Source organism: Marmota flaviventris, chromosome 9 (assembly GCF_047511675.1).
Source record: "Marmota flaviventris isolate mMarFla1 chromosome 9, mMarFla1.hap1, whole genome shotgun sequence".
NCBI lineage: Eukaryota > Metazoa > Chordata > Mammalia > Rodentia > Sciuridae > Marmota > Marmota flaviventris.
In genome coordinates, this window is record NC_092506.1 from 114,802,724 (window position 1) to 114,874,812 (window position 72,089).

Consider the following 72,089-nt stretch of genomic DNA (forward strand, 5'->3'; position numbering starts at 1 on the left):
TCTGCTCATCCAATCACCATCCTTTCTGTCCCCTGTCTCCTCACACCTGGACTCCTTCCAGATGCGGTAGGTACCCTTACCCTTCCCTTATGGAATACATTGACTTTTACCCAGATGGGTTCTGTGATCTACATGTGTCCTCCAGTTTGTCTACTAGCAGATTCAAAATATCAGGATGGGATGTCCTGATATGATGAAGGAAGAGATTCCTGATTAGTTCAGGGAGAAAAGGGGAGGAAAGGAGGAATCTTTCTTCAGAGTGACTTGACTTTTGGATCCTCACCAACCACAGTTTGGAAGCATTGGACAAATTATTGGGATGCTCCTGCCAGATTGGCTAAGAAGTGACATTACTATATCCTGTCACCATTTGGCTCTCCACAGGGACAAAAGTGGCTGCATGGAGGGACAGGGAGGAGGAAGTGAGGGAAGGCAGAATGTCAGAACGATCATAGGAGGAGATGACATCTGACTTCAGCAGAACATGGGGGAACCCAAGGTAGGAAAGCAGCAGGATATGATGACTACCTAGGTCTCTGCTCTGGGACCCACATGCAGAGAGAGGGTGACCTGCAGCCAGCACAGTCAGAGCAGCTCTTCTTCCATGATCGGCCTGGTGCAAATGCTAGTTTTATATTATATATTATACTTTTAAAAAATCAATGCATTATAATTATACATAATAGTGGAATTAGATGTGCCATACTTGTACATGTACATAATATAACTTGATCAATCTTATTTTCCAGGACCTTCCTGTTTCCTCTTCTCTTCTCTCCCTCTGTTCTGCTTGCTCTACTCTACTCCCTTCTATTATATTATTTTAATTAGTGCATTGTAATTATACATAAAAACGGGATTCATTTACACTGTGGTATATTTGGACATGGATACAGTGTAATTTGTTAGACTTTGTTCTGCAATACTTCCCCATGCCTTTCCCTCCTTCCTCTCCTCTCAATCAAATTACTCTACTCCATTGGTCTTTCTTCTATTTTCGTGAGATCCTTTCTCCCCCACATTTTTAATTGTGTATTACAGTTGTACATAATGATGAGATTTGTTGTTACGTTTCTGTATGTGCACACAACATAACAATATAATTTGGCCAATATCACTCCCCAGCACTCCCTTTCTCCCTCCCTCTTACCCCTCTTGGTCTTTTTCCTCTAGTGATCTCCTTCTGATTTATTCTTTTCTCTCTGTCTTTCATATAGGACAGAAAACAGTTGACCCTTGACTTTTTGAGTATGGTTTATTTCATTTAGTGTGATGTTCTCCATCAAGTTCCATCCATTTACCAGCTAATGACATAATTTCATTCTTATTTATGGCTGAGTAGAACTCCACTGTGTATATGTGTTACATTTTACGTTCTTCTTTATTGCAGAGTTGTTGCCCCTTTAATTTCCAATGTCCTTGAGGATTAGAGAGAACTCACATCTATAAGACTTATGCACATTGGGTTATTGGTGCTCAGTTGTAAATTTTATCTGCCACTTTGGATTCATGATCTCACCTCAGGCATCCATGAAGTTCATTCTCATGCCTGCTTGCTTCCCCACTTCCAGAGAGGCATGAACACTTAAGTGAAGCAATGAGCATTGACTAGGTTAGTAAAAGAGAGGGTTAGAGAGGTAAAGTGTTCAACCCAACATTTCTAAATGAGACACTAGGCAAAAAAATGAGGGCAGTAGCTCACTAAGTGAAAGCCCGTCCATCATGGTCTTGTTGGGGTAAAAAAAAAAAAAAAAAAGCACCAGATGAATGAGATCAGGGTTAGTAGATGGAATCAGTTGCTGATTATGTGTTTTATTTCCGGGGGTCCTTGTAGATGAGAATATGCCCCTTAGTGCTGTGCTGGGCACAACCTGTATAACTGTTAATGGCCATCTTGCCTGGAAAGGTCTTTTTACCATCCCCTTTCTGCCTCCTCCCCTTTTGAAGACTGTTCTTGCTTGACTGCTGTCTGGAATTCTACCATCAGAACTTTGAAAAAGACTTGGAAGCTTTTAAGGTATAAACATATATGAATGGGAAAAATTTTAGAACGGTTATCAGTTATTTTCACCTTAGTGTAAATGAGACGCTGGCAGAAATTTTGAGAAAAGAGAGTGAAGATGCGTGAGAAGAACTAGAACAACTAGAAGAACTAGAAAACATGGTAGTGATGGGGCCAAGCATGGGGTGTGGAGGTCAGGAGAGCATGTTGGGTAGATTAGAATGGAGGAGCCAGGTGCAGACAGGGCTTGCTCACTATGGGTTTGCACAGGCAACATGCCTACCTGCTAATTTTACCTGAATGAAGAGAGCAAGAACCTGCAACTCACCTCAGTTTTCTTTCTTGACAGAACAAATCAAATAAATTGCAAACTCCAGATTAAAGTGGAAACTGCATTATACTTTCTAATTACAAGAGTCCCAAACAATGCTATTCACTCTTTGAGCTCAATATGTTGTTACTCATGATAATAAGAACATTCTTCCTCTTTCATGAATCAGGAATTCAAAATCCCAGGAGGCTGGGTTGTTTAGCTAACACCCCCAAATAAAACAACATCAAATTAGAGTTGAGGCTGGGTCCTGGCTTGCTGACCTGCAGTTTGGGCATTGAGCTAGGATATTTGCTTCTCCTAATCTCTCCATCATATAAGAACTTGGGTCTGGAACAGCTTTTCTGATTTTCAAGTACTAATAACTTGCCCTCTGTGGGAGAGGAGACTTTTCCTCCTTTTTGGGCACAGGCAGGTCTGGCTAAACTTCTAGAAGAATGGGTTTCTGAGAAGCTACAAATCTTCCAAAATTATGTAAAATTTTTTTTTTTGTGTATGTATCTGGATGTTTCTTCAGGCATGAAGTTCCACAGTGTTTATGACATTCTCCAAGATCCCCAAATGATTTAAGAATCATTGCATTGGAGCCCAGGTGATCCATGCTGATCTCAGTGAGTTGGGTCCCCTTAAGTGTCACAGTACACAGAAGTGAAAATGAATACAATAGAAAAATATGCTCTTATGATACCCATTAAATACTGTCCCTTTATTATGAGTTTTCTTTATGAATTCGCAGTAGACCAAGTCACTTAGGACCATCATGTTAATTGTTGATCCAAAGAAAGTACAGCTTAAAGGCAATTCACTGGATTCTTATAAATCACATTAAAACTAGATCTTTTTAAAAAGAATTTTATATACATCTTTTTAGTTGTATATGGACACAGTATCTTTATTTTATTTATTTTTTACCTTTATTTATTTCTGTGGTGCTGAGGATCACACCCAGTATCTCACATGTGCAAGACAAGTGCTTCACCACTGAACCACAACCCCAGCCCTAAAGTTAGCTCTGGAGTATGTGTTCAAGAAGGATGAGAAGGGAATATGTAGAAGACTGGGAAGAGCATTGTATGGCTGGGAGGATGTAACGGCATGGATAGGTGAGTGAGGACGAGCAAATGAAGGTGGAAATGGGGTGGTCCGTGCCAGAAGAAAGGCAGCTGAGGTCTGGGAAGTCTCCAGGGCTGGAACTTAATACAAGTTGAGATTTTCAGTTTGAATCCTGCTTCTTACAATCAAACTGATTTCTTTTCAGTCATTCAAACTCTTTGGGCCTTAGGTTTTTTTCTTTCTTTTTGTTTTAGTTGTAGATGGACAAGATACCTTTATTTTATTTTTATTTTTATGTAGTGCTGAGGATTGAATCCAGTGCCTCATATGTGCTAGGCAAGTACTCTTCCACTGAGCCGCAACCCCAGCCTGGACCTTAGGTTTTCTTGGTCAAAGTGGAGATGTGAGTTCCTGTCCCACTATTCCTCTCCCCAAGTGTATTTGTGAGGACAAAGTGAGAGGATAAATTATCTCATTAATAAATCATATAATATGTATGTGTCAAGTGCTTATTAAGAAGAAGAATGGATACTTAGGGGGAATGATAATTAGGGGGAATGATGAATTTTGTCTTGGAGCCTCATCTAATGTGGAGGAATCTAGAAGTGATCCTTTATCATTGTCTGGAGTGGAGCCTGAGGCTCAAGGTCAAGTTTGATCTTGAAAGTATTATTAGGATGCTGATGAGGAAGGGGAAAGGGGCATTTGAGATGAGTAGAGGATATAGAAGTTTGTTTGGCAGAAAAAAACTAGTGGTTTTCTAAATCCTTAGATAGGAGTGGAGGATTTAGCATTAATGTTGTCTCAGTTCTAGGCATTTCACTCTCAATTAGCACTAAGGTCAAAGGTGCATCTATATACTGAATGGCCAAGAGCCCTGAAGGGTGTGTTTGTGAAAAGTTATAAAATAAATGACTGAATTGGGGAATCTGAGATATGAGAGTAGGGGCTATTATTTAAAACTGTATAAGGGGGATTCAGGGTGGAAGGAGGAGATAGCTTGGAATTATTTATTGAGTTTGCCAAAGTCAAATAAGGACCCTTTATTCTGACCCTCTAGTGTTCAAGGGAATAAGCACAGAAGTTAAATATCAGAGGGACTTCTACCTGAATTCTAGCCCCAGAGTGGGGGAAAAACAGAGTGGGAGGCTGAAGGGGAAAAAACAGAGTTAAATATTTCCTCTGAGAAATGAATAATGGACTCGGGCCCAGGACTATAATTCATGGGTGCTTAGATGAATCTCCAGATGCTTCAGCTGTCTCCACATCTAGAAAAAGATTGGCTAAGGGCTCTAGCAGTTGTGGTTGCCAGTGGATGATGGCGGCTCTGTAGGTTAACATTTGCTAAGCATTCCAAGAGGCTCCCCAAGGCCTGTGCCTGCTAGGTGTTGTCTGCTTTGACCATCTTTGTAGTATCGGTTCCATAAAGAGTGGATGGAACATATCTGGGACTTTTCAGGATCTTTCACATATAATGATAAAGAAAACATAAAGCAAAAAAATTGATAAATTGATAAATTCATAAACCTGTTTTCATGTTGCTGTATAAAACCTGATTTAAATCCCAACATGGTAAGTCAATGATTTTTAATATCTGATGTGAGGAGTTGGGAGACTTCTTCCAACCACTTTCCTTTCCATTACAATCTTGCCTAGATTATAATGCCTGCCCCTGTAACCCCTACTTCTTTCTCCTTGATTTTTTTCTTTCATTTGGGAGATCCTCCTGAATGCTGATGTTACAGATTGGCAGAGGGCATTTGGCTTCAATAATGGTGAATCATCAGGATCTGAAAGAAGTAAAATCTCCCTCCCTCTGGCCTCAGTGGCCTTTGGGGGTTGATCTTCTGCCTGGAACCTCTTGAACCTAACAAGATCAGCTGAGTACTCAATACCTGTTTTGAGAACAGTCATGAAAACCAACATAAAAGGGGATGGAGACCTACTTTTGATGAGTTTCCTGGCCAGAGTGGCTGTAGCTGAGCTTAAGGGAAAGGGTTCAATGTTAAATTATTAGCAAAGGGCAAGCAAGTTTAAAGTGAACATGCCCATACTGGAAATGGAATACATACAAGCCAAAAGGAATTAGGAAAAGAAGGAACAACCAGAACTGTATGAGTTCAATCAAGTGTCATCTACAGACAGATATAGACAAGGTTGAGCGGGCCTCCTATGCAAGAGAAATGTCTTACATAGAGATATGCATCTAGAAATAGCAGCATGAAGCCACCAAGATAAGTTAACTTAGTTAGGACCAGGTGTTCAGGCAAAGAACAAAGAGAAAAGAGTTCATGAAATGAGTAAAGAGCTGACTGGATTGCCTTAGACAAGTCATTTTATCTCTCTGGACCTCAGATGCCTCAGTTCTGAAGTGAGGTTTCTGGGCTTCGGGTGTAGGTGCTAGGCTAAGGTTTCTGTCAGAGAGGTGTAGGAAATAAATTGTTATGGGAGTAGTGTGTTAGGCCCTCAATTCCATGAGATAGTCTTATTCATTTTAGAGATGAAATATTTTGCCCAAGGTTTTACAAACTGTGAGTGACCAAGCTTCAAAACAGAAGTGGGTTGATTTATTCATTCAATATTCATAGGAGTCCCTTGTGTGCCCAGCACTTTGTCAGGCCCTGTATAATAGAGGAATAACTGAGACAGAATCCCCCTCTCATTCTAGCAGGGACTGGGGAAGGCATCAGTCAATGAAAAAGTAAAAATCCAAGCAAAAAATGGTTTTAGATAAAGATAAATTCTAGGGGCTAAATAAAGCATGCCATCTTCCTGATCTGGAATGGTCTTAGGTGTTATTGAGGCAGAGGATTCAGATGCTGTTCTCTGACTAAAGACCTCCAACCTAGGATGATCCCTTCTCTTTTTTTGGGGGGTGGGTGGGTGGGTATTGGGGATTGAACTCAGCAGGGCCACTTGACCATTGAGCCACATCCCCAGCCCTATTTTGTATTTTATTTAGAGACAGGGTCTCACTGAGTTGCTTAGTACCTCACCATTGCTGAGGTTGGCTTTGAACTCACGATCCTCCTGTTTCAGCCTTCCAAGCTGTGATCCTTTCTCTTTTGATAAGGATATCCAGAGTCCAAGAATCAGAGCAGTAACTGGAAATGGGAGTGTGGATCGTGAATTCTTTGACTTGAGGGCTTTCTGTACGTTATAGCAGCATATCTTTCCATCCTAATTCCTGGCTAGGAATCTCTGGTAAAAGTAATTGGATGGAACTACAGGTTCCCAAGGGGAAAGACAAGTGTGAAATAAGACAATGAGCACAAAACTCTTGGTGCAATGTTTAGCATACAGTAAGTGTGCAATACATGCTACAGCCTTTGAGTAAGTCCAGGTGGTCAGTCTTTGTGTTCAGGGATGAGATCAGTTGGGCTGTGACAGGGGCAGTGAGACCAAAGTACTTGGATGGAGATGGGGCTTCCTTTTCCTGGACCTGTGATCTTGATTGACACCCAGGAGGCCTTCCCTGAATCCATTCATCAGAGTGAAAGTAAAATGTGTTTGGAAAATTTGTAACCTGCCATTAAAACTGCTGGGTGTAGGAAACAATTGCTTGCCCTTAGTAAGTGACTTATGATTGCTCTTGGTTGTTTGAGTTGTTCTTTAATTACAGTCCTTCTTTGAATACTCAAACATACAGGGCCTTTATAAACTAGAACTCCCTCTCTCTCACACACAATCCTCCCATATGTGTACTCTCCTTTTCATTTACAAAGTATAAACACCCAACTCTTACTCATTCACATCATGAATTTCAATTCTTCCTGCCTCAATTAAGGAGGGGCCCTAGTAGAGTTCAGTACATCTGTACTGTCTTCCTGTTCCAAGGCCCAAGGGGTTCTTCCAAGAGTGAATCCTTATGGGGAGAAGATAATGGACAGAAAGTACACTTCATTAATGGACTAGACCCAGCTTTCTCTTTTCTTCAGCACTAGAGTGGTCTACTTGAGCAGACACTTCTTTAAAAAAACAACAACTCCCCAATTCTTCCAATCTGCCCCTCTTTTGCTTAAAATCATTGCACATCCCCTCTTCTGTTTCCCCCATTAGGTTCTTGAAAGATTTTCTAGGCATCAGGAGAGACTAAAAAAGTCTCCTTCCTCTCCTTTCCTTTCTTGTCAGAGAATTAAGTGAATTCTACGAGAGAGGTAAGGAGAAACTTGGGCTCTTGAGCCATTAATGGTCTTCTACAAACTAGATGGGAATTTATGGCACTGTTGTGTATTCTCAACCTGTTACATACTTGACTTCCCACTCCAGTGCCCTATCACTTGGTCAAGGATCAAATGGGACAATCTTATGGAGGATGAACTGCCTGGTTTTTCTACTGTCCATCAAACCCTGAGCCCTTCCCTGGCAGGAAGACACCCTTTCTCTTGTCCCTGCAGCCCCAGCAACTGCTCTCTATATCCTCTCTGCAAACAGGGGTGCTAATTAATGTTTACCAAGACCTCAATCTCTCCTCTTCAATTTTGATTGGAAGCATTTGCTACACAACAGTATGAATTTCAAGTGTGATGTTCCTGAATGGGGAGATGCAGAATAGCTGGACATTTAGTGTCTCCATTTATTTCCACCTCCCTCTGTTATCTTTTCTGGGAGCTGTGAAATCTTAGGGGAAGTTTGGCTCAAGACCATAGACAATAATCAAATGACTAGGAAGTGATGGGTTTGGGGTATTTATCAATTTTGCTTTAAAATATAAATTATTTAATTGCAAGTTTATGTATTTTATTAATAATGACCATGTTTAACAGCTGACTAGAAAAATGCCTGAACATTTAGTGGTCTGTACTAGCTATTCAGCACACCACTGCCCCCAGGGCAGACCTTGGGCCTGGGAAGCTCTGGGTTCCACACGGGCTCTCCTTGTTTCTTGGAAGTTGCTCTTCTGACAATAGGATATTTATAGGGGTGTGTGTAGCGGGTAAGGGGATTCTGGGTCTTTCAGGGTACTCTGTACTTAAGAAACAGCAGGGACTTTGCAACAGAAGGAATGAGGTGGGTCTGGGAGAGAGGTCAGTGGTGTCTTCATTCTTAATTCCTAAACCCAGCTGCCTTGAGGTTTATAAAGGCTAAAATTGGAGGATGCACAGATGTCCACCAGCGACAGAAGTAACTGATGTTACTGGCACGGGGTATAACCTAGGGCAAAATGCGAATCGAGACACCAGCACTGGTTTCCCTGGCCAGCCCACGCCTCCGCCTCAGCTAAACGCCACTCCCTCCCCGCCAAATGGCTCTCAGCTCTGGAGGCGGGACCGAGTTCTTCGGTGGCCCCTGGAGGCCCGGGGCTGCGAGCTCTGGGAGGCTGGGAGGGTTGAGAGGGGAGGGGCGCTGACTGGGCAGTCCAGAGAGGAGGGGGCCTTTAATAGGCTCGCCCAAAGCCTGGTTCGCTGCGCTGCGAGTGGCTGCTGTTGCGAGAAGCAGCCCGACACCTCCCGCCAGTTCTCCGCTGCAAATTTTCGTCCTTGCACTTGACAGCGATTGTACTTAAGCTCCCAGGGCGCTCTTTGCTGGAAGGCACAGGTAGGAGGCGCAGGCTGCCGGGTGCACCCTAGCTGTTCTGGGAGGAGTCTCCCTGCCTTGGTTGGCTCTCCTTTCAGGGAGCTGCTGGCTGTCCCGAAGCGTTGGTGGTTTTGGTGTGTAGGCTGCAAAGAGACCGTGCAGGCGGCGGGGAAGTCGGGCCGAGCTCCTTTCTAGAGTACGTCTGTGCGCTGCTCGGCGCCATGCTTTTGCTGGGCATCTTAACCTTGGTTTTCGCCGGGCGACCTGCTGGCAGCTCCGAGCCAGAACGGGAGGTGGTCGTTCCCATCCGACTGGACCCGGACATCAACGGCCGCCACTACTACCGGCCGGGCCCCGAGGACTCCGGGGAGCAGGGGCTGATTTTTCAGATCACAGCATTTCAGGAGGACTTTTATCTACACCTGACGCCGGATGCTCAGTTTCTGGCTCCCTCGTTCGCCACTGAGTATCTGGGCGTCCCCCTCCAGGGGCTCACCGGCAGCTCTCTAGACCTGCGACGCTGCTTCTACTCCGGGAACGTGAACGCCGAACCAGATTCGTTTGCCGCTGTTAGCCTGTGCGGGGGGCTACGTGGAGCCTTCGGCTACCGAGGGGCCGAGTATGTCATTAGCCCGCTGCCCAATGCCAGCGCGCCGGCGGCGCAGCGCAACAGCCAGGGCGCACACCTTCTCCAGCGTCGGAGTGCCCCCGGCGGGCTTTCCGGAGACCCCACCTCTCGCTGTGGGGTGGCATCGGGCTGGAACCCCGCCATCCTTCGGGCCTTGGACCCTTACAAGCCGCGGTGGACAGGCTTGGGGGAGAGTCACAGCCCGCGCAGGTCCGGGCGCGCCAAGCGCTTCGTGTCTATCCCACGCTACGTGGAGACGCTGGTTGTGGCGGACGAGTCAATGGTCAAGTTCCACGGCGCGGACTTGGAGCATTATCTGCTGACGCTGCTGGCCACCGCGGCGCGACTCTACCGCCATCCCAGCATTCTGAACCCCATCAACATCGTTGTAGTCAAGGTGCTGCTTCTTGGAGACCGTGACACCGGGCCCAAGGTCACCGGCAATGCAGCCCTGACTCTGCGCAACTTCTGCGCCTGGCAGAAGAAGCTGAACAAAGTAAGCGACAAGCACCCCGAGTACTGGGATACCGCCATCCTCTTCACCAGGCAGGTGAGTCAATCTGTCACCTCTTTGGAACCAGTTAGCCCTATTCTCTTAGGGTTACCGCCTTTAGCTCTCCAAATCCCCTTTGTGCTGTGCAGTACCCCCAAATTTGAATTCCGTTTATCTCTTCCGACTCCAACTTTGAAACTTCCAGGAAGAGCCCTCTCCTAGGCTCTGCAGAGGTCCTGCTCTCGTGCTTCAGGGCGGTTGGAGGAAAGCCTGCTTTTTCCGAAGGTGTTGGCCTGACGCGGCCAATCAGCGTCTCCCGGATCAATCGCTGAGGGGCTGGAACCCAGGAAGTTGCCGCCCCGGAGCCGCAGTTTGTTTTCAAAGCCGATAGGAGGCGCTTTGAGGATGGCGCTGGAGAGGGCGGGAAAGCCCGCCAGTCTTGTATAGGGCATCTAAGTTCTCTCCGACACCACCTCAGAGGGTTCCTTTCCCTGGCTGTAGAACTGGAAGATGATCCAAGGTCAGCGTCTGCTACATTTCTCGCGGGTAACATGTTATCCTCTCTCTGTCCTGGGCCAGGAAAACCTGGATTGGGACGAAGGGCATCACTGGCTTATTTTATGGGTTGCAGAAAAAGGTCTGACTCAAGTAGGTAGTGCCAGGAGCATCCCTTCTTCATTGCTGCTTCTTCCATATCCTTCTCTGCTGGACCTTGTTGAGGGCTTGCAGTTCATTCTGAGCAGGCATTTTAGTAGGGCACTTGTTTGAGGCTGGGAGTGTTTCACTTGGAGTTTCACTTGGAGCTGAGCTAGGAAAACGGCTTATTAGCAGAGGGTGACCCATTTGCCCAGCTGGATGCTGTGGAGGAGAGCAGAAAGGATCGCTCAGGTACTCAGCTTCGGAACTCACTAAAATTCCTAGGACTGCACTTGAGTGCAGGACTCTAACAGCTTCTGCCTTATTGCAGTGGAAGTGATATGAGCTTAGTCAAGGGACTCCAGCTGTAGGGTTGGAAAGATACTGAGTATTGGGATTAGAAATATGGACCCAGACCAGGAAAGCAGCTCTGCCTTTTTCAGGTCTTTACCTGATATTCTATCTCAAAGAAGCTATGAATCTGTGAACATTTAGATTCATAGGCGTTGACATGCTTGGGCACTGTAAAGTTTTGGGATTATTGAAATTTCTTAAATACAGGAGGCTGGGAGGAAAAGGACCAACCAAATGACCTGCATCTTCTGATTTTGGGGGCTGTAACTTGAATCTGTGCCTCGCTCTTGTTTTGTCATTATCATAACCACAGCATTCTGGCGATGGCACAGAATCCTTGGTTACCTCTGGGGCTCTTGCTCTTTACTGTTTCCAAATGGCCACTCAAAGCTGGTCTGGCGCCCATGGGCTGGAGCTGGAGTCTTCCACAGTAACCCATTTGGCAGAGCTAAGGCCCTTCCTGGAGATGAACTTCCTACTTTCCCAGCCTTCTTCTCCTCCCACCACCTGGTTTCTCTAGGGAGGTCTTTGGCCTGGAGTCTTGTTTCCTTGTGCTCATTCTTCCAACTGAGGTCTGTTGAGCTGCCACTGCCCAGCCCCTGCAAGTACTGCCTGAGTCATGGGGAAACTGCAAAGGAGATGGCTTCGGCTTCTGCATACAGACCAGTTCTGCAGTCAGATTTTTGGGAGGAAAGAAAGCAAAGGCCAAGAACAGGCTATCTTAATGGGGAAAGCATCTGTTGCCCCATCCGCTATCCAGGATGCCACTGTGGAGGTCACTCACAGCCTCTAAATTAATAGACCTCAATCTCCTCTTAGTGATTAAGGCTGACTTTTGGAACCAGCCCCAGGAAGAGAAGTCCTGCTGGGAATCTGGGCCATGCCATCAGAAGAATCGAGCCTTTTGAAGGAGAAGCTATCAAACAGCATGACAGCTTCTGTTTTTCAGTGGTGTGCTAGACCCCCAGGGGGCTATGTTGTCTGTGCATAATGGGTACAAGATGCATGACCACTTGGGTCAGAAGCAGTGATGTGCAACATGTGACTTTTGGAAGCTGTTTTCCCATTAGGCGTCTAGAGGGCAAAGCCAGAGAGCGGGGAGGCTGTGTTGGCAGGTCCATTATCAAGGTATGTGTGTTATGCTTTGGGGTAAACATCTCTCCCCACCTCCTCTCCAGCACAGACTTTAGGGCCTGCTGCATTCTCAGAGTCTTAGCAACTTCTCATTTTTGAATTCCCCAGGGATAGGTACAGTATTGGATGAGAACATGAGCATACAGCTGCTCTTTCTAGACTAAGGCAGATGTGGTTCCTTCCAGGATCCTTAACTGTCTGGAAGGGAGAGTACACTGATCATTCAACAAGCATTTTGACAATTTGAGGAGTAAAGATTCAGAGAAAGTTCATGGAGAAAGGACGCACATCTGATTTTGCAGAGCAGTCAGCTTCCAGGCTCATAACAACGGGATGAGGTCAGCCCAGGACTGGAACGAGGATCTGCCGAGAATTAGAGCCAGAGTCTTTCTCATTTGTTTCTGTGAGGAGAAGTTTCTTTGGCTTCTTGTTACACCCTGCAGCAGGTGCCAGGTATTTACTATTGAGACTTCTCTATCTTTAGGTTCAATTGCTCTGCTATTTTGGTAATCCTTTGTGGTATAATGGTTTCCATTCATTTATTTGTGCATTCTCTTAGTACTGATTGAGCATCTGCAAATAGCAGATACTACCCTGGGTTGTGGAGCTACACATATTAATAAGGTGTGGCCTAGGACCCCCAGGAATTAAATGTGTGGCATGAGGCAGCTAATTACAATAGGGTGTGCTAAGTGCCAGGACAGAGAATCCAGCCTTCCCTGTGGGAAGCTGCATGGGGGGACATTTTCCTACCCATGAGCTAAGGATACTCTTCAAGGGGCTAGGCTGCAGGAAAAGCAACAGAACTGGGAGGTTGTGGGAATTGGGAGGAAGCTTGTTTTCTATGTTGTAGGATACCCTCTACTCTCTTCTATATCCATTTTACTATAATTTGTGACATTTCCTTTTTTGAGATGATTTCATTTCCATTTAAATTTAAAATTTAAAAATATTTTTTCTTTTTAAAAATTATATTGGTATGTTAAAATTAAACATATAGTGAGATTTGTTGTTGCATATTTGTACATATACAATATAACCATATAATTTAGCCAATATAATTTCTCAGTATTTCTCCTTTCCCTTCCTTTTGCCCCATTCTCTTTTCTCTATTCTACTGATCTCCTCTTTGATTTTCATGAGAGCCACCCATCCCTTCTTTTCCTTTTCAGCTTCCACATAAGAAAGAAAACAAATGAACTTTGGCCTTCTGATTTTGGCTTATTTTGCTTAACATAATGCTCTCAAGTTCCATCCGTTTTCCTGCAAATGACATAATTTCATTCATCTTTATGGCTGTCATTTTCATTTATTTTTGAAAATGATTTGCAATTTATGGTTTTTCTGCCTGCTTACTGTCATTTCTTTTCTTTTTTTTTCTGTTATGCTTACCTTTCCTTCTTTCTCTTTTGAGATTATCATGAGGGCTTTTCCTCTGAGTTTCTTCATTCATACTCTGACTAGTCCCCTCACAATCTCAAGCTTGGAACAGATCTTGTGTTGGCCTTGAGAAATCCCAATGTGTTATAGAGGGATGTTCTATATGGTGCAGAGCAGAATAGCATTCTGAAACCTCATATAAAATAGAGGTCAGAGCTTTCTTTTTTTTAAAAAATTTTTTTTCAGATGTTGATGGACCTTTATTTTATTCATTTATTTATATACGGTGCTGAGATTTGAACATAGTGCCTTACATGTGCTATAAGAACTCTACCACTGAGCCACAACCCCAGCCCAACAGTGCTTTTTAAAATAAGGCACATGCAATAGGGTGGGGCATTTAAAATTCAGATTAAAAAATACGAGTACTAAAATGATGATTTGCAGGATGATAAAGAAGAATCCAGCAAATGACACATTTAATTTTTCTTTATGGTTGAATAGAAAACCATTGTGTATATATAACTCATTTTCTTTATCCATTCTGTTGATGGGTACCTAGGCTGCTTCCAAAACTTGGCTTTTGTGGATTGTGTTGTTGGTAAATGTATGGAACTGGAGAACATCATGATAAGTGAATCAAACCAGACTCAGAAAGTCAAGGCCCAAATTTCTCTCATACATGAAAGCTAGAGAGAAAAAAGGAGTAAAAAAGGGGATCATGTGGAAATAAAAGATCAGTAGAGAAGAATCAGGGACCAAGGGAGAAGAAGGTGTTAAGGAGAGGGGAACAACTGGGGAATGAAGTTGACCAAATTATGCTATGTTCATGTTTGGATACATCACAACGAATTTCATTTTCATGTATAACTATAATAAACCGATTAAAAATAAACAAATAAGTAGAATGAAGACCAGTAGAGTGGAGGAAGGGAGTCAGTAGAGGAAGGAGGGGAGGTAAAGAAGAAGTACTGGGAATTGAAATGGAAAAAAAAAATCATGATTTCATCAGGATTTTTTAAAAGTCAGGCCTTGGAAGATATTAGAAGAGAGGTCCCTCTGAAGATTTGGTATTTAATAATATGTCATTCTTGGGCATTCATGGAAATGCACCATCACTCCTGGGAGGGAGAGAGAAAGGGAAAAAGAGAGGAATGAATAGAATATGATTATTCCCGTCTTGTAGGGTGAGTACTGTCTTCATCCTTTCCCTACACCAAATAAGTAAGCCTTATATTAACAGCAGAAGATAAGAAGAGTTGGAGGGAATCTTTTTTTTTTTTTTTTTTGGAGTTGTCCAGATCAGACTCAAGTCCCTAGACTCGAGGGTTATCCTTCCTCAGCCACCTGAGTAGCAGGGACTACAAGAACATGCCACCTTGCCTGGCTTCTTTCTTTCTTTGTAAACTGCTGGTTCAATTAAAAAGTCAAGTGAGATTTTCTTCTTAGGTCTTGTTCTCTACCTTCCTTTGAACTTCTCTGTGGTTGTTTGTTTGTCTTTCCCTCCCTTTCTTGGCACCCCCCCCCCCCCCCCCCCCCCCCCCCCCCCCCGTCTTGTCTTGTCACCTTGGTTTGGTCTTTGGTGCAGTGGGAAGAACTCAGGCTTGGAGTCAGGGAGAGCTTTTTGAGTCTCTGCATTTGAACTTCCTAGCAATGGACATTGAATGAGTCAGCTGTTTGAACTTCACTTTCCTTGTCCTTAGAATGAGGCAGACGATGATGACACGCCACCTAACTCATGGGGCTCTTTCGAGGATGAATTACTGAGTAGTCCAGAATAGACACCCAATGATGGCAGCTATTATTATCACTGCTAGTTGCTCAGGATATGTTTCTTGTTGTTGAATTATTACCTTCAGGTCTCTTGCCAGAATGTAATTTTGGGATAGCCCTGATTTAAAGCATTCTGTCTCATTGCCCTTGCAAGTATACACCACACTTATCTGATTGCATATTCCTCTGTGTCTAAACTATGACTGCCAGCATTTGCCAATCTGCTGATTTAAGGCAGGGACCTTTTTATGTTTCTGTAGACCTTACACAGGTCCCTGTATCTCATGGAGCAGTAAGTGTACATGGAAGAATTGTGTAGGCAAGAGTGCAAAGACCTGCCTATGGTTGTGGGTGCCTAGGTGGTTTGTGTCCCTGCCTGGGGATCATTAATCCAGCTTTCAGGCTGTCAGGCTGCAGGGTTGGGAGAAGGAGTCTTTGGTTCTTCTGGCATTTCTTCTTGGCTCTTAGCCATTGGGTTTTGTCTTGGGGAAAGGCAGGGCCCCAGAGAGGAACATGTTGAATCTACCCTGGAGTCAGCAGACAGGGTGCACAGCACGGATGCGGTCAGTGTGTTAATGCAGATATGGGGCAAGGAGCCAGGAGCTTGCTCAACCAGCACCATAGCAGCAGTGGCAGAGTGCGCTTGCCCTTAATCCTGCTGCTTTTCTCTACCCAGGACTCCCCTGTCTTGTTCCAGCACAAGCTTGAGCTCTGGGGAGGGGCACTATGAGATGGGCAGTCTTTCTGTCTTGAGATTCCTTAGCCCCTTCATTCTTGGATCAATGCACACCAGAAGAAGCAGGAGTCCTGGCTAGAGCTCAGCCCCTAGGCTATATTGTCCAGATTTCAACCCTCACTGAGCCTCCATCTTCTCTGTCTAAACTGAGACTCCCTGTATACAGAGCTAATTACCTTATCTGTCTTTTTTATAAAATGGGACCTAATAATGGCACCTCCCCCTAATGCTATTATGCAGATTAAATGAGCTAATTCAGGTAAAATGTTTGGAGCACTGCCTAGCACAAAGTAACAACTCAATAAATGTTAGCCAACATCCTTACATTTGGTAGGTACTCTTTCTTTTATTTTTTAAAAATTTATTTTAATTAGATATATATGACAGCAGAATGAATTTTGATTCATTGTACACAATTGCAGCACAACTTTCCATTTCTATGGTTGTATATAATGTAGTGTTGCACCATGTGCAGTTATACATGTACCTAGGGTAATGATGTCCATCTCATTCCAAAGTCTTTCCTACACCCCATCCCCCTTCCCCACCCCATCCTCCATTTTCCCCAGGTCCCCCCATTATGGATCAGCATCCATTTATCAGAGAGAACATTTGGCCTTTGTTTTTTTGGGATTGGCTTACTTCACTTAGGGTAAGTACTTTTTCTTTAAGTGGTACTTTCCAGAGAAAATGTATTCTTCCTGCAAGCTTTGGCTGCTTCTTCTTACTCATTGAGGTAATTCTTGTTGTTTTATTTACTTCATGCTCTTGCAATAATACCATTTTGTGCATCTGGAGGGTTTTATGTGCCAGTGAAACCTAATCTGCTAATAAAAGCAAATGACCTTCTAGACTATACTATCTTCTTCTTCTACACCGGGCGGCCTGAGTTACATTGCCCAGGAACTGAATTCCTAGATTTAATTTTTCTAGAAAAGTGAAACCTTTCCAACCTTGGGGATTATAAACAAATGGATCTTGGGCTGAACAAGAAAATACAGCAAAAAGTAGCAGAAATTCATATGTGAAACAAGTTAAAGGGTCACTGTTAATACTAGCAAGGGTTCTTTCACCAGTAATTATGGTATCCTGACAAGTGAAGTAAGACTTAGAGCAAATAACCGTTGCTAGTTTGGCTTAGGTGTGGATTCAAGACCCCATTCTTCACTTAATAGCTTCGAGGCCTTGGGCCTGTGATATCAACTCTTTGAGACTCAGTTTCTTCATCTGCAAAATGAGAATGTAGTTCTGAAGTTCTGTGAGTATAATACTTAGATGCTGTAATGTGGCCCTGACTTCCTGTATCCAGCAGGAAGTAGATTACATGGAATGTATATATTTTCTGCCACATTACAAAAATTAATGTGCTTGATTTTATAATGTGTCTCTCCATGTCTCTGAAAACTTTGAACATCTCAGGACACACATGGGAAACAGTGGATGTGAGAAGGAGGCCTGAAGGGAGTTGGGAGGAGTTGTAGAGGGGGTGTATAGAGAGCAACATTGGTAAATAGGGATTGACCCTGCTGCAAATTGTTATCCTTATTTATTTAAGTTGTGACTCTAATCTAAATTATTTTATAAGAAGGGACAGTTAGGAAAGAATAGTTCAGGAGGTTTAGGTTTTTGCCCAAGTTGATTTTTGGGTCTTTTGGAAAAGAGCTGTGACTATAAGAAAAATTACAGGGGCTGGACTGGGAAATGCCTATATCCTATACCCTCCAGGCAGGAGGAACCAGAAGAGTTTCTATTTTTTGGAGACCAGTTCTCTAGCTGAAGAGGCTGAGGCAATTTGAGTGCCTCAGAGTTCATTCCAGAAGGGTGGAGGCATTCATTGCCATAAATGAGGCACAACTGGGCCCCTGTACAAGAACCTGTGGGCGTTCAAAGAACTAGGGCTGAGCAGTTCTTCATCTGCATCCCTGACTGGGGAAAGAGGGACAGGCAGATCTTCTGACCCCAACAGTGCATCTTCCCACCATGAAAACACCCATTACTACCTGACAGCTGCTCTCTGCTATGTTCTTACCCACAGGAACTTTTTTGGCTCTTTTCCTGTTACTCTTGTTTGATCCAGCAAAACCCAGATTTCTTGATGGAAAGAACAGGTTGCTCCTGGCTGGGAAGGGCCTGCAGCTGCATGTTTTTGCTTCAGAGAGAATCTGCCCTCCATGAGAGCGAGGACACTTTGGCTTTAAGGACTTCCTACCAGTGGAGGCAGGCTGCAGGGCTGTGTGGACTCTCTCTCTTTGGCCTGCTATTTCTGAGGAGCAGGATGAGGGGCTAGCACTCTTCTTGCTAGCAGGGATAGGAGCAACTGTCACTTTTCTGTGAGTTAGTGATTTCCACTCTGACATGGGTCAGAAGACAAGAGGCTCCTTATTGTTCTTTCCATTGTAAAAGTACATCATTCTGTGTGTTCCTTTTATAGCCTACCTGGTCAAAAGGGACTTAGTACTGTAGAATGGGAGAAGGAGAAGAGACCCAAGGCACCGATCACTATGAGTTCTAATGGAAGATTGACCCTTCTTCAGAGTTGGAAACTGAGGCCCTGAGGAGACTTGGCCAAAGTCTACTTAATTATGGAGCTAGGACTGGAATCCAGGCTTCTTGGCTCTTATTCCTGTGCTCTCTGTCTTGCATGAAGCCAGTGGTGAGTGTGCAGTGTGGCCCAGAAGCCACAGATGCACCTGTCATAAACTCTGCTATAGGCTCAAATGATCACACTAGAATATCCAGAGATGACCACCTTTGCACAATGGGATCCCGTGCTCTAGTATGTGGGGACATATGGCCCTGTTTCTACTCTCTTCCTTCTTCACTATGCCATGGCATGTGAAGTCTTCATCCTTTCCTTCCTCGTTTTCCTTGTTCCCTTCCTTCACAGCTGGTCTGTGATCCTGAGCACCTTCTATAATCTGCTACTCTGGTAAACTTCTCAAGTTTGACATTGATTGTATTCCAGGATTAGAGCGCTGGGGGGAAAGAACTTTTGGGAGAGTGGATCTTTGAAGAGAAGAAGGGGATTAGGAAAGGAAGGGAATTTGAGGTCCACTGTGGGGTTCCTGGAAGTGGAAGAAGTGCACTGTGCAAACAAGGGCAGTTGAACAAAGGTAGGGCATGCACGGTGCCCGTCGCTGACTCTGGCACACACTGGGTTCAGGCTGGTCACCCTCGTGGAGCTTTGGCCAGAAGAACTGTTAACTCATTAGGAGGTGTGACTATCACCTGACGGTGGGAAGCCAAGTTTGACTGCTCAGGTGATAAACTTCTGAGTGCTTTGGATTAAATTTTGCTGATTTTCTGTACTATGACCACTTTTCCTCCCATGCCCTGCTAACTCTGCAGCTGCCCCACCTCCCCCAGGTCAGCATATATATGCAGGAGTGCAAGCTGGCATGCACATACACACACATACATACACACTCATACAGACACACAGCCCCCAAGAGGAACAAAATTGAGAACCACACTGTGTGTGTGTGCTCCTGTAACCAACCCGCTTGGCTTCCCCCTTTGGGAAAAGGAGAATGACACAGCTCTTTCTCCTGAGCTAATGCTAATGCTCGGGAGTGCTGAGCAATTAACTGTGATGTGGTGGAAAGGCTAATGAGTTCCCAGTCATATGGACCTTCAGTGCATTTTAAAAAATGAATTAAATGTGACCTTTTAATTTTATTCTTTTTTTATTATTGCATTGTAATTATACACAATAGTGGGATTCATTGTTCCATATTCCTACATGCACAAACATAATTTGGTCAATTTTATTCCTCAATAATCCCCCCTTTCTTTCCCTTCCTCTCTTTCCCTGGCCCTCTGCCTCTACCCTATTGGTTTCCCTTGTATTTTCATGAGCTTCCCCCTTTTTCCTTTTTTTTTTATTTTTCTTTTTAGCTTGTAAATTATAAGAGGAAAGCCCATTGACTTCTTGAGTTTGGTTATTTCACTTAACACTCTCAAGTTGCATCCACATCTTGTAAATGACATAAGTTTGTTCTTCTTTATGGCTCAATAGAACTCCATTATATATAAAATGCCACATTTTTCTTATCCATTCATCTGTTGCTGGATACCTAGGCAGATCCCATAATTTGGCTATTGTGACTTGTGCTACTATAAACATGGGTATGCTTTTATTACTGTAGTATGCTGACTTTAATTCTTTAGAATAAATATTGAGGGGTGGAATAGCTGGATCATTTGGTACTTCCATTCCCAGTCTTTTGAGGAACTTCTGTACTCAGTGCATGTTTCTGCTCTGTGACATGAGCCTCTCTGAGCTTCAGTTTCTTGGTCTGTGATAATCAGTCATTATTTCAGTGGAATGTTGTGAGGATTAGACCAGGTCATGCATATAAATTGCATGCATGGTGTCATCAGTTAGTAAATCATGGACATGATTAGCTATGATCACGAGTCTCAATTCCTACTTTGCCAAAGAGGTATAATAACCTCTTTGCCTCCTGGCACTGTTGTGAGGATTGAATGCATGTTATTTTTCCTTCACATGATAGAATGCCCTACATATTCCAGGCAGCCATGTGATAAAGAGTATGCCCATGTCACAGATTCAATACATGTCTTTTCAAGGGGAACAGAATGGACATGAGGGTCTTACCCTATTTCCAACTCCTGGGTTCTTAAGGCCTCTAGATTGCATCACTGACCTATAGTGCTCAGTGTGTTCCTTGAATTATCCACTCCAGGAGCCCCATTTTGCCCTTCAGCATCCCCCGGGAAATACTTCCTACCAGGATGTGCTGCTGGAAGCCCTAGTTTCTTTTCTTTTTTTAATAAATTATATTTTTGTTAGTGCACTATAGTTATATATTCTATATATTCTAGTGGGGTTCATTGTGACATATCCATATATGCATATAACATAATTTGCTCCATTTCATTCCCCAGTACTTCCTCTTTCTCTTCTCTCCTCCCTCCTCCTGATCCCCTTCCTCTACTCTATTGGTCTTTCTTCTGTTTATTTTTTTTTTTTAAAGTTGGTACATTATAATTATACATAAAAGTAGGGAAAGCCCTAGTTTCTGCAGCAAGTTAAGCTTCAGTATAAAAAGAGGGAACTTCCTGCTTAGGTGATGATTTATTTGTCTTTTCTTCCCAACAGCCCTTAATCCCATGGTTCCTTTAGCTTCGGTAGACATTTTGTATGTAGGTGGTAGCTCTTTCCCACCTTACCCTGCTTCCTCCCAGTCCAGGGAAGATAAATCTCTGGCATGAGCAGCTCCTTCACTGGTAACAGTTTGAGAATATGAGCTTAATTCATAGTTGTCCAAAGGAGTCACTCAGCAAGGACCAAAGCTGGCTCTGGATGGGGCATGTGGTTGCCTTCCACCCCTACCTGCTTCAGGGAGTCATGACCAGAGCCTCACTTGACTGTAGGAGTTGCAATATATATATATATATATATATATATATATATATATATATATATATATATATATATATATATATATATTGTTTTTCTGGTCTGGAAAGCTATCTCTATATAAAGCAGTGGCCCTTGTAGTTTAATTTTGTACCTCCTAATTTCCTTATGTAGGACCTCCCTGTGGATGTGGTTGAGCACAGTCTTCTCAGTGAGCCACAGAGCTTTCTTCCTGAGGCCTCCTCCCTCAGTCTGGGCTGATTCCATGAATAGCCTACCACTCCTTAGCACAGAGGGCCTGGCTGTAAGGTCTGGGCCTGACTAGCACTGGGGTGGGGTGAGTTGGAATGTCTCATAGGATATGCCCTTTCCCCCCTTCATATCCCTTCTGGCACTGTTAACTTTGGGCTGGTTCTGCTTCTCTTCCACCTGGCAGGACCTGTGTGGGGCCACCACCTGTGACACCCTGGGCATGGCTGATGTGGGCACCATGTGTGATCCCAAGAGAAGTTGCTCCGTCATTGAGGATGATGGGCTTCCGTCAGCCTTCACCACTGCCCATGAGCTGGGTAAGATTGGAAGGGAGGAGAGTTACCCCCTGGGACTGTACTGGGTTTGTGTTGGGTGCTTTGTGTGGGTGAAGTGGGCAGACATTTGTCTTTGGTCTCATATTCTGAAATCTCAGGGAATCCTTTCCTAGGGTTAGCATCTCCTTGGCTGTGGCTTTGTTTCACTTTTTTCTTATTGTCCCAGTTGGCCAGTTATACAGTCAGAGTACCTCTGCAGAATATCTGACGTTTAGGCACTATGGGGAGAATATATTAAAGGCCAGGAGACCTGCTTCTGTTCTCAGCAAGCTCACAGCCTAGTAGAGGGGGACAGAAAACAGGAGCCTATGATCTTGAGGACATTGGCAAAGCAATTCATTGACAGGTGCAAATGACCAGCCTGGAAACCATTTCACAGGCTTTCTCCTGCCCCCTGCCCTGATTCCTCCCTCAACCCCTCATGCCTATCCTGTGTAGCCCTCTCCTCCTGAATCCTCATTTCATTCCATAGGTCATGTGTTTAATATGCCTCATGACAATGTGAAAGTGTGTGAGGAGGTGTTTGGGAAGCTCCAAGCCAACCACATGATGTCCCCGACCCTCATCCAGATTGACCGTGCCAACCCCTGGTCAGCCTGCAGTGCTGCTATCATTACCGATTTCCTGGACAGTGGCTATGGTAAGCTGAGGTGGCAGAGAGGAGTGGGTGGCTTGGCAAGGATGTCTTTGCTGTCATGTGGTGGTTCTTGCTACCTTTCTGGACTGTCCTCTGTACCCAAGTCATGTAGCCCCAAGAAGTTGGGCCCTGATGTGGGTCCATCCTAGTTGCCCCTTGATTCTTTCCTTCCCTACATCTTAGGCCAGCTAAGACCCACTGTCCCCAGCTTGTCCTGATAAATGTCCTTGGCTCTCTGTAGGTGACTGCCTGCTGGACCAGCCCAGCAAGCCCATCTCCCTGCCTGAGGACCTGCCAGGCACCAGCTATACCCTGAGCCAGCAGTGTGAGCTGGCCTTTGGCGTGGGCTCAAAACCCTGTCCATACATGCAGTACTGCAGCAAGCTGTGGTGCACTGGCAAGGCCAAGGGGCAGATGGTGTGCCAGACCCGCCACTTCCCCTGGGCAGATGGTACCAGCTGTGGTGACGGCAAGTTCTGCCTCAAGGGGGCCTGTGTGGAGAGACACAACCTCAACAAATACAGGGTGAGTACAGGAGCTGATGAGTTGGGAACTCCTGAAAGGAGAGGAGGAGGTCTGTGACCTCTGCTACCTGGTTTCCACTAGGAAGTTGCCCTGTCACAGATTGGCTGTGTGACCACAGCTGACTCACGTTGCTGCACTGTGTCTCCATTTCTGTCTATGGTTGTAACCTCTTTTTGACTCTGAGAGTAGAGAAAAAGCTATGGTAGGTCAGAGGACTTGGTGAAGCCTTACAGATACATGGGAAACAGCCTTCGACAGGACTGAGGTCAGCCCTGCGTTCTGTGCCTTGTCCTATGTGGGAGGAGCTCTGGACCCAGAGCTGAGTAGTTGACATTAGGAGTGGCTTACCGCTGGCTCCATACTTTCTTTCCTCATCAACTATAGCAAGGGAGCCAGGGACCACACAGATGAACAAGGATTAGAGATGCAATGAAGCAGAGCCCTGGGCAAGCTTCAGTAACTTGACACATCCTGAACTCTGCTTTGGTCTGTTGTGATTTTTTTTTTTTTTTTAGCTGAAATACAATTGAACAAAAGTTCCCCTGCCCTAGATAAATAATAAATAGGACTAACAATCAAATCAGAACAACAGAACCCTAAAGATTCTCTGAATATAATACAAACTGTATATTCTTTAGGTCTTGAGTTAGTGTAGTAAAGGGATTTGTACTTTTCCTGGCAGGAATAAGAAGTCCATCCTTCTCCCAGATCCTAAACATGACTGTCCCTTACCTACCCTATTCCCAGCTGGAGAAAGACTTGGGATAGGGTTTTATGTGAAAAGAGGAAATATTTTCACCAAGCACCTCAGATGGATGTGGGAGAGCATTATTTAAAATCTTGTTCTGTGACCTGGGAATATGTATTTAACTAAATCTTTAATAATTTATTAGGCAGCAATGCACTGGCTTCAGGGAACTGAATAAGGTACTGTGCTGGTCAGAAAAAGAAATAAAATGTAGGCCATATCCCAGAAAGCTCATAGTCTTGTGAGGAACCTAGAAATGTCATTAGAATACAGACATGGAGAAGCAAGTATTCTGAGTTACAACAGAGGTATAAAAATGTGTTATGGGAGAAGCAGGGGTGAGAGATTAAGCAGAAGGCACTGAAAAAACTTTGAGGAGGAGGAGGCATTTGAAGAGAGCCTTGAGAGTTGAGTAAGTGCCCAATAGGTGGAGGTGCAGCAAGGCAGGGAGTTGGGACTGAGTGAGCTAGTGGGTGGGTAGCTGAGGGTTCAGACTAGAAGATTCTGAGGACAGGTGAGTCATAGCCAGCTCCTTCTCTTGGGAAGAGGAATCTAAAGGAGGAATAGATTAGTCAAGAAGATATTGGACATAGGAAATGTGGTTTGGTAAGCACAATCTTTCCATATGATTTCTGGAATTTTCTATCAGCAAAATCCACTATATCCTCCATGTCATCTCTGAACAGTCCTCTTACTGCCTGATTTGATTGAAGCCATCTTCCCAACTCACTTCTTTTTTTTTTTTTTTGTACTCTAACAATTCTTCAATTCCATATGGGCCTATTGTCCATGGATACAACATTATTTCCATCTTTCCGTCACATGCCCTTACCTCCTCTTTATTAAGCTGAGATTCTGTGGTCCATTGTTAAAGCAACTCCTTTAGATACACTCTTGGTTCCCTTATCTCATCCCTCTCTGTCATGCTTACTTGGATTAGCCACCACCTTGGTTGAACCCAACTCACTCACCTACTCAGATGTGCCTGCATAGGTGAATATGGCTGGAAAAAGATGCACAATTATGCTCACTGGTATCAGCTTAGATTAACAACCTGGAAACTCCCATAATTCTGGCCAGGAGTGATATATATTTCATTTCTATAGTTTATGCGCCCTCTCACTCTTTACACTTCCGTCCGTCCTTCCATCACCAACTTCTTCCTCATTTTTACTTGTACTGGTATAGTAGTCCATTTCCCATTACTATAATGAAATACCCAACGCTGGGTAATTTATAATGAGAAGAAGTTTATTAAGTTCACAGTTTTGGAGACTGAAAGTCCAATAACATGATGTAAGTTTTGGTGAGGGGCCTCCCTGGTTGCTTCACCTCATGGCACATAGCATTATGGTGGGAGTGCTTGCAAGAGGGAGGGATCACATGGAGATAAGAGAAGCCAGAGTGTGGGAGGTGCAGGCTTACTCTTTCATAACACCTTACTCTCATGGAACTAATTAGGATCCAAAAGAGCTACTTAATTCCTTCTGAAGGCAGTGTCCTCAATGACCTAATTAATTCCCAGTTGTCCTACCCCTCCTTAATACTGCCACTCTGGGGACCAAGATTCCAACACATGAATTAATGGGAGATAAACCACATCTAAACCATAGCAACCAGTGACCTTTCCTCCCCTATTTTACTAAGGTAAAAGAAGCAATCAAGCAATCAGAAGACAATTTCCAAGGCACTACATCCATTGTCTGACTGCTTCTGTACATACTCCCATCTTTCTCCACTTCCAGTGGAGGGACTGTCCAAGCTGAACCCAAGGCCAACCTTTGTGCTTTGTACTGTCCCTCTTGTGTACTCAAGGGCATCACTTGTCATTTCTCCATTCTCTCCTACAGTATCACTTCTTCTGTCTCTTGGGTTGAATCATTCCTATTATGCTACAAACCTTTTTTTTTCTTTTCCATCTTAAACCACACTTCTTATGACCATTCATCCTCTCCAAATATCACAATCTGTTTATCTGACTCCCTTGACATCAACTTTCCTTAAAAGAGTTGTATAAATGTGCTTCTTTACTCCCTGGATTTCTCAGGAATTCACTTCAATCAGGCTTCCACTCCCACCATTCCTCTAAAATAATGCTTGCTTAGGTCACCAAATAGCCATGTGTGTTGTTCACCATCCCTCACTTGCCCTGATTTGATGCAGATTCTGACATGACCCATCACTTTATCCCCTGAGAACCCAGTTTCCACTTATTGTGAGGCAGTCTCTGCTTCTTGTGGGTTCTTCTCTTCCCTTAACTGGCTTTCTCCTTGGTCTCCTTCACTGGCTCTTCCTCATTCTCATTTTCTAAATGTCGGAGTGCTCCAGGGCTCAGTCCTTACCTTCTTCACTGTACACACTCAGTTTCTTAAGTGATTAATCGAGGCTGTGGCTTTAAATACCATTCACAGGTTAGAGACTCCTATATTTGTATCTCCAGCACATGTCTCTTTCCCAAGTCACAGACTTGTATAACTGAATCATGACATCTCCATTTGAATACCAGATAAGCATCTTGAACATAGCATCTGTAAAACTGAGCTCCTGATCGTATCCCCTAAACCTGCTTTGTCAGCTCCACGTAAACCCTTTTTCTCCTGCATCCTTCACATTCTGTATCTCAGAAATTTCTATTGACCCTGTCTTTGAAAGAGATCTAGAATCCTATTTCTCACTGCTTTCCCTGCTACCACCCTGGTCTAAGCCATCAACTCTTTTTGCCTGGATTATAGCAGTCACTCCCCAACTGGTCTCTCTGCTTCTGATCTTACTCCTTAGAGACCATCCCCAACATGTGCCCAGAGGGATCCATTAAAAATGTGAGTTAGGTTATGCCCTTTCTCTTCTTGGAAGCCTCAGGGTTTCCATACCTGACTCAGAATGGCCATGCATTTCTGCCTTCATCTCCGGCTTCTCTTCTCTTGATTGCTCTGCTCCAGGCACATCTTTCCTCAAGGCCTTTGCATTGTTTCCTTTGCCTGAAATATATGCATGGCTCATGCCTGTATTTCCCTTAAATTTCTATGAGTGAGGCTTCCCTGACTCCTCATAATAAAGAGCAGCCCACCTTGCCAGGGTCCTCCCCATCATTCTCACCCTAACCCACACCTGCTTTTAACCCTATCCAACAATCTACATGTACTGGCTTATTTTAATTATCTGTGTTTCCTTAACTAGGATGTGATGACCTGGAGGGTTGGGACTTGCTGTGCATGGTGTCAGGCATATAGTAGGAACACGGCAAATATTTGGCCAATGAATGAATGAATGGTGCATGATAGGAGTACAATACATGTTTTTGTACAAGTGGGTGGGAAGAAATGACACCAGATAAAAACAAAGAGCGTTGGCTCAGAAGTTGCAGGAACAGTGTTAAGTATTGAAGAAAAATTGGAGAGAATAAAGTCTAGGCTCAGATTATTAATTCTTCAGATGGTCATTGCTCACTTTTGAAGGAGTAACTTCTGTGGTGTGATGGGGGAAAAAACCATAAAGCAAAGCTCTGAGGAGTGAAGATGGGAAAGGAAAAGAGGTGAATGACTTTCTCAGGAAGTGAAAGGAGGGAATTGGAATGGAGCACTAGTTTGAGAGAAAGCAGGGGTACAAGAAAGTATTTTATCTTTTTTTTTTTAAAAAAAATAAAAAACCCAGACATATTAAAACAATGAGCCAATAACTATCTGAGAGGAGGATAGTCCAAAAAATATACTGAATATGTACATAAGTTAAAGTACTCATGTTTCATGGAAGCAATTCTGATTGGGCCTATGTGGGTTAGTTACCTTATGTATGAACTGTGGCAGTTTTAATACCAGGATGTACAACTGGGCTGCTTCTTTTATTGCCCAACAAAGGTGTGTTCAGGGGTGAAAATTCATTTTACTATCATCCTAAGAAAAACAGAATGAAGATTATACATTTTCTATCCTCTCTACCCTGCTAAACAACAAACAAACAAACAAATAAAGCCCAATGCATAATTCACTCCAAAGCCAAATAAAGTTTTAGAATTGCTTAATAGTGTCTTATCTACATGTCCTCTTAATGTAAATATTAGCATCGCTGATACTGAGGCTTTCTCAAATGCAGCTCCTGATTGAGGTTGAGATCAATTTGGTTTGGCAAAGACTCTGAACATTTATGAATAAAAATATTTAAGTATCTATGACAACGTTGTTTATTGGCAAGGCTGTTAGCTGGAACTGCTGAGATTCTTGTAAATACACTAACAACAGACAAGGGGAAACTTTGAACTCTTGCATGGAGACAGGACCAGTGCTAGGAATTTTTATACCTGTCACCTCCTTTAAATCTTCTGTCAGACCTCAGACCCAAGTATTATTGGCTCCATTTTTGCAGGTAAAGCATGTACAACCTAAGGATATTGGCCAGTGGCTTAAGCCCACTCTGTGGTGAGAGCAGAGGTGATGATAAAACTTGTCTGCCTCACTCGGTGGCCCAAGGATGTCTCATAACTGGGAGCAGCTGGTGTTTGCTAATTAATCAGTTGAAGTGTTATGTGGGTGCTATGCATACAGATCATGTGCATATTGTTTTTTTTCTCATGGTATAAAGTAAATTTCATTTCAGTGGGGCCAGATGGGAACTTGAGGATTGCACTGGTGGCTTTTCTGTAGGCTAAAGGGCTGCGTGTGGCACCTGGACCTCCGCAAGAGTATAAGTGGCTTTTCCTCGCAGGTGGATGGCTCCTGGGCCAAATGGGAACCATATGGATCGTGCTCACGCACCTGTGGTGGGGGTGTGCAGCTGGCTCGGAGGCAGTGCAGCAACCCCACCCCTGCCAACGGGGGCAAGTACTGCGAAGGAGTGAGGGTGAAATACCGATCCTGCAATCTGCAGCCCTGTCCCAGCTCAGGTGAGGGGGAAGCAACAGTGTTCTGCTTCGACTGGGAGGCTAAATGGCTCAAGAGAATGAGGCACTAGATGTCTTCTTAATTAAGTACTGACAAGACTCTCTTTCAAGTAGGAATTCGGGGCCCATGAACTTGGTGGGAAAAAATTGCATCTCTATTTTTACTGAAGTTTCTATCTAAAACTTAGTATTCCCTTCAATTATAAATTGAGTATTTTTTTTTCTTTTCTTTTTTAATTGTTTCATCTAAATTCTGATATTTCCTTCACTTAGGCAACAAATTGAAAAGTAATAGAAATACCTGTGACTGTCACCAATAGAAATCATTGCTATTTTTATATGATATTTCAGTTGAAGAATTCTCAAAATGCCATTTATGCTTATCCATCCCTACTTTAAAATTACAGCAGTTATTAGATTCATTATTGAATCATATTATTTAATGCATTATCAAAGAAGCATACATATCACAAATATGTTTCAAAATATGCTGATAGTTGTATATTATTATAATTGGTGTTCTTGGTAAATTTATATAATTTATGCACTTAATAATATTATTGTGAAGATAGTTTCAATAAACTATTGAAGGCTTTCATAATCCAAAAAATATTTAAGATACCTGTTATAAAGGGAGTTCAAGGCAAGATTGCTGGAGGGGGTGGCACATTCCTTTGAGGATGCATTATTATCTGTGCCCTGTATTATCCTTTGAGTTGGGGAGCTTGTGGCTCTAGTGATGAGCATCACACTCTTGAGGGTAGGAAAGGGCTGTTTAGATTCTTGATGCTAGCCATCCCAGGGAGGGATATTCTCTTTTACACTTCCCATGGTACTTCCCTGAAAATTCCTGCATGTGATTTCTCCCTCTCCAGCCTCTGGCAAGAGCTTCCGGGAAGAGCAATGTGAGGCTTTCAATGGCTACAACCACAGCACCAACCGGCTCACCCTGGCCATTGCATGGGTGCCCAAATACTCAGGCGTGTCTCCCAGGGACAAGTGCAAACTCATCTGCCGAGCGAATGGCACTGGCTACTTCTATGTGCTGGCACCCAAGGTGAGCAAGATGGGGCAGGAGACAGAGCAGGGATTAGGCTTTGGGGGAACATCAGGCTGAGCTGTCCCTCTTCCTCTTCTTTCCCTTCTGGGAATTCTGCAGGTGGTGGATGGCACGCTGTGTTCTCCTGACTCCACCTCAGTCTGTGTCCAAGGCAAGTGCATCAAGGCTGGCTGTGATGGGAACCTGGGCTCCAAGAAGAAGTTTGACAAATGTGGAGTGTGTGGGGGAGACAACAAAAGTTGCAAGAGGGTGACAGGAATCTTCACCAAGCCCATGTGAGTTCTGGGTCCTGGAAGGTGTATCCAGGGAGCAAGTTGGGAGGAGGGTGAGTGGAATTGTCCCAGACATTGGAAGCTTGGTGTAGGTTGGGGTGAATATTAGATTCTGGCCATACTCTTACTGTGGAGGCCACTCATTCTCTTCTAGGGCTGATAATCATCTGAACCATCCATCCATCCATCCATCCATCCATCCATCCATCCATCCATCCATCCATCTATCCATCCATCCATCCACCTACCCATCCATCCATCCATCCATCAATCCATCCATTTATTTAGCAAAGGAAGATGAATCTTCAAGAACACACCAAAGCAGATGATATTTAAGGAAATGTCAGTTTTGTTAGGTTCTGTCTAGCATTCTATGATCTGCATTCTAATCTCATTTCTCTTCTGCCTGATCTTAGACAAGTGACTCCAGTGAGTTCTAGATGTTCTTATTTATAAAGTGGATATAATACTAATGTACTTCACATGAGCTCTTGTGAGGAGTAAGGGAGTTAGTCCAAATAAAATGGTTAGTGTACTACCTGGTGTAGAATAAATGCTCAATACATGTTCAAAAAGATAATAAGGTGACAGAGCGTGCCAGCTGCTACCCTGTCCCTGAGCCTGAGGCCCAGGCCCTGGTGGTCAGATGAGGGAGAGAATGGCAATAAATTGCCAAGGGACAGTGAACAAGAGGCTGGGACTGAAGGGACCTCTGCTTCCTAGGAAAAGTGCACTAGGATCTGCTGAAGAATCATCTCTGGGCCTCTTCTAGTCCCAACTCTAGTGTCTGTAGCTCCCCAGCCTTCTGAGGTCAAACACATTCTCTTTTCTCCTTTCATTCCCATTTCTCCAAGGTCCTGACCCATGTTCTGGAAGAACAGGACACTTGAGATCTCAGTTTAGAGTAGGGAGTATAAATGCCCTTGAAAACTTGGGAGGCCAAGTACTGATGATGGAGAGATGAGATGGCTGTCCTGGAGTCTGATTGGACCCTCTGGACATGACATCTTCTGCTGAGTTTCTAGGTGGGAGATGACAGGGAGGGTACCGAGCCCCTTCTCTGGAGCACTGGTGCTGCAGGTGGAGGTGATCCAGGCTGTCCTTCACAGGGACCTGCAGTGGGGCCACATGGGGAGTTAGAGGTACTTTGGTTAAGTGACAAGTGTTCTTTCACAGATGACTGGAGCTAGAAGGGGCTGTAGAAATCATCTAGGTTAACCCACTTATTATATAGATGTGAATATCAGAACATTGAGGAACTGTTTAAAGTTACCAGGGAATTGGTATCTGAGCCAGCTGGATTTCCATACCCAAGTCCAAGGCCAGTACAGTCTCACTGCATTGAGCTCCCAGCCTTGGACTTGAGAACCACAGATTTATTTCCTTTTTCCCCCTCCTCATTATCACAGATTATACCTATGGGGTTCTCACTGTGCCACACACTGTGTGACATGCTTCACATGCTTTGGCTTCTTTATCCCTCCTTACAGTTGAATGAGGTATGTGAGATTATGAACTCCATTTTACTGGTGAGGACACAGAGGTTTAGACAAACTGAGAAAAACTTATTCAAGACCAATAGCAAAGCAAAGGATGAGGTTCTCTCTACCTCTACAACTTCTGCTTTCACTCCCACTCTAGAATTCACCACAAGATAAATTTACTGAAGAAAAATGATCATGAGGCTCTATGGGCAGCTTATTCAGTTTCAGATAATCAAGAAATCTGTGTACCACCGTTTAACTTGGTGTGTTTCCATCATGACCTGGATGGTGCTTGAGCAGCCTCACCTTTGCAATCTGCTACCAACATCTTTGTGACCTGCTCTGGGGTTTGTGAATGGTGATCAATTATGACTTTAAAGGGGTATGAGGTCCTTAGGTCCAGGCATCTGTCTAATGCACAATCCCCTTTTTTAACCCTAGGCATGGCTACAATTTTGTAGTGGCCATCCCTGCCGGTGCTTCAAGCATTGACATCCGCCAGCGTGGTTACAAGGGGTTGATTGGGGATGACAACTACCTGGCCCTGAAGAATAGCCAAGGCAAGTACCTGCTCAATGGGAACTTTGTGGTAACGGCTGTGGAGCGGGACCTGGTGGTGAAGGGCAGCCTGTTGCGGTACAGTGGCACGGGCACTGCGGTGGAGAGCCTGCAGGCTTCCCGGCCTATCCTGGAGCCCCTGATTGTGGAGGTCCTCTCTGTGGGGAAGATGACACCACCTCGAGTTCGCTACTCCTTCTATCTGCCCAAAGAACCTCGGGAGGACAAGTCTTCCCACTCCAAGGACCCCCGGAGCCCTTCGGTGCTACACAACAGCGTCCTTAGCCTTTCTAATCAAGTGGAACAGCCAGAAGATCGGTCCCTGGCACGCTGGGTGGCAGGCAGCTGGGGGGCTTGCTCTGTGAGCTGTGGAAGTGGCCTGCAGAAGCGGGCTGTGGACTGTCGGAGCTCCCCAGGGCAGCGTGGGGCATCTGCCTGTGATGCAGCCCATCGGCCAGTGGAGACACGAGCCTGTGGGGAGCCTTGCCCAACCTGGGAGCTTGGGACTTGGTCACCCTGTTCCAAGAGCTGTGGGAGTGGATTTAAGAGACGTCCACTCAAGTGTGTGGGCCATGGAGGCCAGTTGCTGGCCCGGGACCAGTGCAATCTGCGACGCAAGCCCCAGGAACTGGATTTCTGCATCTTGAGGCCCTGCTGAGAGACTGTTCCTTTCTCCCCTCCATTCTCTGCCCCACTGTGGTGCTGGTGTTCTGGCTGGCTGGAGTAGAGGACGGCAGCCAGGGACCTGTGCCAAGATGTCACTCGCATCCAGGACAAGGACCATGGGTTGGGGTGAGCGGTTCCCTCCTCCCTGGACTGGGCAGGGGGTAGCCAACTAATGCACAGTCTACCTCATGTTCCGCTCCTCGGGGACCTGGTTGCTGGGAGAGGCTGTGGGGTGTAGGTACTGGGCAGAAGGTGCTGAGGCCCAGTTTCCAAGGGACCTGGAGGATGGGCACCTCCCAGGCAGAACTTCAGGGACCTTGGCCTCCATAAGGGAGGCCACAGGCTGCTGGAAGAGCCATGGCCCAGCAGCTTGGCACCCTCAGGTGGCCCCAGGGACTCTGAGCCATCTCTGAAAAAGGCAGGGTTTTCACGGTGCTTATGGCCCTTTTTCCTTTTCTAACTGACATGGATTGAACAATAAACACTGCCTGGGTTGGGTGGTAGTTGAAGGGAGAGTGAGATTGGGAATAACTGGAGCCTGAGCCCCTGCATTTGAAAAGAGACAGATGTATATAGGGAGTCTGGAGGTTTCTTAAATCTTCGTTTTGGCCCTCCCTGAAAGAGTCAGCCTCCTCTCCCCCAGATGTCCAGGACATTAGACTAACAGAAGGGCTGCCACCAAGGTGCCCTCTGAGACTCTGCAGGCACGGGGAGGAAGTCCACAGGAAGCCTGCCATTTTTGTCAAGAGGAAAGTGACCATTGCAAAAAGAGGCTGACACTTTAAAGGGGTGATAGATTCTGTAGCTGAAGTAGGGAATGTGAGGAGAGATCTAGAGGGTTTTACTGTCATTGGAGCCGAGGTGGGTGAGTGCTGAGCGCTGGCCTGGCTTTGGGGGGATATTACCTTAGAATGGTGAAGGAGGCTCCAGGTCTAATGAGTTTTTCCTAATGAGGTGGATATATAATATGGTTGACGCTATAGTTCTACATTGTTTCAGAACCTACAAAGTGACCACAGTTCTTTGCCCACTGAGCAACTAGTGGGACATGACCAGGAGGGCCAGGCCCTGAACATTCACATGCCTGCAAGTTACTCTTCTTCCTGATAGCGCCTGCTGTCTGCCATGGGCACATTATGTTGCATCTCCAGGCCTTTGCCTCTCCAGTTGGGAAATGGGATTCATTGTTTGCTACCTCAGATTATGCTCTCTGGGAACCCACCCTGTCCCTCCCCAGGGACAGAGGTGATTGGTGCTCCCACCACACCCAGCTGTCATCTTTACAGACTGATCTGCCCAGTCACAAAGATGAATGCGTGATGAGTGGCCACCTGCTGGGCTTCCAGATAGGAAGACCAGGGTGGTGGTGGTGTCTCTCTCTTTAAATTCCTTGGGAGCTGGTTTCAGGAGACACCAAGAATCCATGAGACCCAGGGGCCCTTGGCAGTCACTAGTGGGAACTGCTAGAGACCTGTCTGTCTTATAGATGTGTCAGAGGTGTAGAAACCAAGGTGTTTTTCTATAGCTCCATGTGGGAAGATATTTTGAGGTTAGAGATCTTTTGGCTAAGCAGATGCCTCAGTGAGAAAAGGGGGTAGATATTCTGCTTTGGAATATAGGTAATTAGTCTAGGTCCTCAGTGGAGAACTTCATGAGGTAAGATCAAAACTTGCATCTTCTTGGGGAGACAGGTTCAGCTCTTTTATGTGGTGTTCCCAAATAGTCAAAAATCCATAAACCAATCAGCTGACCAGCCTAACCTTTATGATGGTCTAATCCTGTCCCAGATTGGAGACATTGCATAGAACTCCTGCAGGGGGTGGAAGGCATGCAGCTCTCTGAGGGGGAGGATGGAGCGAGGAGGAATCCCCCTCCTTGTACCAGTGAGCACTGTGAAGTTGCAGAGGCAAAAGGCCCCCCGGGGCTCTAGGGCTTAGTCAGAAGGGAGCTTTGCCAGCTGACGACAGCGCTGCACCCTGTGCTTAGGGCATTCTCTCTGTTGTGAGGAGAGGGTGGTCAGGGGGCTGTGCAGAAAGAGGGAGGGTGGGAAGGGAGGTGCTGTCACGGGGGAGACTGCCCCTTTGCAGAGCAGTGTTTGCCGTTAGCTGTTTTACAAGTCATTTCAAGGATGGATAACCACTCTTGTTCCTGACGCAAGCCAGCTCTCCATGATCTTTTCTGTCATGGTGTCTGTTTGTTTGTTTTTTCTTTTCTTTTTCCAAAGAAGTATGACCAAGACAACTTGGGGAATTTGTTTTGTCTTTGAACACTTCCTCACTCCTACCATGTTCTCCAGGGCTGAGTAGAGCCGAGACTCAAGCATTAGGTTTCTGGTGATGGAATAAAACATTAGGGTGCTTTCTCATGCCTATGGAAGAAGAGGAACATTCTGGGGGCTCCAGCAACTTCCTCAGTGGGACTTTGGGCTCAGGATTCCCTAGCTTACCTTGCCCATCATGTGCACTGATTGGACGAGTTTGAACCAAACACCCTTTTCTGGACCTTGTCATTCTAGAGAGGGGGGCTGGAAGGAGCTGAGGACAGTTTGAGGGTCCTGAGTGCCCCAAGCCTGGGAGTCAGCTCCTGAAGACACTAAATACTGTCACTGATAGAGCCCCCACCGCGCTGGGTTCTTTCGCATTCCCTGTACTGAGGAAGGATGGGAGAACCTGGGCACTGGCTGGGCGTGTATACTGTGTATACAAGAGAGCTGGCTGCTGAGGTGACAACAGCCTGCTCCTAATAAAGTCATAGTATTTAAAACCCGTGTCCTGCCTCTCTGACTGCATCTCATTCATGAGCTGACTCCTTGTGTTTATGGAACACACACCTGTGCCAGCCATGGTGCTGTGGAGACAACAGTGACTGTGACCGGCACAATCCTGGTCCTGTGCTGGTAAGCTGGATGTGGGAGCTCACATCAAAAGGAAAGAGACAGAATCACGAGAGACTGTGGTAAGTGGGAAGAAGAATCCAGCAGAGGCTAAGAAAGAGAATCTGGCCTGGCTGTTTGTGGACAGGTGGTAGAGTGACCAGAGCCCCTTAAAGACTGGGACAGTGAGCCTGAGGCTGAAGGATGAGTCATAAACTCGGTTAAAAGGGTGTAGCAGCCTTTCAGCAGAGGTGCAGTGGGCCCAGGCTGGGGACTTTAGAGAGGGCACTGTGGCTGTCCTTGGTGTGGGGGACAAGGCATGAGGACAAGCCAGAGGGGGCCCATTATGCAAGAATTCTAGTTGCCTGCCTGAGGCGAAAACCCCAGTTTCCTGAAGGAAAGCATTCTGTTTGGAGAATAATCACCCCTTTCTGGGCTGGCAATTTTAGTGAATACGTGGGCATGGGAGAGATGAGACTTGTTTTCAAAGATACTCCAGAAACTTGTGTTGGTCCCATATCCGAGCTCCTCATTTCCCACCTGCAAATAAGAAAGGTAGATTCAGGGGTCTGTCCAGTGGTTTGGTACACTTATGGTTTGGAACTTGGCAGCTGATGATCTGGTTTCAGAACCCTTTCAAGAGTTTTCTCCCTTTGGCTCTCTGGCAGAGCAAGGCCATGGGGAATGACTTTCTCATGAGATGGGAGAGACACTGCTGGAGGCATGTGTGTGAGGAAAACAGAGAGGGGGCCTTGGGCAAACTTCACTTGATAGAAGTTTCTAGAAAAGAAGGAACCAGCCAGAAGAGCTTGTATGACCCTATGAACTAGCTGGAGGCCTGGAAGGGACCTGGAGGGGTTCAGGAAGATACCTAGATTGAATCTCAGCGATAAGATCTTTGTGAAATTGCCCCAATGGGGTCACATTCCTGGGGCACTTATTTTTGTTGTCCTTCTGGTTTCCATTGTAGCAATTGCCTCTCAAACCTTTCTAATTAAAAGTTCCCTTGGACTCTTGGACTGGTTTGGGGGTTAGCAAATAAAAGAGGAAGCAGAGGAGGTGGGGTTCCACCTGGAAGCCTAGCCCCAAGGCTCAGGAGAAGGTGATGAGTATGTTACCTTCCACCAAAGCTGCTGTCTGGAGCACACAAACCTGCCTGTACTTAATTTTAAACTTTCTGGAGGGAGAAGAAGCAGTTTTCTAACTCCACTGGCCTTTGAAGAGAGGCAGGAACAATTTGCTTTGTAATCCATTCTCAGGAGAGGAATGCATATTTGCTCTAGTAGAGGAAAAAACCTTGATAATTGCAAAAAGGTCTTGACTCCCTGGGTGGGGCTCAGCCTGCCTGGCGAGACCTAGCTGGCCCCCAGCAGGCTGAGCTGGCACTGCTAAGAGTAGTGTGTGTGACCCCAGAGTCTTTCAGTTGCTCCTTGGCTTGTGCCCAATCCTCATTGGGTGAGTCAGCCCCGAAGCCTTCAATCCCAGCAACAAATCCCACAAGAGCAAATCATCTCCCTTCAGGCTCCTCAGATGCCACCGTGTCACCCCCACCCGCTCCAGCTCACAGCAGCTGTGAGAGACTTGCAATGAGATGCCCAAGGCACCCAAGTAGACTCTGCCAAAGAAGAGGACAGTCACTCCAGAAACTGCGGGCTCACCCCTAACCTCCCTCTCCAGGCACTGGGAGGATTCTGCCCAACCCCACCAGTGGTGCTCAACTGGGAAGCCCTTGTGTTATTTTGTTCTCCTGTGGTAATGTAAACCACATTCCAAGAACTGACCAGAATGTTGTTAAGGAGGAGATAGGAGGCATTCCAATGAAGAAACAGGAATGTTTGTTTCCAAAGAAGAGCAATTTTGTCAGAAAAGATGAGAGAGAAGGAATGAAGAGAGAAGGGATCCCTTCATGAAAAAATAGATTTGGAAAAGTGGTGAAAATACTGTCAGGGTGAATGGTTGGAGGCTGATGTGATGATATTAGCTGCACCCCTGAGTAGTTACAAACAATCCCATTCTTCCTGCTTCCCCACTTGCCCTCCCCAACCAGGCCATGGTCCCAGACAGCTTACAGGGGCATGGGCTGCAGACATCTGAATCCCAGGCCTCCCGGCACTGGGATCTAGTCTCATGGTGGGGCTGCCTCACCTCTACCATGATGAGGGAGAAGATGCTCCTTAGGTAGTTTTGCTGTTGCTGGATGTTTTGAGAACAGAGCCTTTGAGAGTTCATGGAGAAATGTTTTCAGGAGTGTGTTAGTCAGCTTTGCATCACTGTGACCAAAATACCTGACATAACTTAAAGGAGGAAAGATTTATTTCGCTCATGATTTTAAAGGTTTCAATCCATGGTAGATTGGTGAGGCCGAGCATCAGGGCAGAAGAGTGTGGTGGAAGAAACCTGCTTAGCTCATGGAAAGAGAGGTGAAGAGAGCAGACAGGGACAAGAAATACCTTGCAGGACTTGCCCCCAGTAACCAATTTCCTCCAATAATGTCCCACTGCCTACAGTTTTCAGCACTGCCCATTAGTCCATTCAGCTTAATTAATGGATTAATTCACTGGGGAGGTCAGAGCTGTCACGATTCAATCACTTCACCCAAGCCCCATGTCTTGCTGCTTTGGGGACACAGTCCTCCACACCTGAGACTTTGAGGGACATTCAAGATCCAAACCATGACAAGCAGTATGACATGACCTCTTCAAGCACCTTCTTTGGGCTGGGCCTGTGGGGTCTCCTCCAGCTGTCCTCTGCTGTACTTTAGGAGTTCTTGTTAGTTTTTTGGTGACACAGGGAGACAATTACCTGTTCCTTTCTTTTCCCCGGAAAGATTTCTTATAACAATTTAGAAGCATGTTCTTGAGGCAATGTTCTGTATAAAGGACCAATTAACACAACCTGAACTTGCCTAAAATTCCTATAATCTCTCCTAATAAGAAATGTACTCTCCTAATTGGTTTCTTGGCATGTTTCCCAGTGAAGCTCCTTTTGACATTTTCAGAGTTGGAATTTGGCACCTGGAACTACCCTGCCACCAAATGAACCCCAAGTTCAGAGAAGCCCAGATACCTTGAATTGTTTGAGTGACTCTGAATGTCAAAGGGGCAGAAAGGGTGGGAAGTGAGTCAAATGCCGGTAATGGAGTTGCTACCCTGGAGATCTTTGTTTTCCTTGAAAACTTCCACAAGTGTTTTTTTTTCCTTTTCCTTTCCTTAAAATAATTATGAAAAGATACAATAATATGAGAACATATAGAAGGTTTAAAGAATAATAAAAAAAAAGCTTAGGTATTAAACAACCACTGTAAGAAATCAGACCCCAACAAAGCCCCTGTGACACATCCCCTGTTCTGCCTCTCTCTCTCTATGGAGGTAATCATTATCTCCAGTTTGGTGTTTGTCATTCTGAGACATTCCTTCAGTCTTTTACTATGTTTGCATTGCTAAACAGTGCATAATTTGCTTGGCATGTTTTTTAACTGTCTACACAGGGTAGCACTTTATATGTACTCTTTGAAAAATTACTTTCTTAGCTTCAATTATGTCTGTGGGAGTCATTTATATGGATACAGGTAGTTCTAACTGATTCGTTTTGTGGCCTGGTATATTGTTTCACTATGTGGTATGAATGGTGGACATTAAGGAATTTTTTTCCTGGGATTTTGCTACACAATTTTGCTTTGAAAATTCTTGCACATGTTTTCTAGTGTGGGTGCTATGAGAGTTTATAAGAGTATTTACTATTTCTGGGCAATGGAGTTTGTGCACTTTCAGCATTATTATTAGCTATTTCCAAATTGGCCTTTGAATTGGTTTTTATTATGACTGGGGGTTTGCACACAATGCTTTTCTTTTTTTCAGGAGCTTCCTTTCTACTTCCCGATGCATCTTACTGTTGGGTAGGATTCACTTTGTCCAGACTCTGTTTCTGTCTCTGTCTCTCCTGTTACTAGCTAGAATTCTAGCAGAAAATAGACGACATGGTTAACTTAGGATAACTTGAGGTAAGAGTGGAGTAAGATCAATTTACAAATGTGTAGGCAGATGTTAGAAACACCCCATGAGACAGAGAAGTACCTAGTATGGCAAGAGACCTGAAGGGTAAGAGGAGAAATGGCTAAGAGGACAGTGTTAGAAAGGTCTACATAGTTAGGGCTCCTTGACAAGAGCACATTAGTCTATTTTCCACTGCTGTAACAAATACTAGAGGTTGAATAATTTAAAAAGAAAAGAGGTTTCTTTAGCTCATAGTTTTAGAGGCTGAAATTCTAAACAGCATGCACTGGTTGTAGTGTGGGCTCCAATGGCTACATCACATCACAGAAGATGGTATAATGGCAGGATACATGCAAGAGGGATCATATGGTAAGACAGGACAGAAAGCCAAAAAACTGGGAAGGGTTGTCAGTTTTACATTTTTATAAAAACCTTCCCTTGAAAACTAACCACAGTTCCATGGGAACTACGCTAATTTCTTCCAAGGGCAGTGCCTCCAAAGACCTCCCATTAGGCCTTACCTTCTAAAGGTCTTATCACCACATTGGGGACTGTTGTGGTTTGGATATTAGGTATTCCTCCAAAGCTCCTGTATTAATGCAGGAATATTCAGAAGTAAAATGACTGGATTATGAGAACTATAATGTAATCCATCCTAATTTGAATGGACTGCCTGGGTGGCAAGTGTAGTAAGGAGGGGTGTCTGTCACTGGACAAGGTGGATCACCAGAGGTGTTCCCCGGAAGGGTTCACCTTCCCGATGGCCCCTTCCTCCCTCTCTCTCTGCTTCCTGGCTGCCATAAGCAGAACAGAGCTTCTCCACCATGTCCTTCCACCATGATGCCCTGCTTCACCTCAGGCCCAGATCAATAGAGTCAGCCAACAATGGACTAAACCTCTGAAACCATGAGCCAAAACAAACCTTTCCTTTTCTAAGTTGTTCATTTCAGGTGTTTTGGTCACAGTGATGAAGAGCTAACACGAGGACCGAGCTTCCACCACACAAACCTTTGGGGAATGTACTCAAACCATATCTAAACCATAGCAGACCGGAAACTGTTGGTAGGGAGACACAGCTTTAGTGATTCTGCCTATAAGAGGGGGAAATAATAGTAGTTAAGTTATGCAGCTATTGCGTGGGTTCAATGGGCTACTATTGAATTAGCACCGTGCTTGGCATGTAGTAAGTGTTCTATAAACACCAGTTTGATATTACTCTAGACCAAGAGTAAGTTACATGGGCTGAAGAATTCTCAAAGAATTTTCATAGTTGTTATTTCTGGATCTGTGTTAAAATGTAAATGGGCTAAGGTTCTTCTTCTCATGGTTGTTTCATGACATTTTGAAAAATAGGAAATGTGGTATCCCTATTTTTTGTACTTTTCCGGGGCTCTTCCTGCTCCCTTTTAGATGGCTCTTTAGGAGTCAGTATGCTCCCTGCTTCCTAGATGTTGCTAATCTATTTTTGGGAGAAATAAAAATAAAATAAACAATGAAATTTTTATTCTTTTCCCAAATGTTTATTATGAAAAAAATATCAGACATCAAAACTTGAAAGAATTGTCTTGAAAGAATAACAATCATGTATCTTCCACTTAGAGTCCAAAATTGTTATTTTAATGTATTTGCTTCCTCTCTTGCATAGAGAAACTATTTTTTCTAGGAGATGGCAACTTGAAAACTGTGTCCTGACACTGCATCCCTAAATACTTTGGCATGCATTTCCTGATAACAAGGTATTTAGGATCCGGAACTCCAAGATTTCTCTCTCTGGAATGTTCAATAGCCTGAAGACTATTTCAGGGTGAAATGGAAGGTATGTTCCCATCCCTATAAAAGGATTTTCAGGTCTTGGGTTTCACATGGGCCATTTAAATTCTTTTTTTTTTAATTTATTCCACAAATATCATCTACCAAGTATCAGATACTAAGAACACCCAGAATGTTCTTCTTCTCGATTCCTAGGCTGCTGCTGTGCTGGGTGCCTTTTCTCCAGCTAGTTGGGATACAGTGATGGGCTTGTAGGCTGGGCTGGGCTGGGGTTTGATCCTGAAGGGCCTTCCATGCTGTTAAGGGGTTTGTCCTTTGTTTGGTAGGCAACAAAGAACCATGGGAAAATCATATTTTTCAAATTAGATTGGATTTTAAGAAGCTCACAACTCTGGTGAGCTGGTTATAACCATGGATCAGGGTAGGAAAAGACTGCTGGCAGCAAGACTAAGTAGGAGGCTCTGGCAATGAGCCAGACTTAAAAATCACAGGTAGACTGGACCAGGGCATTGTAAGTGGATGGAAGAGAATGACAATAATCGTAGGAAAATACAGGAGGTGATGATGGGTTTTGAGAGCTAGCTGTGCATGGCATCTGACAGTGAGAGGAATAGCAAAGAAAACTGCAGGCTAAAATATTTCCCATCTCAATGACTTTCTTGCTGTACAAAAGAAGTTAAAATTAGGCCATTCTTTGACACATGGATATGACCATGCAACAAGGGGAGGGGGTAAAGCAGATGTACTTGATTTCCTCTTGGGATTAAGTTTCTAAAATATGGTTCTGCCAGGCTTCAGAGGGTGGGGATGACTGATTCTTTTCTCCTGTTGCTCCTCATTTCCTACCACACCTTCTTCCTTGCTGCCTCAGTTCCTGGCATTGCACCTCCCTATCTCTAATCTTAGTATTCTGTGGTTAGCTTGGCACCAACAAAACATACAAGAAGTCACGGAAGATTGAAAGGAAAGAGGATAGAGAGATCAGAGGAAATGACAGAGAGAGTCTACATACATCAGTATGAAGATAACTCGATGGTATTTCAAATGTATTTCAGCATAGGTCACATAAACAGATTTATTTTTTAATATACCCCCTGTATCTTTCAATTAACCATACATTGTGCATGATATATTTCAATATATCTCAGAATGAGAATAGCAGAAACATATGTTAACTGAGTTCTATTAACTCTAGGGACGATTCCACTGGCTTACAAGATGTTATGGCTCCACATGTTTCAGCAACATATGTTACCCATAAGGGATCCTGGGGCTTTAATGTGTAACACACTCTGCATTAGATTGGCAAGTGGATTGGAGTTAGACTGAAAAAAAAAATGAAGATTTTCTGAATGAGAATTTTATGTATTATATCTGTGCTGGAAAACCTTCCTGAAGCCAAACCTCCTTGCTGTCCCGTTTCTATCTAAAACGGAGATTTCCTATGGTTAGACGGCTCCTTTTTTTGTCTCTACCATCCTGGGAAAGTTTGACACATATAAATTGCCTTTGAGATCATTAGATAAATACCTAATTGCTGAATGGAAAAGGTTTTCCTAGTTCCCACGAGTCCAGGACTCTATGTCTTGGTAAGCCACTTTGTTTTTATTGCTTCAAAAGCCACCGATTTAGACATGGCTCTAGTGGCCTGGACAATCACAGCCCTGGGAGACAGAGATCCAGGCTTCTGCTGGGCAATGTTATCACTGAGCCAAGTGACTTTGTGCAAATGACTTGTCCTTTTGGGGGCCCATTTCTTCATTTGTTGGATGAGGCCTTGGACTGGATCATTAATTACACAGTCCCTTCTTTTCAACTGTGAAGATTCACTGACTCCATAAATAGAAAATCTCATCTCTCAGGGATTTATAAAAGCTATTATCTACCACTTTTTCTGAAACAAAAGGAGATGTGTCTTTTTGGTTTTAAATTTTGGAAATTCCCATATTTCTCCACTCCTATGTGGAAATTCCTTGCCCAAAGCATGTCTACCAGCTTTTCCAACTGTGGGAAGTCCTCTGAAGGTGAATAAATAGTTGAAAAATCTCAGTAGATAGGTTTGTTACTGCCTCTGGGATTTCCTTAGTTCCTCTTAGCTTCAAAAGTAATTTTATATGTCAGTGACCAGGAAAATGATACTTAAATATTTCTGTTTCTTCCCTGGACTTATTTATCATGAATATACCTACCAAACAAAATCCATTTTGAACTCTACACTGCCGCCCAGTGGGTAGCTCTCATCACTGCATTTTCTTTGTACTGAGTCTTTGGGGAGAGAAACCTGGACTCCTGAAAGGTGGGATAATAAGACTGCTGCTGCTGCTAAGGGGGGTTTTCTGCAACCATATGTTGTATATATTTATAAGCTGTAAGCTTTTTTTTTTTAATTAAACATGTTGTTTGTCCTCATAGCAACTCTATAAAGTACATTCTATTATCCCCATTTTGTAGCTGAGAAAACTGACTTTATTGGTAAGGGGGAACACATTTGGTTGGACTTAGGGCTAGAAACAGTGGGAATGATTTTCCTGATCCTCTTATCTCACAGAGGTCCTCAACAGCCTAGTTTCTGTCTCAACTTCCGTCTCAGGCATCAGAGACAAATAGATTTGCTGGTGTACAGTATTGCCATTTCAGCTCAATAGCTGGAGAAGAGAAAGAGATTTGGCAAGTGACTTGGGAGAGTAATATCCTTGAGGCAGATGCTGTGTTCTTCCCTATTCTTTCCCCTCTCCTTTCTCTTTTTAATATTTAATATTGTCTCACTATGTTCCTGGAGAATGGAACTGAGGCATAGGATCTGCACTCTTAAGAGCTCAGTCTAATGGTGAGAACATGCACATAACTGACCTGAGCAAAGGCATGAGGTGGGGCAACTGCAGCTTCCTTGGAGGTGGTGTGGAAGACTCTGGGAGCAGAGCCCTGTGCCTGACAGCTGAGGGGTGAGAGGAGAGCAGGACCAGATTGTGGGGAGCTTCAATTCTGCCCAGAAAGTTGGTGCTTTGTACTGAGCCATAGTCATGGAGAGTGTGGTTTCTAAACAAGGGAATAGCATTCTGAAACCACATGGTATTGACTTTTTTAGGTAAGAGAAATAAAGTGAGAAGAGGGGAATATGCTTTGTGCCAGAAACGAATGTCTGTGTTAATGTGTTGAGCTCTTTGAAACCAACTATGGAGAAGTCCAACTTTGCCATGCCACAGGCTGTCTCCACCCAAATCTATTCTTGGAGAGATTTAGCAATGACAACAATGACATATTTAGCAATGACAACCATATTGACTGCTAGGGATGCAATGTTTCCCATTTCGTTTAGTATGATCTCTATGAATTTAAGGCATTGCTTGGGGAATTCAAGAGATGATGAACCCTAAACTGAAGCTGGAGACAGAACATGTTCTTTGACTTCCATGGATCTGAGGGTTCTGTCATTTTTTGGACTTAAACATGTGAATGACTATTTTTCCTCTTTCTATTTTTAACTACCTCTCTATGAAAAAGGTCAAATGAAATGCAAAAAATGAAACAGGCAACATAGAAGGGAAAGTGGGAAGCCAAGTTAGTACTGGGAAAAAACAGGGATGAATTCTTTAACAAACCATGTGCACGCAAAATGCAAAGGTGATATGTCCTGACTTATAAAAAAATATGCTTCTTATTTGATATGAGTGCTCCTTCCTGATGAATCTACAAACAGAAACACTCATTCACAAATACACAAGAGTGTATCCACAGGAATATTCATTTTAGTGATGTTTGTAAATTAAAAAAGGAAGGAGATATATATATATATATATATATATATATATATATTTCATTTAAAAAATAATATTCTATGTGATAGTTAAAAAGAAATGTGGTGTAGCAGTAAAGCTATGTATTAGTGTGTTACAGCTGCCATAACAAATACCATAAACCATGTGACTGAAACAACAGAAATTAGTTTCCTTTTATTTCTGGAGGCTAGAAGTCAAAGATTGAGGTGTAAGCAGGGTTGATTTTTCCTGAGACCTTTCTCCTTGTCTTGTAGATGTGAAGACACATTTTCTCCCTGTGTCTTCACATGGTCTTTCTTCCATGTATCCATGTATCCTTTTATAAGGATACAAGACATGCTGGATGAGGACCAACCCTAATGGCCTCCTTTTAACTTAACTATCCCCTTTACTCTGTCTCCAAATATAGTCACATTCTGAGGTAATGGGGGTTGAGACTTCAACACATGAATTTTGGTAGATATACTCATATGGAAAGGTGTCTGAAATCGTCAACAGTCAATATGTTGCAGATCAGTATCAATATGATACCATTTTTGAAAAAATTAGTAAATATGTAACATATATATTTATAAGCACATATAAACATATACCAAAAATATTAGGACAGATGAATGCAGCTATGGTTTGACTATGGTTTTTTTTCCCCTCTGAAACTCATGTTGACTATATGACAATGGTATTTAGAGGTGGGGCTTTGAGAGGTGATTAGTATTAGATAAGGTCATCAGGGTGGAGCCCTTATTACTGAATACTAGTGGCTTTAAAAGAAGTAAGAGAGACACCCATACATATGCACACTCCCCTTGGTAATGGTTTCTCTAAACCTTTGAGCCACATTTGTAATTGGGATATAAAATTTTTGTGACTGCCAGATTAGATGATGAATGGGACACATTAGGCACAGAGCTTGGCACCCAGTGAGACCAGTGAATATTAGCTATTTTTATTACCATGGTGATGAAAGGAAAAAAGCCCTTATTTGTTGAATCAAGAGGCATGGTGTTCTTAATCCCTAGTGTTGCCAATGAAATCCTGTTCCATTTAATTGAACAAATAATTGAGAGTGTTCCATCTATGCAGTCACTGTGCTAAAATCTGCAGAGGAACAGAAGTAGTTAGGTCTGCCTGTAAGTAAGTTAACAATAGGCAGCTACAGCTTCATCTGTAAAATAACTCTAACTCAAAGGGTTATTGTGACCATTTAATATCTATAAGGCACTTAGTAAGAAATTTAAAGTATGGAAATGATTGTTGTTTTTTATTTTCCTCTCTTCAGTACCAAAATCTATCTGGAAAAGTAAATTTATAAGGAAGCCCAGGAAGTTTAAATTCAGTAAAAATTAGAAGAAGTATCACTAAACCATGTAGACTGGCTTAATCCAGACATCTTTAGAAGCAGAAAGGAATACCGTCACCAGGTGTCTGAGGGGAATTGATCCCATGACCCACTGTAGTTACCAAAATCCATGATGCTCAAGTCTCTTTTATAAAATGGGGTATTTGCATACAATTTATGTACACCCTCTGGTATATTTCAAGTCATCTCTAGATTACTTATAATAACTAGTTATGATGTAAATGCTATGCAAATAGTTGTTTTACAATATTGTTTAGGGAATAATAACAAGGAAAAAATCTGCAAATGTTCAGTTCAGATGTACTTCTTTTCTGAATTTTTAAAATCTGTGGTTGGTTGAATCCATGGATATGGGACCTGCAGATACAGAGGGAAGTCAGTAACTGAGATGTAATGGTTAGGATGTTGTTTCCCAATACCAGGGATGGAATCTGACAACTTTCCTCTTCAATATTTCTTTCGGATGACCAAGAACTTCTTTAAATACAGCTTTACAACAGAGACAAATTAATAGCTTCTCAGGGTCTTGTCTTTACCTAAAAATTTGCCTTCTTTTTGGCATTTCCTTTCCTGTCCTGTGGATTGTTTCTCAAAGATTTCAGCATATTCTTGTCCCTTGTCCCCATGTCTTGAAATATAGTTGCTTTGTAGGCCCTGGTTAGTCAATCCTTGGTTAAATACACTGTGACCATTATTTGTCAGTAGAGATGATGCTGTTCTGTCCCTGAAGTTTTGCCTCCTGGGCTCCTGTGCTGGCCTAGGTTCTCCATCTTCGTGACTGGGGTGCATATCCATCCTGACCACATCTGCTCACTGTGTGCTGTGGCTGGTGTCTGACTCCACTGCTTAATCCTAAGAGACTGCTTTGTGAGACATCGAGACAAAAAAGTAAGAAGAGTAATTGGGTCAGACATAGGGGAATACTCCCTCTTTCTTTTTCTCATTCTTCCCTTTGGGAGAAGTCATATGGAACTGATTTATATATATATTTTTTTCCTTGAGGAAGATGAGGAAAGAGGAATATATACAGTCATGGGTCCTTTAACAATGGGCATATGCTTTGAGGAAAGTATTGAGAAATTTCATCATTTTGCACATATCATACAGTATACTTACACAGACCTAGATAGTATAGCCTTCTACATACTTGGGTTATATGTCACACACACACACACACACACACACACACACACACACACACACGCCTATTGCTCCCCTCGGACCAAGGTGAACATGACTTTAAGTCAATCATGGGAGAAAATGATACACTTAAGAGATGTGGTAAATAGTTGCTTGAGGTTGCTGCTGGCATAGCATGGCATACAGTTTTATATGAACTTTCTTTTGTTAAATAATTAGAAGGAGTACCCTCTAGAATAATGATAAAAGTATAGAATAATAAAAACATAAAGCAGTAATATAGTTCTTTATCAAGCATAATGTACTGTACACAATTGTATGTGCTGTACTTTTGTACAACTGGCATTGCAGTAGCTTTATTTACACTAGCATCACCATCAACACGTGAGTCATGTGTTGTACTGTGACATTAGGACAGCTATGACCTTACTCTGCCGCAGGGAATTTTCACCTTCATTACAATCTTACAGGACCACTGTTGTATATGAGGTCTGAAGTTGACCCAATCCTTGTTCTTCCACAAATAGTTGTCCTAAGGGTTTTGTGGGAGTTGGGAAACATGGCGAAAGGGTTACAAAAGGAGACCCCAAGGCATGAGCTGAAAAGAGGGGGCTCAGGAGCATTGCCTGTAGGTAGAACAGCACTCATGCATGCAAATAAGCAATAGGTAATCAGAGGCAGAGGGAGTGAGGGCTGGCCTGTGGTGAGAGAGGGCTGAGGCACAGGGACTCAGCTCAGGTTGGCTCCTTGTGAACTGGATTTGACCTTGGGTGATCCTTGCTCCTCTCTGTGTTTGGCTTCCTTATCTGTGAACAGAGTTAATGGTAGTACATGCTTGATAGGTTTGCTGGGGGGATTAAGTGAGATAACCTAGGAAAAGTGCTCAGAACACTGGGTACCAGGCTGTCCCTTTCTCGACAAGGTTACTTGTCCTGGTCCTCAGCAATGGGAGGTGGCACCTCATTGACCATTAGTTACCAAGGTCCCTTTCCTGGGGGATCTGGCTTTTTCTATGTCAGTCTTCTTGGCCCAGCTGGTGGAGAAATGTGCCACAACTGCATCTGTCCCTGGGCCACAGCAGATTACCCTTTGCTGGGCAGGCCTCTCCCTGGAGCAGAAAACGGGCCAGCAGCCTCTCCGGCTTTCTGCGGTGGACAAGGCCTGCCCCTTCTTGGACTTTCATGTTGGAAATATGAAGTGTGACTTCCCCTGCCTAGGGAAGCCTGAGCCAACCCTACGCTGGACTTATCTCTACTCAGTACAGTGTTTGTTTTAGAAAAATCAAAGCATGTTCTTTTTCTGCTTTCTTCAAAGGGAGGGAAAGAACAAGGCTGGCTGCTTCTTGGGGAGAAGTGGCTGCCCAGTTCGGGGTCGGATCAGAGTTTCCTTCTTAGCTCCTTTGCCTCTGGTCTGGGAATATCCCTTTCTCCGGCCCAACTCGTGGAATTAGATTATACCAGTGGGCTCAAACTCAGGGATCTGCATAAGGCAAGTCTCTCTGAACTTGGCTCTGGGAGGGGAACCTGCCCTGGGTTCTCCCACTTGCTTGGTTCCCCTCACTCCCACATCAAGACCTTTCACCTCCAGCCCTTCCCACATTCTGGGCTGGCGGCTCAGGCCCCTCCTGGCTGGGCCACCCCTTTTCATTCTGTAGTGTCTGCAGCCCAAGCTGCAAAACTAACTCACTTGTCTGAACATAAAAGGACTTGACGCCCCCGGCATGTTATCCCTCCTCTCCCCACATTCCTGTTCCTTCTCTTTCTCTTTTCCCATCCCACACCTCCCAGTCCAGGAGGCCAGCACCACATTCTCCCTCCCCCACTCCAGGGAGGGTCCAGAGCCGTTGTCCTCCCCCTACCTCTACTGAGGGTCTAAGTTTCTTGTGGCAGGCATTGAGAGGGTTGAGCCCAGAACTGGGATGTGAACAATTGACTCATTGTTGGAGATGCTTCTAGGAGTATTCACAGTCTTCTGGGTCACTGGGTGTCCTCAGCCAGTACCAGCAGGACAAGGCCTATGTGTGAACTCTGGAAAGCCAGTTGGAGCCTTACGGAGCTGTTGAGTCACAGCAGCCATGAGTAATCAATAGCCCCTGGCTAGTGCTTTACAGAACTCAAATCACTTTTCATACCCAGAATCTTGCACGGCAAATGCTTAAAAAACATTTTTATTAATTTAATTTATTTTTTATTAACGTGTTAATTATAAGTATTCATGGGGTTCAGTGTGGTATTTCCATACCATACACTGAGTGTGCCCTGATAAAAGCCAACTTTCCCCCCCTTTGTCCCCTGCCTTTCAAGTGTCTAGTAATCACTGTTTACTTTCAGGTAGACTTTATATTTTAGCTTCCACACCTGAGAACATACAGTACTCATCTTTCTGTATCTGGCTTATTTCATTTGCCATGATGTCTTCTAGTTCCATTCATTTTGCTGCAAGTGATGACATTTCATTCTTTATGGCTAATATTCCACTGTGTATGTATATACTGTATTTTGTTTATCTATTCATCCATTGATGGACACCTAGGCTGATTCTGTCTCTTAGCCACTCTGATTGGTGTTCCAATAAACATGGGCAGTCAAGTATCTGTACTGATTTCAATTTCTTTGGGTATATACCCCAAAGTGGATGTCTGGATCATACAGTAAGTCTATTTTTGTTTTTATTGAGGAATCTCTATACTTTTCTTCATAGTGGCTGTACATTCCCAAAACAGTGAATAAGAATTTCTTTTTCTCTATATTCTTGCAGCATTTGTCATTTTTGGTTTTGTTTGATAACAGTCTTTCTAACTGGGGTGAGATGGAATCTCATGTCATGTTGATCAGGTACTCATTACCCAGATCCAAAGAACCTGAACTTTCTGCTGCTACAGTTACCCAGCTCTCCTCCCCCAGTCCAACTCTGTCAATACTCTTCTCTTTAACTTACAAACAATTGATGACTGTTTAGATGAATTTGGCTCATGCTCCTCTGCCACAGGAAACAGGAAACCAATGCTATGTTCATGGCTTATTATGAAGGCTTAAGGTTTATACTCGGGAGTCATGTTCTGTTGTACTAAAGAGCTTAATCCAATGGCAAATCATTGTCAGAAAGAACAGCCCCACCTAATGCCAGATAGAAAATAGCTGTTTTAGGCAGGACTTTTACTACATCCAACCAGACAACATTCGATAATGATGTGGCTGGCCAGTTTATACAGCTGCTTGGCATTGGATGGCAGCTGGGGACTAGCTCTTTATGGAAAACCCTTTCCAATCCTCCACCAAAAGCAGTGTGTCTGTAGATTAAGGGTTCTTCAGCAGCTTTGCTGATTTAGTAATCAGACAGTCAAGGATGTGGCCCACAGTGTAATTCACCAAGTTTTTTTTTTTTTTTTTTTTTAAAGAAATGACACCATAATTCCTTCTAGAAGGCAGCTCAGGGAAAGGGTCTGTCTTTCCTGATAACTGATATGATCTTTTTTATAACACTATTGTGTTTTGCTTTTTGCCTTGGCTACCAGGAAGCTTAGCACTAAGTTTAGAGCTCAATTAGGGTGACTATTTCACCTATGATTTCAGTTAACTTATCTGTTCACATTTCCTCTATATGATTTCCGATTTCTCCTTTTTATCTTTATATGCCTAGGGCACAGAGCTTTTATTGTATCCAAGCCTCGTTTTCATTTCTTTAAAATTAGGAGTGGTAGAAAATGAAAAACAAAAGCAAACAGAATTCAGCTGCACCTTATATGTGAACATCGTTCATAGAGCTCTGTTTGTAGAGACCTAAAGGGGTTAAAGTAGTAGCCCATGGTCCTGTGCTCAGCAAACGGTGGAGATAATCAGATCTTACATATATGCAGAACATTTATGCTTTATAATCTATAGTTTATACTTTTAAGAGGCTTTTGTGTCAATTTGTGCTTGACTTATTCTTTCAACATATACTAATTTCCTACTTTATTTGTATCATCCTAGGCACTATGGGTAGACCAATAAAGATAAAAAAATACTTATCTTTAGAGAATTTATAGTTTACTAGGGCATATCTAATTGTAACACAAGATAAAAAGTGTGGGAGTGTATTAGATAAAGTTTATTGGGGCCGAAAAGAGGAAGAAATTACAGTATTTGGAAATGAGCTATGAAGACAGATTTTTGTATAGATGGTTAGCATTTAAGCTGATGCTTAAAAGAGAGGGAAGGTATAGACAGCTGGATCTTATATAGCTGTTATTATCCTCATTTTACAGAGGAAAAAATCAATAAAAATAAAAAAATAAAAAAATAAAAAAATCAATAAAAATATAATTATCCCATCTGCCTCACCATGTTGAAGGTTGATTCTGTGGATTTCTGGTAACTAAAGGCTGGATGATTTTTATTCTTGGTGACAACTACCATTGGCCTTCTGCATCTGCAGGTTCTGCATCTATGGATTCAACCAGTTGTGAACTGAAAATATTTGAACCATCCTTACATAACTAGAATAAACTCCACTTGGTTATGGTGTATGATTGCACTGGGGACTAGCTCTTCATGGCAAACCCTTTCCTTGTTGGATTGGATTTGCTAATATTTTGTTGAGAATTTTTGGATTATATGTTTACAAGAGATCAGTTGGTCTGCACTATTCTTTCAGTGTCTGTCTGTTTTGGTGTTAGGGTAAATCTGGCCTCATAGAATGAATTCAGAATTAGAGACTATTCTTTCTGCTTCTATTTTCTGAAGGAAGTTGTAGAGAAGTGGCATAATTTCTTAAATTTTTGGTAGAATTCGCCACTGACTCAAGATGGACCTAAGTGCTTTCTGTTTTGGAAGGCTATTCACTGTTACTGAAATTTCTATAATGTAGTGTATTAAAATTGTCTATTTCTTCTTATTTTAGTTGTGGCAGATTATAGTTTTTAAGGGAATTGTCCATTTCATCTAGAGAATTTGTGGGCATGCAGTTGTTCATAGTATTTCTTTATTTTTATTATTTTTTTAAGGTTCATGGGATATGTAGTGATGACTCTTTAATTTTTGTTACAAATAAATTATATTTCCCCCCACACTTAAGCTTAGGATGGCTAGAAGGTTATTGATTTTATTGATCTTTTCAAAGAGCCAGTTTTTGGCTTATTGATTTTATGTTTTCTGCTTCACTGATTTGACTCTAATTTTTATTATTTTTTCCTGCTTACTTTGGATTTAATTTGATTTTGTCTTTCTAGTTTCTTAAGGTGAAAGTTTAGATTATTGATTTTTACTGTTTTTTTCTTTAAAAAATACATTAAATACTATAAATTTCCATCTAAGCATTGCTTTAACTGTATTTAACAATTTTGATAAGTTGTGTTTTCAAAATATTAAAAAATTCTCTTGAGAGTTTTTTCTTTGACCCATGTATTGTTTAGAAGTGTGTTGTTTAATTTTCAAATATTTTGAAAATTTCCAGCTTTCTTTATGTTTTTAATATCTAGTTTATTTTTTTAATTATGAAATAAAGTATTTTAGTATCATTAACCTCCAACATTAGTATGCCCTTCAAGCATTCAGAATATATATGCAAGAAAATACATGTGTATATTGCTATGTAGAAATATTCATTTTTTTATACAATAAAAATTTAGAACTGGTTGATCTTCTTCAGACTCATGATAATTTCTAGTTTAATACCACTGTGGTCTCACAGCATATAATTTCCATTCTTTTAAATCATTAAGGTTTGTTTTATGTAATCTATCTAATGAATGCTTCATACAAACTTGAAAAGAATGTATATATATTTGATACCAATTATATCCAGTTGACTGATGGTGCTTTTGAGTTCAACTCTGTCCTTACTGATTATCTGTCTTCTGGATCCATCCATTTTTAATAGAGGAGTATTGAAATCTTCTGATAATTGTGGATCTGCCTATTTCTTCTTGTGCTCTATCAGATTTTTGCTCACACATTTTGATAATTGTTAGGTGTGAGTATTAGAATGTCTTCTTGGAGAATTGACCCTTTTCCACTACGTAAAACTCTTCTTTATCCTTGATATATATATATATTTTGCTCTGAAGTGTTTTTTTGTCTGAAATTAATATAGCTACCCTGCTTCCTTTTGATCAGTGTTAGCATAACCTATCTTTTTTATGGTTTGGATATAAGGTTTTCCACTAAAGCTCCTGTGTTAATGTAGGACTATTCAGAGGTTAAAGGATTAGATTATGAGAGCTGTAACCTAATCAGTCCATCCTGGTTTAAATGGACAGAATGGGTGGCAACTGTAAGCAGGTGGGGCATGTGGAGGAAGTGTGGGTCACAGGGGGTGAGCCCTGGAATGGTGCATCTTTCCTGTGGCCCTTTGCCCCTCCCTCTCTCTGCTTCCTGGTTGCCACGAATGGAGCAGTGCTCCAACACCACACCCTTTTGTCATGATGTTCTGACTCACCTTGGACCCAGAACCAGAACAGTGTACTTAGCTGACCATAGACTAAACCCTTGGAACTTGGTCAAAATAAACTTTCCCTCCTCTAAGTTATTCTTGTCAGGTATTTTGGTCACGACAATGAAAAGCTGACTAATGCAAATTTTCTCCATCCTTTTACATTTTATCTATATGTGTCTCTAAAATGGGTTTCTTGTGGACAATATATAGCTGGGTCTTGTTTTTTCTTTTTGTTTTTCCACTCTGACACCTCTGCCTTTTGATTGGTATATTTTGATCATTATTGTTTAAAACAGTTGTTAAGGGCTGGGATTGTGGCTCAGCAGTAGAGTGCTGGCCTAGCACGGGCGGGACATGGATTCGATCCTCAGCACTACATACAAATAAAGGGATTGTGCTGTGTCCATCTACACCTAAAAAATAAATCTTTTTAAAAAAAGAAATAGGATTGGTATCTATGTACAGAAGATTTTTTTTTTAAATAAAATAAAATAGTTGTTAAGATAGTTGAATTAATATCTATCATATATGAAACAATTTTCTATTCATTGCCTTTCTTATTTGATCCTATTTTTAATCTTCTCTTTTTCTACCTTTTGTGGTTTTAATTGAGCATTTTATATTATTCCATCTGCTCTCCTTTCTGCTTAGAGTACTTTCTTTCGTTGTTCTTCTGTGGTAGGCCTTATGGTGATAAACTCAGTGCTCATTAGAGGAAGTCTTGATTATCCCCTCATATCATGAGGATATTTTTTGTTGGATCTGTCATTCTGGGTTGAAAATAGTTTTCTCTCAAAACTTGAAAAATATTATTCCATTTACTTATGGACTTGTTGGTTTCTGATGAGCAAGCCACTGTTGTTCAAATTCTCCCTCTGAACAATGTGTCATTTCTCTCTTGTGGGACCTTTCCTTCTTTAAGTTTTCAATGATAAGCATTGGTGTAGAGTGCTGTGTGGTTATCCTTTTGGGTTTACTCAGGTTCTTGATTCTGTATATTTATATCTTTTCTGAACTTAGGAAGTTTTTAGTCATTGTTTCTTCAATTGTTTTTCAACCTTGCCTTCATTCTCTTGTGCCTTCAGGATTCTGATGGCTTGAGTATTAGTATTTTTGTTATGATTTCACATATTTCTGAACATTTATTCTTTTTTTAGTCTATTTTCTCTGTTAATATTTGGTATCTTTTATTTTTTTATCTTCAGGTTTACTGGTTCTTTTCTCTATCCTCTCTATTCTGCTGTAGAGCCCATCTATTGAGTTACTGAATTTTTAAGTTTTAAAATCTCAAGTTCATTCTTTATATCTTCTATTTATTTGCTTAGACTTTCTATTTCTTTACTTAGACTTTCTATTTTTTCATTTGTCTCAAACATGCTCACTAAATTTTCCTTTTTTGAAGTTTTTTTTTTCATTCAAATTGCTTTCATGGATTTTGGAGTGATGAGTGATTTTCAATTGAGAATGTACACTGTGGGGTATTGTGTTAGCATTGTGTTATGAGACACAAGGCTTATTTATGCCTTGTGTTTCAGCTTTCTCCCCTTAACCACCATTTCAACAAGGGAAGTGGAACTGGTTATTGCCAGGTAGAAGTAGAAGTGCAGGCTCCCCACTCAATATCCCAACACCCAAGAGGGGAACCTCATTATTGCTGGGGTGGGATTTCCAACTTATCTTGTCTGAAGAGAGGTACTTGTTACTGCCTTCTACATGGCCTCCCTGATAATTCTGTAGAATGGAGGAAGAATACCTTATTATTGCCACATGGACATGAATTCTAGGTCTTCCTTGGTTTCCACCTACATTACCAGGACGAGTGTCTTGAAACTGCATTTTGAGGATGAGAGTCCATCTTGGCCTTCTGTCATAGCACTATGTGGAAGTATTAGTGGTGCCCCGGTTCAGCCTGGAGATGGTGATGAAGAAAAGCTTTCCACTGGCTTTTGCTGCTGTGCTTGTGGGTGAGGTCACACTTTTCTTTGATGTTTGACTGGAGTTGAATAGTGTTTGTCTAAAAGCATTCTGTCTTATTCAGCTGCTCCTCTCCTTGGCTAGAGAGAGTAGGCCTTTGTTGGAGTCAGTCAGTCTTCTTGTTGGTTGTGTTCTTCAGCTACCAGAGAGGCCTAGTCATGGCAAAAAAGAAGCATAGAAATTGCACCACTGTGTCATCTGTGGGTCCCAAGTCCCCTACCTGGTCTGCCTTCTTCTCTCCATCTTTCGGTCATCTTATGTTTATTTTATGCTTTGTTAGTCAATTTTGCATCATTGTGACATAAATGACCGACAGAAAAACTTAGAGGAGGATAAGTTCATTGTGGGTTCACAGTTTTAGAAGTACATGCTCTGTGGGCTCCATTGCTCTGGGCCTGGAGAGAGGCAGAAACATCACAGCACGAGGGTGGGACAGAGGAAAGCTGCTCAGCTCATGGCAGTTGGAAAGCAGAGGGGGAGAGGGAGGAAGGGGCCAGGGAGAGATATGGTCCAAGGCCATACCCCCAGTGACCTGTTTCCTCCAGCCATACCCAGCTGTCTTGTTATCACCGAGTAGTCCACTCAAAATTTTAAACCATTGGGCTGGGGATGTGGCTCAAGTGGTAGCGCGCTCTCTTGGCATGCATGCGGCCCGGGTTCGATCCTCAGCACCACATACATACAAACTAAAAAATAAATATTAAAATTCTCTCTCTCTTTAAAAAAATTTAATCCATTAAATAGATTAATCCATTGATGAGGTCACAGCTCTCATAACCCCATCTTTTTTACTTCTGAACACTGCTATGTTGCCTAATACAGGAGCTTTTCAGGGGACATTCTTAGATCTAAACTATAACATGTGTATAATGTTCAGGAGTTTTAGTTGAACCTAATGGAAGGAATAGGGAAACTATGTCTACTCCATCTTCCCAGTGTGGAAACTCAGCACTCTTCTTGAATTCTCATAAAAGTCATCAAATGATTTAAATTGGAGCTTGGGATTCTGGGTAAGGGAAGCTTTTTTTTTTTTTTTAACAAATTTTACTTTGTTAAGTACATGTATGTGTTTAAAACATAATATTACAGTATAATAGGCAGAAGTTGTGAACTGCTTTGCCAGTGTCCTCTCATTGAATCCTCACTATCTCTCTTGGTGTGGACATTGCTATTGCTCTGAATGTACATACTGGGAAACTTGGGCTTGGTGAATGGTTTACTAAGGGTCATACAGAGGGTGAGGCCAGGTCTGGGCTTGGAGCCTGCACCTGATTCAAAGATTGGGATTCCAAACACCATGCTCTTCTGTCTGGGAGGCCTGGCAGGCGGCTGGCTCACTGGTAGGTTGTTGACTGATGGAGTTATGTGGTTTGGCCAGAATCTTAACTTGGTGTGATCTTACTTGCTTACTTGCTTGGGTACATATCAGGATCCCACTGGCCCAAGAAAGTACTTGGGGACAATTCTGAGCGAGTTAGAGTTGCACCCAGGATCTCAGGGTCAGCTCTCCCCCTTTTCCAGTTGCTAAACCAATCCAGCCATTTTCCTTAGAAGGGTTCTGTCCCATCTGTCTGCCTCACAGGAACTGGACTCATTTAAACATTTTGACCATTATTTGAACTAGATTAGTTCTAGAGGACTCTCTAAACAAGAAATTATAATCTTCATATATCATATATCCAAGGGTCTCTGTAGCTGTGCCCAGGAATACCTGTAAAAGGAGGTTCCCCCTGGCTGAGTTTTCCACTCAGGAGGTCTGGCTTAAAAACAAACATCAAACATTTGTCTTGGATATTGACCAACTTCACCAATCTGACACTCTTGAAAGTACAGTTGTGACTCTAAGTACGTGGTAAAGAAAACAAACAAACAAAAAAAAAAAAAAAAAAAAAAGAAAAGAAAAGAAAAAAAAAGAGAGTACCTTTCATGCTTCACTCTCTCTCCTTCCTGGAACTGAGAATGCCCTGTTGTGCTGTTGCCTGTGTGGGCCCTTTTCCTTCTTGGAGGCAGATTGGGCATAGGAGATACTGAGGGATGAGTCTTCTCCCTGCACAATACCTTAGCCCTCTACTAGTACCACAGACATAGAGTTCAGAATTGATAGGTCCTTTAGAAATTTAGCCATATACAAATAAGCATGGGATACTCCCTAGTTCTCATGTTTTAGGATCCTCACAGGCAGAAAGACTTTCACTGACTTCGACATGATGGAAGCAAAGGCTTTGGAATTAGAGATATAGTAGTTCAGTCTCAGCTTCTCCACTTGTCATTGTGTATTTGGAAGGTTCCTTAACCTATTTGAGTGTAAGATCCCTCAGTTGTGAAGTGAGAATAATAATAGTTGGCTGTCAGGATTGCTGTTCTAAGGATAGCATTAGACAATGCAGAAGAAATTCCTGGTACGTAGTAAGCACCCAATAAACAGTTCTTGTGTTAGGACTCATCAGGGCAATAGAACCAATAGGCTATCCAAGACAAATGTTTGATGTTTGTTTTTAAGCCAGGCCTCCCGAGTGGAAAACTCAGCCAGGGGAAACCTCTGTTTACAGGTATTCCTGGGCACACATAGAGACTCTTGGATATATGATGACTATATTTTCTTGTTTAGAGAGTCTGTTCCAGCTCTGGAAAAGAGAGCAAATCTGCTCTTCCATAGTACTTGCTGGATTGGATGATGCCCACCCATGTTATTATGGGTACATGTTCTTTACTCATTCTTCTGACTCAATTGCTAATCTCTTCCAGATACTCCCTCACCAACACACCCAGCAATAATGGTTTACTAGCTATATCTGGGCATCACTTAGACTAGTCAAGTTGACATATAAAATTAATCATCACAGCCCCTGTACTAGGTCCTGTGAGTGCATGGCAAAATCAAAATGCAACTTCCCACCCTTAAAATTATTCAGTGGGTGCCATAATCCTCCCATGAGGTGCAGGTGTTAAGAACAAGATTTTAACATCCTCATTTCAGAAACTGCAATAACCAGTGAGAGATACTAGTCAAAATTATTAACTAGATTCAATGTTAAGTCTCTTCCTCTCCCTTGGCTCAGGTGAGCTTTAGGTAGAATTTTCCTGGAACCAGCAGTGAGAAAGAGGTGGTGGTGGTGGGGAATAAGGAGAAACAGGGAGAGGGAGAGGAAAGGTCCCTAATGGCTTTATGCTGTGTGTATGTGTGTGTGTGTAGAACACTTCCTTCTGTGGTGAGTTCTTAGAGGTTCCCATTACCTTCTCTTTTGTAGATCCCTTGAGCTGGTGGCTATATCATTATAAAGGAAACTCAGACAATACTACTTTTTTGTTTGTTTGTTTTAAATATTGCATCTTTCTGATTATTTCTTTCAGAATGTAGGTTTGTCAGTGAAAATAAAAAAACTCAAATTCTCCTAGTCAAAACACCAAGAGGTGACAGATGAAAGTGGAAAATGCTGTGATCATAAACCACAAATTATTAAAATTTGTCACAGCACTCTGACCTGTGCATTAAAAATGAGGGGAAGTCCATGGAAGGTATGGTGTAATGTCTCTGAATATGCTGTGTGTCGTAGGTAAGATTTGTCGTGTCTCTTTGCTATGTCCACAGGCTCATTATCCCAGGTGGGTGGTTGTTTTGCAGCTGCTGGCACAGCCCCAGGTAGTTCTGAATCCCCTCTGTCCTATTGTGGCTGTAGCCCCTCAGTCCCTTAGGTGAACCATATTGATGGTCTGCATAAAAGTCCTGCTTTGTCCTTCTCTTCAGGACGAATGCTGCAATACTTGGAGGGTTCTATGCTCCCCTTGCTTGATTTCCATGCAGTCACCTCTTCAGTGCCACATGTAACTTTACCTTCTCAGAAGTGACTCATACGCCTTGTCTTTGTCTTCCAGCAGCAGAAACCCTGTTCACATTTTCCTAGGAAGCCTCTAGAAACCCCTTATCACTAGACTTCGTTTGTGCATGTGTTGGCGGGGGCACTTGCATCTCAGCCACTTCTCCCTCCACAGAAATCTCTTCCTGAATGTTTCCTTGCACCTCTGTCACCTCCTATATCACTCATCAACTGGAGGGTCCCAGAGAGGTGTGATTTGTTCTAGAATATTCACTGTGTGAGGTCTACCCATAGGTATTGGTTCCATATTTGAGGTGGCACTAATTTTTCTTACGCAGGTTCCTCTTCTGAAACTTTGAGTATCCTTTTATATGTTAAATAGGCCCAAGAATTTAAACTCTTTTACTTATTAGTTATATCTCCCCTCACTGCCAATTACTGACTAATTTCTTCCTTCTTTGCCTTCTTGACAAAAGTCTGGGTGTATTTATTCCACCTATTCCTCTATGAGGTTTGTTCTCAAAAACTTTGGAGAACTGGCTCCAAATGAACGGCACTGACCTTCAGTGCTGACCTCCAGATTCCATAGGGAGTGCTCAGAGATGGAGACTTGGACTCGAAAGGACACCCTCCATGAGCCTGGGTTGGCATGAGAGGAGGCATGAGGGCAGGAAGCAAGGTGGCGCCAAGCTGGTGAGTTGGAACACTTTGCACTTGGAGCATAACAGTAGCCAGTGGCAGTGGCAGTGACAAGCCCTGGCAGGGTTTTAGCACAGAGGATGGCAAGATACCCAGTGTCTGGCCCAGGTCAGAACTAGAGGAGGCTGCCAACTGGTCGTCAAGGGTGTGATGTTGGAGAAGGATCTTCTCCAGACTGCTGGCTACCTGCAAGGGTCCTGAGGTTTTCATTCCCATTTTCTGTCTGGACTTCCCTTTTTGCTCACCTCTTACTGACTGGAGCTCACCTGGAGAAGATTCTTGTTGTGGATTATGAGGGAAGAGGACAGAGGTAGAAAGGAGTGGGCACGACACCTTTTCCCCAGACTACCCACCAAAGCAGCTGGATGGAACCATGAAGAGTCCCCTCACTCCTAACTCAGGATGTCTCCAGTTGTGACAGTTGGCTGTAGCCTGAGTACGGAGCTGGCCCAGGGATGAGCCCTGCCCATCCTTCCTCATCTGGGCTGGTGCCTGCATGCTGGCTCAGATGGAGCACACACCTAGTTCTCATGCTGGGGCTCAGGCCAAGTGGCCTTGTCTCCCCTGCAGCTTCCGCGTGCCTCCAGCTGAGGATTTATGGCTGCCCATTAACTCTATTAAAATGGCCCAGCTCTCAGGAACATCTGTTCTGCGGTAGGGCAAACTGTGATGTTTGTAAGGTCATGTGGTCAGACTCTTCTGAAGACAGATAAGGCTCATGGAGGGACAGATGCCTGGACTTCAGCTGCCTGGGGAAGGTCAGGCTCCCTCCAAACATATACAAGCACAAACAGCCCTTCTCTTTACCTTCAACTGTTGCTTACAGTGTGGCAGGACCTCCAGGGCCCGGCTGACCCTCTTGCCTACAAAACCTGACTTCCTATTCTGGTTACAATGGAGGGAGGGGAATGGAGAGACCACTAAACTTGATTTTGTAGGCAGATGGCCCTGCCTGATGTATCTGGGTTTCTTTAGATGAGTGTGACCTGTTCTATGAGCTTCAGAGAAACTGTCCACATGGCAGATGTTGAACCATCTGATAGAAGGATTGTTTTCTAGAGAGGTTGAGGAGCCCAATGTTGGCAGCCCAACTTTTCCTGGGGAGCCCTCTGCATTTGGACAACTTCTTCCCATCTCCTCCCACCACCACACCCCTCAGAATGAGTGGAAGCACTGCTGCTCCATCATTACCTGTGATGAAGACCCAGGTTCAAACTATCTGCTCCAGGATCCAATCTGCAAGCTTTCGAAGGGCTTAAAAAGGTGTCTGGGTCTGCTGCATGAACTGCATGGGCTCTCATTCAGATCATGAGCTCTGGGGGAACTGGTGTGGTCTTAGAATCTGTTTAGCAAAGTGTAGGAGGCAGTATAGGCTGAGGCAGAAGAAATGATGCAGTGATTTGGAAGTTGGTATTCGTGCAAAGGGAAGATGAAATCTGGGCTGAGCGGGTTACTTATCTTTCAGCAGAGCTAAAGGAACAGAGCGGGCTCAGGCTTGGTCAGGGACTGTGAGTCAGCTCACTGACATTGTGACAGCACACACAGAAGGTTGGCCCTGAGAGAGATGGCCATCTTGAAAAGTGACACTGTGCTCTGAAATGCATCCTTGAAAGCTTCCTGGCCAAGTAGCCTGGGGAGGCCATGTGAGGACACTCCATTCCTCTCAGCAGCTATCTCGGCCTTCCTTCTTTGCTTTTTCAAATGCTGTTTCTCCCCATCTAGCCCTGGCATGTTGACCTGATGATTCTTCCTTCACCAGCTTGGATTTGGAATTTGTGGACAGAATAGACATTCGTGGGATGAGATAGGGGAGAAGGGAATCAGTTAAAATGCAGTTCTGCATGTTTCCCTTTGGCAAAACTTGGCATTACAGAGCAAGAGGAAAGACTGGGGAGAAAACTGAGACAAGATAGCTATTAGTTGGCTGAATTGGGATTTGATTCCAGGAATTCAGGGTTCTGGAGTCTGGACTCCATTTGTTCTACTATCAGACTCATCTGTGCTGTCCTCTGAGGCTTTCTTAGAGTCTCTGGTACGTGCAGGGGGACCAGGGAACCTCTATGCCTTTGCATACAATTTGCCTATATCTGTGCAGATGTTTACAAGACTGGTTCTTTGCACATAGTTGGGATTTATAGAGGGAAAGCAGATCTACTCTGAGTTATGGGATAAGAGGTTTCTTGTAGGAATGAACCCTTAATCAATATGGGAGGGGCTGGGTGGAGTGGGGACAGTAATTAACTTTAGAAGCTGACTCACCAAAGCAGTCTCATGAAAGGGAGCTGCTGGGGAAGTAGACAGGAAGCCAAGCATATGGTAATGTCCTGGACGCCCCCTCCCCCATTTGAGGGCTGGACCAGTATTCAGAAGAGCTAGACAAGGACTGCAAGAGGATGAGGATAAGCCAGGAGCTCCTGGGCACCCCTACATCTGCCTGTCCCTTCCTGGTACCTTGGTAGCCTTGACAGAGCCATGGCTTCTGCCCTGCTTCTACCTCCAAAGCTATTCAATTCCCACTTTTGGCCAACTCTAATTCAGAACCATGCAGGGAAAGAAATTCTGGGAAACATCTTCAGCAAAGCCAAGCTATTAACGAAACAACCAAAATATATTTGTGAGTTTCTAGGTTAGTAGTCAGTCTTTTATTCTCTCCTACCTACTTATATTGGCTACAAACCTGTCAACCAGAGAGGACAAAGTGAGAAAACACTAGGGGGTACAAAAAAGACTCTGGAAGAAAATCTCTCCCTGTAACTAAAACAAACTGATTTTTTCCTTAAAAGGAGAAATCCTCATAGCTAACCCTGAAAAGACTTTGCCCTGAACCTACTACCAGGAGGATCAAATGCCCTAGTTTGCCCAAGTTCCAATTACATCTGTTGTCTTAGCATAATTATTAACAATGTCTCCTTGCAATCTCAAGAATCTGCTGGTTTGGATGACAAATTTCACAGTCCCACTTGTTAAGCAGGAGCTCAACACTGAACTTGAACTTAAGGGTAGATGAGGAGAGTGAGGGAGCTGAGGGCAGAGGAACTGGGGCTTCTGGGATTCCCCATCTCTTTCCTAACATCCAGTGTCTCTCACACCATGAGGATGAGGCCAGAATGAGGAGGGGAAACCAAATCACTCCTTCTGTCCCAGCACTCCTCTGCTTCCCAGGAATTTCAGAAAATTCTTGTCTTGCATTCATGCTTTTCTAATGCCCCCTAGCACCCAGAGCACAGTTTTGGGGTTTGACCTACTAAGGGGAGGCACTGGCCAAGGCCCACAGAGCCCTGCACCTGCCAGAAATGTTAACTGTTCCCAAGGTTTACAGGCTTAGCCCCCCCAATGACAGGAGCTACACTTGCTTCCCTTGGCCAATTTCAGAGTGTGGCCACTGTGGGGGAAAAGAAGGCCCAAGGGGGTCATTGGAGGAAAGGTGTGTGTCCTCAGGAAGGAGGGGTTCCCATATGCAGCACTCCAGGCCCATAGAGTGTAGATATTTTGGTAGGTCCTTTGGAGGAGGCAGAGCACGGCCCCTGGTTTCTCTGGCAGGGAACGAACTAACTGTTGGATAGCAGGTTTCTTTGCTTCTTTGGCAGCTCAGGCACATAGGCTTCACACAGAGTATGACATTCTGTAGTGGTAGCAGCCCAGGTTTTGAAGTCAGACAGAATCCCAGGTTTGCAGCTGATCTCTCTTTCACTAGTTATATGATTTTATATCAGTTGCTTAACTTCTGTGAGCCAGAGAGGCTCTTCTTAAAAAAGGGAGGATAATAATCACCCTGCAGTCTGGTATTTGGATTAAATTAAATAAAGTCCTTGCATAGTGCATGGGAGACCTTTATTCACCTTCTCATTCCTGCAGCTCAAGACCATTGGCTTAATTCCCTTTCTTAGAAAATCATGGTTTGATGATGTCAGTGGTTAATTGAAATTCAAGGCTATTAGCATCTATTTCCTTCAGGTTACAAGTTTACTAATTGAATGAATGAATGAAGAAATCACTAACTTTTGTCAAAGGCATTTCATGCTATGGGAAAACAATCTAGAATAGCTTGACCTCAGGAACTTCCCAGATATAGAGGAGAAATGATTCCTTTAATTACAAATGTTGGGCCCAAATAAGCTCAAAGTTCAGAGATGAGAAAACTAAGGCTTTGGGGGAAGGAACCAAGTGACTTAACCTTTCAGAGCCTTCTCTTCCTCCTTAGTACAATTGGCAGGATACTATCTACCTCCTACGGTGATTATAAACAGTGAGATTTTATTTATTTAAATCAATGACAAGGTGCCTGATCTGAGCAACAGATCAATGGCTACTCCTGGTACACTGGTGTGTGTTTCATTACCCTAGGTGTAGATCTGTGTTTTACTAAGCATCCTTGAAGCACTTCCTGCTTATTTCCACTTCTGGTTTCCTTTAAGTTGTTTTGGTCTCCTGGCATGCTTTCCACCCACTGCCCAAACACTTTAAGATCCTACTGGAGTCCCATCTCCCCATGAAGACTTCCCGAGTGCTTCTCTGAGTTCCTGTCTTCACTTGGCACTGACAGATGCTGCTCACAGATGTTTGCTTCCCGAGGGCAGACATTGCCTTCTTTCTCCAGGACCTGATTGGAACCTTGTAAACAGGAGATCTTTCTTTTTGATCCCCTCCTGGTGCCCAATGCCTGTTCAGGCATGCAGTGGTATCTAGGGACATCTTACAGAATGTCACTGCAGCTTCCTCCCTAAGTACTGAGGTTTTGTAGGAAGACAAATTTGAGAGAAGCTGAGTGTTCATTCCAAAGATTCCCTTATTTCTCAACAATATCCTCAAGAATGAATGTGAGCTGCCTGCCACCCTTGTTTTCCAACATGGAGTTCCGGAGTGGCACATACCCATAGTCTGAGATGCCCCCAAGGTCTTGAGGAGGCAGCAGGAAGCTGCACTTTAGCATTTGGGAGCCTGATGCTGGAAGTATAATTATTGTCTAAGAGCAAAGATTGGTGGCTACTCTGGCCTTCTTTGTCATTTATCTTTGTTTGATATTTACAAGTGGCCCCAAACTGACCAAGAATAGCAAGCTGGGACTAGGGAGGAATAGTATTTGCGAGTGGGTGAGGGACAGTGTGTAGTTAGGAATGAAGGGGAGGGGAAGACACTGGGTCCCAAATGTTATCCTGTAAGTTTGAATATGTGAGAGAAGTGGGATCTAGGACCTGCATGAACATGGGTTTTGAGCTGTGTCATCTTTCTTTCCAGGTGAAGTTTACTTAGAAGTTTGTACGCTATATAAAAGAAATCCAGGTGCAGGTGCTCTGGGTGAACCTGGGCTGGGAGAGGCCTGGGGAATCTCCACCATGCCCATAGTCTGAACACTGGTACCCCAAACCTCATTCTTCTTGCCCTAATGGAGGAATACAAGTATCTCTTTTACTATTAGAAAATGCCTCCCATGGATGGGGCCGACATTAGTGCACATCTTTCTATGAGGTTATGCAATCTAAAGGCTGGATTCATGCTTGAGGTGCCTGCTCATTTTTCTGCTACAGTACAAAGCATTTGAAGTGCTGTGGGACAGATAAGAGGCTCTGTGTACTTAGCAGCATTGTTTTTAGCTTAGAGCTGGATGCAGCAGGATACACTCTGAGAGGGGCTGTTGTGTGTAGCATGATGAGTGAGATGTGGCCATGTGGGTGTGTGGGGGGCCTGCGTGGGGAGGAGGGTCCTGGGTGGGGGTTGGAACCTACTGTGTGTGGTCTTTCTGGCCTCACAGCCCATGGAGGCTCTGGTTTGGAGTAGCTCTCAGCATTGGAGACTCTTGGGCAGCTTCCAGGAGAGCTGGTTGGTGTTGAAGGGACATGCTGATGGCTGTGGGAATGGCACCAGGCTGCCTGGCCTCTGAGGTGCCTGGTTTCCTCTGTGTCCCTGGGAGTGGGCAGTGGTGTCACAGGCTGTGTGGGAAAGGAGGGCCGCCTGGGGTGGGATCTGGACTGCACGGGTGTAGCCTGGGAGGGGCTGGGAGAGAGGCAGATGTGGGAGTCTTGGGAGAATAAGGAGAAAAGGGTTTGAAAACCGGGATAAGACATTTCTCCAGCATTTGGCTCTCTTTATCTCTTAAAATTAAAGCCAGGCCTCTCCTGGAACATTGCACTTGAGATTCTGCTGAGAAATTAAAAAGGTCAGGAGGAGTGGGTGGTGTGCTGGACTGTTATGCAGTATATGTTGGGTTGTGTATATGTTGGGTTGGGAAGACTAGCATTTTGGCATTTATTTATTCATCAGTTAGTTACTGAGTACTCACCAGGCCCTAGTTTAAGGGCTTTTTTTCCCCTTTTCTTTGTGGTATTGAGGATTAAACCAGGGGTGTTCTCTACCAATACTACCACTGAACTACATCTTCAGTTCTTTATATTTATATATTTTATATATATATATATTTTGTTTTGAGACAGAGTCTTGCTAAATTGCATAGGCTTGCCTGGAACTTGAGATCCTCCTGCTTTAGCCTCCTGAGTCTCTGGGATTATAGTGTGCAACACAAGGCCCAGTAGAATAAAAGCCATGGTCCCTGCTCTTAAAGAGCTCCTAGTCTAGTGGAGGATATGAATATGATATGAATGTGATAGCGTCTTGAGATAATTCATGCTAGAAAATGTCAACAGCATGTATATATACATATGAATTGTTGATGTTATTCTGGGATATATATATATATTTGTGTGTGTATATATATGAACACATATATATGTTATAAAATTTCCACCAAGATAGTATATTTACCAACCATCTATTGTAATACATATGTGTGTGTATGTGTGTGTGTGTGTGTGTGTGTATTCATACACATACACAGCCATGCATCACTTAAGATGTATCAGAACTACATTCTAAGAATTGAATGGTTAAATGATTTTGACATTGTGCAAACATCAGAGAGTGCACTTACACAAACCTTGGTGATATTGATTAATCACTCACTCCAAGTGGCCTCCTGATGCAATCAAGAGACACAATAAACACAAGATGCATGAGGCTGCTTTTGGCATCACACCACATATGGTTTTACAGTAAACAATTTTGTTCTAGTAGGAGTACACTGTAAAACAATAAAAAATGCAATATAGTAAATACATCACCAGTAACAGTTGTTTATTTTATTAAGTATTGTGAATTGTACATAATTGTATGTTTTATACTTTTATACTACTAACAGTACAGTAGGTTTGCTTATAGCAGCATCACCACAAACATGAGGATAATGTGTTGTACTACAATATTCTGATGGCTTCAATGTCCCTAGAGGATAGTAAATTTTTTGTTCCATTACAGCTTTCTGGGAGCACATATGCAGTGCATCATTGACTGAAGTGTTGTTATGTGGCGCATGACTATATCTCCAAGTACTTGAAGCTGTTGATGTCTTAAAGTACCTTACCAATGTCCTTTACCTCTACTAACTCATCTATTCCTGTGACAACCTCTGATTGGAAATGGCATCACTAGACTTGAAGCCAGGAAGTCTTCTTCTAGGCATAGCCTCTTAATTACCCTGATGGAGTTTCTCAGTAGAGGTGGATACAGAATGCAAGGGGAGGTTAGAAATAAGAATATTTAACTGTGTTCCAGGGAGCAAGGAAAGACTCCAGAGAGGAGTTGTCTTGGAAAGACTAACATTTCCAGATTGTGCTGCAGCTGTGTGGGGGTGGGGTGGCAGGTGTCAGAACTGTCCAGGGCATGGATGTGAGGGGACAAGGCACTGCATTGCAGGTCATCCCAGAGCAGGTCCATCCAGCTTCAACCTTTTCATTGCATCATAGAAGGCAGGACCATGGCCCTGGACACGTGTGAAGCTCCTAAAGCTGACCGTAATCTGGGCTCCAGTCCCTCCTGATGATGACAATGTGATGAATCCAGTCAGTGTGGGGAGGGAAGGAAAGCAGGAGGAGAGGAAGGTGGGGGGATTGGAGCCAGTCTATTTCCCAGCAGTGATACCATCCCAGTCATCAACTCATTGCCAGCAGGGTCAGCACACGCATGGTGAGAGGGAGGTGGAGGAGCTGTCTGTGATGTTGCTCAACCTCCCGGCACGTGGAGTCCGATGGCTTGGGTCAGCTGCTATCCGGGTCTTGTTTAACATCCCTCCTCCTGGGAGCCCTGCTATCTGGCCCATCTGTCCGACTGATGGGGAGTTTTCAGGCAGGGAGATGCCGATCTCCCAGGTCTGGCCGAGTTTCTCTAGCCAAACAGATGCTAAGAACAAATAAACAATCCGGCAAGTCTTAGAGAGGTTGTGTCAGGCTTAGTTGAGACATGCTGTCCTTTTTGAAAGCTGTTGATGTGCTTAAAGAGATCAACATCTGGAGCCAGATCCTATCTGGCTGTATATTAAGGCCAGGATTCTCAGCTCATCCATTATGAAAGTATCTACTATTTGTTTAATGCTTTACTGTTGTTAAAACCCTGAGATTACCAGCCAATGAGGTGTTAACTGGGATCTTGCCTTCAAGTTTCTGGACTCCAAATATGACCCTTTTCCCCACCTATGGGGAATCATAACCATGGTAGAAGATCACATTAGAAGTACCCTCTAAAATTGCAAGCTGAGATTTGACTCATTCTGTGATTTTATTGATTACAGATCCCTTACCTCCTCCAAGAGAACAAACTTGATGGAAGCTTTTGGACCTGCTTCTGAGCACTATGATCTGAGGAGTTGGGAGGGGGACTTTCCCTATAGTCAGACATTTACATTCCTGGGTTAGAGAAAGGAATAAAACAGACCTGGGTTTGTGAACACTTCTCCACTTACTAGGTCCTTGAATGAGTTCTTTAATTTTTCTGAGCCCTATTTTTCCTATTGGTAAAGTGGGGATAATGTACCTAATAGCTTTTGGGGTTTTGTGAGGATTCTCAGGGTGAATCAACAGTGGCCACCTTACTTCCCATTTCTTCTTTGGCTCATTTTTTTTTTCTGGAAGGAAAACCATGTCCAATTGCTTGGCCCCTTTCTTACTTCTGTACTTGTCTGTCTCCTTTCCAGTCACTCTGCACTTTTAACCCCATAGTCACTTGGGAGCCTGAGCACTTGGCTATTGTCCAGCATCCACCAAACAAGTAGGTAGGGCTCGAGAGGCTTGGGAGAGATAACTCCTATGCTCAGCTCTGCAGAGTGGCTGGTTTGCTAATCCATTCAATAAATGTTAGCCATGACTGTTGTTGAGAGGAATTCTTTTTTTAAAATTTGTTTTATTTAGTTACACATGACAGTACAATGATCTTGACATATCATACATTTGAATCAGATGGGACATAATTTCTCATTTTTCTGAGTGTACAGGTTGCAGAATCACATTGGTCATGCAGTCACATATATACACACAGTAATAATAATGTCTGTTGAAGGGAGACTTAAATGATCACCTTTGTGATCATTCTTCTCTATTTTCTTTTCTGGGAGATGAGGCCTCATTAGCAGAGTAAGTTTGGACCTGGTAGCAGATCCCAGGACCAAGCAATTCATTCACTGACTTCACACACATTGATTAGGAGCACTTACCATGTGTCAAGAGGTAGTAAATGAAGATGAGTGAGACACAGTCCAGCCATAAAGGAGCTCAGGATCTACATGGGGAGACAGTCACACAAGTAGGGTGCAGGACCCTGGGGTAAGTGCAGTGACGGAAGTATGCATGGGCATTTGGTGAGTGTAGAGGAGGAATCTTAATACATTATTGAAGGGTTAGTAAATATTTCTTGGAGTTAGCAGTGCCTGAGATCAATTTTAAAAGGCATAGAAGCTAATCAGGGTAAGTGGAGGTTGTTGGGTGTGGGGCCATGGCGGGTGAGTTGGTTATTTCTGGTGAAGGAGACAAACAAAATGGTATGTTCAGAGAACTAAACAGCTTCCTGATATCTGCACCTAGATTCCATGGTGGCTGAACAGATGCCACAGAAGAAGTAGATCTTGAGAAGGAGTTTATAAAAGCAAGAAAAGGTAATTGGTAGAGTGAAATACCCCTCATACTCCATGAAGCCTCCAAGGCAGAGCAACACAATTGAATATGGGGCACAGAAAATGGATCACACTGGCAAGATCCTGGTCAGATGGTTGGGGTATAAATGGGTAAAAGGCTTCAAGATCTGCCTCCTTTTTCAGATCCTTTCCTGTGGATTACAGAAGAGCACTTAGGTCTCCCAAACACATATTTGCTGCAGAAGCATTAGGATGAGGGAAGAAGGAAGCAGGACACCAAGTGGAACTAGGTCATCTAGTGCCTTGTGTGGTTGAGTGTGAGTGTGTGAGTGAGGGCAGAGTGATGAGTTGTATGCTGGGAGCAGAGTCTTATGTGGCCTATATAGTCAAAATGATGTCACAGTTTTCTTAGTTATCTGAGGACGTGGCAAGTGTCATCTGAGATAAGGGCTTCTGGCACTTCAGGAGTTCAATTGTCCCCTCAGAGGATCCTTTTCTGATATATTTCCTATTGTAATTCAGTTCCTGATTCTTAAACAAAAGAAAGAAACTGAACTAAGAAGCAGAAAATAAATTGATTGGAAGGGTATTTGATAGCTCCTGCAATCTGGGAAAATTAGTACGCCAGTCTTGGGCATAAACTAAGGGATGCAAGGCTCATCCAACATCCTATCCTGGGAGCTATAGGCTTCAGATGTGGCTTCTGGTATCACACCCTTAAACAATACTGCCCCTGTAAACTTGCCTTCACAAGAATGGCCTCCTGGTATTTGCTTACTAATCCTTGGCTTGGCTGCCTGGACTCAGAATTAATGCTATATGAAAGCTTCTGGGTGGCTACAGTCAGGCCACATGCCCTCTTAGCTGCCGAGGAGGAAGGGAAGAACTATGTGCCCCCTTTGGCTTTCTTAACAAGAACACCCTGTCTTCCAACTACTTGGGGATTTCTTCCCTCAGTAGACAAGTGTTTGAGAGCTGAGTAGCCCAAATGGCAAATAACTTCCATGTTATGTTCTTTGACCTTCCACCCCTGGCTCTCAAAGACATTTGCTGTCCAAGCTGTCTGCCTTGGGTTTTATAGCAATTATGAGGCTGGAGGGACTAAGGAACTTTCTTGACCACTCTTTGGAGCAACCGTAATAAAATTCTTGATCTTTTCTAGACCTTTCCTGACAGCTGAATATCATTTCTTTTTGAGTGAAAAGAACTATAACTATGTAACTGTAAATGGATTCCCTAATTCCTTTCTGACCTTTCTGTCCATAACTTCTTCATGTACTATGTTGCATAGATTGGAGGCAATGAGTTAAGCAGGAGGAAGAGGGGCTACTCAACTGTGATTTTTTTGGCTTTCCTCTGCTTTGTTAAATTGCATAAGTCATACTCTTTCATTGATGAAGGTTTAAGTTCAAATATTCAGTGTCTCCTAGACCATCCTTTTCTCTTTTTCTTTGCTTTTTGTATTTAAAATAGCTTTATTAAAATATAAATGGTG

General features: G+C 43.4%; 1 protein-coding gene across 1 annotated transcript; it reads left to right on the plus strand.

The window, feature by feature from the left end:
* Positions 1-8,807: 8,807 nt before the first annotated feature.
* Adamts15 (ADAM metallopeptidase with thrombospondin type 1 motif 15) lies at positions 8,808-34,817 on the plus strand. Its single transcript, XM_027945544.2, has 8 exons — positions 8,808-10,081; positions 21,860-21,992; positions 22,483-22,650; positions 22,889-23,172; positions 28,619-28,796; positions 29,669-29,850; positions 29,953-30,128; positions 32,051-34,817. Exons 1-8 carry the CDS (start codon positions 9,125-9,127, stop codon positions 32,823-32,825), a joined length of 2,853 nt encoding a protein of 950 aa, XP_027801345.2. The 5' UTR covers positions 8,808-9,124; the 3' UTR covers positions 32,826-34,817.
* The last annotated feature ends 37,272 nt before the right edge of the window (positions 34,818-72,089 follow it).

Bases quoted from the DNA above. Each gene is read 5' to 3' on its own strand.
- Adamts15 (XM_027945544.2), top strand. From the start codon at position 9,125: ATGCTTTTGCTGGGCATCTTAACCTTGGTTTTCGCCGGGCGACCTGCT. The intron at 21,993-22,482 runs GTAAGATTGGAA...TTCATTCCATAG, and splicing joins CACCACTGCCCATGAGCTGG to GTCATGTGTTTAATATGCCT. The intron at 29,851-29,952 runs GTGAGCAAGATG...GGAATTCTGCAG, and splicing joins TCTATGTGCTGGCACCCAAG to GTGGTGGATGGCACGCTGTG.